At 39.6% G+C, this 72,089-nt stretch overlaps 1 protein-coding gene across 1 annotated transcript; it reads left to right on the plus strand.

Annotated features, from left to right (window-relative positions):
• The first annotated feature begins 23,111 nt into the window (after positions 1-23,111).
• RPF2 (ribosome production factor 2 homolog) lies at positions 23,112-40,375 on the plus strand. The gene is made up of 10 exons (XM_075202926.1): positions 23,112-23,256; positions 23,442-23,574; positions 25,326-25,363; positions 27,002-27,041; positions 29,214-29,295; positions 30,635-30,711; positions 37,504-37,603; positions 38,278-38,380; positions 39,059-39,203; positions 39,645-40,375. The coding sequence occupies exons 1-10, from the start codon at positions 23,234-23,236 to the stop codon at positions 39,825-39,827; spliced, it is 924 nt and encodes a 307-aa protein (XP_075059027.1). The 5' UTR covers positions 23,112-23,233; the 3' UTR covers positions 39,828-40,375.
• Positions 40,376-72,089: the final 31,714 nt, after the last annotated feature.

Here is a 72,089-nt window from a genome sequence, read left to right on the forward strand (position 1 = left end):
TCTATGGTCTCGTTCAAACCTTCAGGCGCAAGAGTTTGCAATTTGAACATCCATGAGACTTCACTCTTACATAATTTTTGATAACGATCTCCACCTCTTGGCATTGGATCAAATTTTTCAATGCCAATTACTTTTAAACCTTTGGGATTGCTATCATGTTTTTCAACAAAATGTCTGGAAACACTATGTTTCATATTACCTTTCACAATATTAAGTCTGTGTTCCCTAAAACGGCATTTCAATGAACGGGTAGTTCTACCCACGTACTGGAGACCACAAGGGCACTCCAGCACGTAAATTACGAATGTAGATTCACAATTAATATATTGGGAGATAACATAATCTGTATTACTAACCCTAGATTTAATATTGGTCACCGTATGTCCAATAAAATCACATGTAAGACAAATGTTCTTATTACATTTATAGCACCCCGGTTTTTTAACTGGTAACCAAGATTGAGATACAGTTTGAGTATTTCGAATATCTGATTTAGGTACACTAGGAGCTAATATATTTTTTAGATTGTTATTTCTCTTATAGACTACTTTCGGAACCTCATCTAAAACATCACCAAGAATGGCGTCCTGAAGTAAAATTTTATAATTATTGTTAATAATACGTTTAATTAAATGAGACTTATGGTTGTATTTAGAAATATAAATAAGAGAATTCCCTATACCACTTTCTCTACAATTATCCTGAAGAGGAATCCTGGTCTTAATTTTTGGTAACAACAAATCACTACGTTTTTTATTTGTAGCAAAGATTATGGCTTCATCTATTAGAGGGGATGGATAACCTCTTTTAGAGAAATTTGAAGACATTATTTTTGCCTCTGAGGCAAAATCTTCATCATTAGTACAATTGCGTCTGATTCTACAAAGCTGTCCCTTAGGAATATTATGGATCCACGGTTTATGATGACCACTGTTAAAATGTAAATATGTACTCGAATCAACAGACTTATTAAAATTGGTAGATATAATTTTATTGTTAATTTTGTCTATTGTTAGGGTAACATCTAAGAAGTTCATCATGGACGTATTAAAGTGATGAGTGAAAAATAAATTAAAAGTGTTGTTATTGAGAAAAGTGACAAATTGAGAGGCCAATTCAGGACCTCCATCCCAAATAATAAGAAGATCATCTATATAACGGCCATAAAACACCAGGTTCGCCCCAAAAGGACCACCCCAAATGAGGTCGTCCTCCAACGCCCCCATGTAAATGTTGGCGAAGCTTGGGGCGAACCTGGTGCCCATGGCCGTCCCCAGAACCTGTAAATAATACACTGATTCAAATAAAAAATAATTATGAGTTAATATAAACATAATAGCATCTGTTATAAACTTACGGTGACTCTGAGATCTCACCTCTTTTAAGCAGGGCTTCTCCAACTGCTTGAGGGCCTTTAGAGTGGGGGATATGAGTATATAAGGCCTGGACATCCAAGTTTAGAAAACCCAAACCAGGACGCCAGGTAATACTTTCAATCATATTTAAAACATGCATAGTGTCCCTCAGGTATGATCTCTGAGAGACAACACAAGCTTGAAGAAAGTGATCAACATAATAACTTAAATTAGCAGTCAAAGAACCAATACCAGAAATAATAGGACGCCCAGGTGGTGTGGTTAGGGATTTGTGAAGTTTGGGTAAATAATAAAAAAAAAAAAAAAAATTGGTGTGATAGGATGTCGGGTAAAAAGAAAATTGTGAACTTCCTTAGTAATTGTTCCCTCCAACAAACCCTGATTAAGTAAAACATGAAGTTCTTTTAAATAAACCGTGGTAGGATCTTTATCTAGAATCATATAAAATTGGGGATCTTTAAGTTGCCTAAGGGCTTCAATAAGGTAGTTCTTTTTGTCTAGAACGACAACTCCTCCCCCCTTATCAGTCGGCTTTATGACGAGTGAAAAATCATTTTGTAGAGAAAAAAGTGCTTTTCTTTCTTGTGAGGAAAGATTATTTTTACCTAAATCTTTTCTCAGAGATTTGCTACAGAGGACCCTGAATTCTTCTAGAGTATTCTTAAAAAAAAGCTGTATCGCTGGACTTTTATGATTAACAGGATAAAATTCCGATTTTTTCTTAAACTTATTAGAGTTGCTCTTAGTATTAATATCAAAGACAGTGATAGGATTCTGAGTGTCTACTTCTAAGACATTATTGTCATTCCATTAATCTTCTAAAGTGTATTATTTACAGGTTCTGGGGACGGCCATGGGCGCCAGGTTCGCCCCAAGCTTCGCCAACATTTACATGGGGGCGTTGGAGGACGACCTCATTTGGGGTGGTCCTTTTGGGGCGAACCTGGTGTTTTATGGCTGTTATATAGATGATCTTCTTATTATTTGGGATGGAGGTCCTGAATTGGCCTCTCAATTTGTCACTTTTCTCAATAACAACACTTTTAATTTATTTTTCACTCATCACTTTAATACGTCCATGATGAACTTCCTAGATGTTACCCTAACAATAGACAAAATTAACAATAAAATTATATCTACCAATTTTAATAAGTCTGTTGATTCGAGTACATATTTACATTTTAACAGTGGTCATCATAAATCGTGGATCCATAATATTCCTAAGGGACAGCTTTGTAGAATCAGACGCAATTGTACTAATGATGAAGATTTTGCCTCACAGGCAAAAATAATGTCTTCAAATTTCTCTAAAAGAGGTTATCCATCCCCTCTAATAGATGAAGCCATAATCTTTGCTACAAATAAAAAACGTAGTGATTTGTTGTTACCAAAAATTAAGACCAGGATTCCTCTTCAGGATAATTGTAGAGAAAGTGGTATAGGGAATTCTCTTATTTATATTTCTAAATACAACAATAAGTCTCATTTAATTAAACATATTATTAACAATAATTGTAAAATTTTACTTCAGGACGCCATTCTTGGTGATGTTTTAGATGAGGTTCCGAAAGTAGTCTATAAGAGAAATAACAATCTAAAAAATATATTAGCTCCTAGTGTACCTAAATCAGATATTCGAAATACTCAAACTGTATCTCAATCTTGGTTACCAGTTAAAAAACCAGGGTGCTATAAATGTAATAAGAACATTTGTCTTACATGTGATTTTATTGGACATACGGTGACCAATATTAAATCTAGGGTTAGTAATACAGATTATGTTATCTCCCAATATATTAATTGTGAATCTACATTCGTAATTTACGTGCTGGAGTGCCCTTGTGGTCTCCAGTACGTGGGTAGAACTACCCATTCATTGAAATGCCGTTTTAGGGAACACAGACTTAATATTGTGAAAGGTTATATGAAACATAGTGTTTCCAGACATTTTGTTGAAAAACATGATAGCAATCCCAAAGGTTTAAAAGTAATTGGCATTGAAAAATTTGATCCAACGCCAAGAGGTGGAGATCGTTATCAAAAATTATGTAAGAGTGAAGTCTCATGGATGTTCAAATTGCAAACTCTTGCGCCTGAAGGTTTGAACGAGACCATAGATTTCAATGATTGGCAATCATGATTTAATATGGAGTTAATATCAATTATAAAGTTGACGTCATTTCCATTGAATTTTATATCTGATTTTGTTGAAAGTAAGTTTTGATAAAAAATATATAAATAGAAACAGAATTAAAAAATAGCTATGTTTTTTATTTAGATTATTTATATATTTTGACATTCCGTATATATTTTTTGAGTATTTATATAATCATGCATATATACAAATTTATTATATTATTTTATTATATTTTTTTCATACTTATCATTGTATGTTTATTTACTTGAATTTTATAGTATAATTTTATATATGTATATTTGGATTTTTGCCTATTTTATAATATGTTATAGGAGTATAATTTGATCAATTTATAGATGTTTATTTGCCCACTTCTATATAAAGGATCATATCAAGTTTATTGCTGAAACAGTTCTACTTGTATTTGCTTGTTGTCCATATACATGTTTCCAATCAAGGTTAACGAGACATTTCCTCTTTAAAAGGCAGCTCCCTAGTTAGAGATTTACTGCTTGAGAAAGTCTGTTTTACAGACGAAACGCGTCGCTTTGTCTGCTGCCTATCATTTAGATCAAATTGTTATAAGGTATCACCTTACTACTCAAATGGAACTTTCATTTAGGATTACTGCTTTCCATCCGGACGTCTGAATTGGTGCGCACCGAAGACTTGATGTAACACGCTTTCATTAACCGTTCTTACGGTAAGAAGGTATACCTTTCTATTTCTTTTCCGGATAAGAGACTATCTTCACCAACTTTGAAGGCAGAACGATCAGAGATACGTGCTTCAATTACTATATAGCCGCTTAGACGGTAAGAAGTTGTCTATTACGTGCCGAATCCGATATTAGCCTCAAACATTGGACTGAATTTAAATATGATTATTTCTGGAAGCAAACCCATTGGAGGTATTTGATTCAACCATTTATTAGCCGTTCAGGCGGTAAGAAGTTGTTTTATATGTGTCCAGTCCGTGATTAGCCTCAGGCATTTGATTCATTACGGAAGCTACAAATATACTTGTGATATACAAATTAAGATATTTGATACATAACCCTGAAGGATTTGGTTTCGAAGAAATCTAATTTTACTCTGGACTGCAAATATATATTTATATATGATCCTCCATTACTGGACCACTGTCTATATTTCTTGTGGATTTTATATTTAAAAAACGCATGCATGACCGTTTAAATATTCAGGAGGGATATCCCTGTTATATATGTCAATTTATTTTGATATTATAACATTAGTACATCAGCTGGATAATATTATATATCAATTACCATCTCAGGCTCAAGGGATATTTATGAGTATAAAATTATATTACATTATCTGTATCAACACCTGTGGTTTAACTGTGGCTTGAACATCTATTCAATTGATCTTTTTTATTGCATTATATATTGTGCACTTATTTTATATGTTTTATCTATCCTCATTGATCCATCGAGTAAATAGTAGGAGATTCTGCGCAACTTTTTGTTCTTTATCTGTTTCACTGAATGCCATCATGCCCGACGACATATTCATTGAGGACTCACTGAGGAACAGTGCGATAGAGAAGAAAGAAGAGAGAAAGACCAGAAGACTAGAAAAGAAGAAAACAGAAGAGAAAAAGGCAATAGAAAGATAAGTAAAATAACGGAGGCACAATGGCACATAAGTGAGGGAAATAAACAAGAGAAGGGGAACAAAACTTTGAAAGGCACAGAGTGAGGGAAATAAACAAGAGAAGGGGAAACAAAATTATGCATTCATAGAGTGAATGAAATAAGAGAAAAGCAACAAAATCTTGGAGGGCACAGAGTGATGGAAACAAACAAGAGAAGGTGGAACAAAATTAAGGAGGGCACAGTGTGAGGAGAAGGACAGTAATAAGTGGCAGCAGTGATGTAGGAGAAGCAGCGTGATGTACATGTTATTTGAAACATATGGTATGTGTAGGAACTTCTTTAGGGGGAAGTTGAGCTCTCCTTAAAATAATCTATGCAGAGTCCAAGACAATAATATTATAAATTCACTTGGAAATATGATTTACTTACAAATACATACAATAGTAATAAAACAGCAGAATCTTCTACAAGATTCAGTTACAACACAAAACAAATATTTGCAAAATTAAAAACTAACTGAAATGACATATATTCCACTAAAAATGCTGCTTTTAGGTCACTGTCTTGCTGTCCTGAAAGTTAGGACTGCTGGGACATAAGTCACTCTCCGGTGGGCAGGCGCTGCACAATTCTGCCCATGGTGTACACAGCAATGCAGGTTTTTTCTGTAGGAGGGTGGCCTAGCTTTTTTCACTTGCAAGTCATGGCCCCAACTATGCAAGCCACGTCCCAATAATATGGCCATGCCCCCTTTAACATCACACCCACACTACTAAGCGGCACATAGCTTACTCCACTACTCAACTATAGGGGTATATGCTATGCTAAATAAATATAATAAATAAATATAATAAAGCGCTATGGATTGTGTCAGGGAGGGGGGCCCCAAACTACTCTCTTGCCTAGGGCCCCATGAGGTCTAAATCTGGCTCTGAGCTGCTATGCTGATTTCATTATTTAATTATTTTTAAAAGGTTGACAGTTACATCCATCTCATTGATAACTAAAATTAACTTGAAGATTTAAACCAAGGCAATGCAGGGTACTTCAGCTATAATATATATACACTATATGGACAAAATTTTTAGAACGGTTGACCATTACACCAACAGGGACTGTAATGACGTTGTATTCAAATACATATACTTTAATATGGAGTTGGTCCCCCTTTTGCATCGATAACAGCTTCCACTCTTCTTGGAAGGCTTTCCACAAAATGTTAGAGTATTTCTGTGGGCATTTGTGCCCATTCATTCCGTAGAGCATTTATGAGGTTAGGCACTGATGTTGGATGAGAAGGAATGTCTCGCAATCTCTATTCCATCTCATCCCAATGGTTTTCGATGGGGTTGAGGTCAGGGCTCTGTGCAGGCCAGCCAAGTTCTTCCACACCAAACTCATCAAACCATACGTTTGTAGTCCTTGCTTTGTGCACTGTGGCACAGTCATGTTGGAATAGAAAAGTGCCTTCTCCAAACTGTTTCCACAAAGTTGGAAGCACAGCATTGTCCAAAATGACTTGGTATACTGAAGTATTATGTTTGCCCTTCACTTGAGAAAAGAGCCCTAGCCCAAACGCTGAAAACAGCCCCATACCATTATCCCTCCTCCACTAAACTTCACAGTTGGCATAATGTAGTCAGGCAGTTAACGTTTTACAGGCATCCGCCAAACCCAGACTTGCCCATCTGACTGCCAAACAGAGAAGCATAATTCGTCACTCCACAGAACATGTTTCCACTGCTTCAAAGTCCGGTGTGCTTTACACCACTTCATTAGACTTTGTCTTGGTGATGTGAGGCTTGCATGCAGCTGCTCAGCCATAGAAAACCATTCCACTAAGCTCCCGCGGCACACTTTTTACATTAATGCCAGTGGAAGTTTGGAACACCTCAGCTATGGAATCAGCAGAGCATTGGTGACTTTTACACACCATGCGCCTTAGCAGTAACTGATCCTGCCTAACAACTAGACAACGGGACACTTTTTCCCTCACTTTATAGGCGGTCAAGTGCATCTGACCACCGAAATCCACTGCCACCAATCAGGGGCCACCATCAGGTATTTCTGGCACCTCCCTCCATGAATCTGGTGCCAGGGTATTGATTTCACCAGCTCCAACGTTCTGTTCCCTGCCTCCTCCTGTATATAGTTCTTCGGTTCCTCTCTCCTTGGCTTCATTCCTGACTATTCTCTGCCCTGTGATTTGGCTTTGTTGTTACCTGGAATTTGACCCCTTGCTAGACTCTGACATGTCCTTTGGATCACCCTTTTGTACTGCGCCAACGTTTGGATTTTTGACCCGGATCGCACGACAGTTCCTGTTTCTCCCGCCAGCCTGATTACTAACTGGGAGAACCGCAACCTGTGCACCACACGCAGCCAAGCCCATACCTCCTTGTGCAGGTCCCTGGTGAATACCGTGGGTGCATTAGACTCCGCACCTCCCAGATTAGTTGCATCAATATCAGGCAGTGACATCCTCTAAAGGTCATTATCGTGACACTTATAACCATAAGGGCTTATTGCCCTACTATAAACTGTAACGGCCTACTGCCCTAACCAACCTAGGGAACCTAATGTCCCTCTAACCACAAGGGCCTAGGCCTAACTGAATCAGGGCCTTGTGCACACTTGTGCCATGGGCCTAGTGCCCAAATTGTGCCCACAGGCTTTGTGCCCGACCTAATTATAATATTTTATACTCACCTGCTCCGCGGAGGACACTCTGCTTGCCCCTGCGTCTTGGGGTCTTCCAGACTCTCCAGCTGGCAGCATCGCATCTCCTCTTCGGCACTGGGGTCCCCACTGTCTTCTTGGTGGGGGCACACTCAGCCCTTACAAGAGCTTCCCACGGTGATTTCTTCCTTTACTTGATCCCGGCGTCTTCTGCCTTCTTCCTGGCGAGCGCTTCTTCCAGCGTCTTTCTTTCTTGATACGCCATCCTCTTCTCATGGCAGGTTAGCTCCTAGCCCTTACAAGGTCTCCCTGCCACTTCCGCCGGCGTCTCATACTTCTTCGCTGCTGGACGTGCCACAATGTCCTCTTCTGACTGCTTCACCGAAGCAGCCCGGCGGCTTATATAGCTGCCGTCACGCCGCCACCAGGCGTCGCCGTGAGCCCTGATTGGCTCACCGTGGTGCCAACAATTCAAACGACCTGAGGTGAGCCAGCATTGGCCAACAGGGGAGAGTGAGCTCTGATTGGTTCACTTGCCCTCTGCTGCCGGGACCTGACAGAAAGGACAGAAACTTACCGCTGCTGGACCCCAGGCTGGGTAAGCCTGGGGTCTATCTTCTCTTCTGTCTTCACCCTCTTCCAGGGCATTGCAGCGGGCACACCTCCACACTGGGTTTCAGGAACATAAGATGCTGAGATAGCAGGTGTGTCCTTATATTTTTTGATGCAGAGTCATTAGTTGAAGATAAGGTCACCTACAGATCTTTCTGGAAGCAATCATTAAGCGACCACCACAACACATTCAAGTCCTTGGCTGTTTTAAATTTATATAAAAAACACAGATGGGTATAGGCCCACTGGATAAAAGGAGTTTTATTTTATTATTTACATACATTTACATGCTTTGAACTGACATTACAAATGATAATAAACTGTATAGTTTTAAAACCAGTATGTCATGCAAAGTGCAAAGATGGGAACTTGGTCCTAAGACAACATTCAAATAACTTAGTGTCATTATACAGTATATCTATATAGTAAATTCCTAACAAAAAAGTAAAGTTAAACTGAGGTCCTTAGAAACTTGATTTATCATGATCTTTTCACAACCTGTTACATGAATCATACACAGAACTTGGGAATGGCATTACATGATCATTACAGATCATGTGTCGCTTCTAAGAAGTCACAAATAATTTAACTAGGCTAAATTTAAACATGGGATAGCAAACCTTCTAGTAAAAGCTATGCAAGTTTAATTTGTCGATTCAGCTATCGGTATATAAAAAATAAAGAATCCTTAATATCTAAGTTGTTTAAATGTCTAGAGAAGCTGAATGAGGATTAATGATGAATTAAATATTGCAGTCATAATATACACACCACGGTGGTTTGTTTTTGAAACTTAAAATGTTCTACATATTTTTAACATTGTTGTAGCCAAAAATTTTAAGTCATCAAACTGGGTTGATTCAAACAAGTTTCAAAAGTTCAAGCATCTCTAATAGGATGACTAGTGGCAGCTTATTTGTCTGTGACAAAAAGGACATTTAGAGCCTAACACATTTTCTTGGGAAGAGGTGGGAAGTAAATGTGTAAAATATAACTCATAATAGAATTGTTAGTTATATGCATTCTCTAGCAGAGTGCATATAGCCTGTACATTTTATTGTACATTGTCAATCTGCAGGAGTTGGAAATTTGCAGGTTTGTGTCTATGTTTAACTCCCACCATTGCAATATGTACCTAATGCTATCAGGTTAAACTAAGTAGCGAAAATAACTTTTTGGCTAGACAGTAAAAACCGCCAATGACGAGTATGGGACATGGCAGTGGGGTTCAGGCACAGATAGAATCAGTATATTTAAAAATGAATGGAAATAGAGAAGAGGCACATGACTGGTATGAGGCAAATGGAAGAACAAAGCAAATAATGACTATGGGGAAGACAACAAAGACTCAGAGAGGCATAAAAGAGAGAAGGGTCAAAGTAGAGGGCAGACCCATGTGACACAAGAAAAGGTATGCAGTATGTGGGGAAAATCATCATTATTTATTCATAAAGCGCCAACATATTCCGTAGCGCTTTACAATTGGGGACAAACATAATAAACTAATAAACAAACTGGGTAAAACAGACAAAGAGATGAGAAGGCCCTGCTCACAAGCTTACAATCTATGGAAAATGCTGCTTTTTGCCTATATTCAGGGTGTTATTAAGTGTGGTTTTTTATGGGTAAAAGGAAATAGTCAGATTTTGCTAGGCTACTTGAAGCAAGCATTATTTATCAACCATTGACCCATGAATTAATAATCCCCAGGGGCGGGCTGGACCGGGGGGGCAGCGGGCACCCGGGCCGCTCAGTCTAGCGACTGTTCGGGCCGGCCGCCTCCCCCGTCCCCCGCCGTGGATGCAATAATTTTTTTTTAGATTACCGGCAGCCGCATCCGTTGCGGCCGCGTCAGCGCACAGGCGGCCGCATCACGTGACACACGATGCGGCCGCGCCATTATGATGCGCCCGCATCGCGTGTCATGTGATGCGGCCGCCTGTGCGCCCCCCGGGCTGATACCTCCCAGCCCGCGCCTGATAATCCCTACATAAACACCCACATTCACAACTCCTTACTCACAAAATATAAATCTTACTTACCAGTCTTATTAAATACAGATGACTTATGATGGTTAAATAATGTGGAACGCATGATAAGACTGTCCCAAATATTGTGGTTTTATATTGCCACCTAGTGTACACTACATACTTTGTATACTTTTGACATTTTTCAAAATTACTATAAGTGATAATAGTGGCTTATATATTACTAAAATATATGATTTTTTATGAATGATATGTAATGTAGATATTATATTACCATCATAATAATCAAGAAATAATTACATTTACAATTCACTGTATTATGGATTGCAAGTGAAATAGGTATAGTTCTGGCTCAGCGGTACTCTACAAAAGTTATGCTTCCAGAATTAAATGCTCCATATTTGTGAAACTATATATTTTGTAAAGTATCAGATCCCAAGGTTCATTTACTGGCAAGCAGATTGACAAGAGGTGAACACTTGCTTCTAAATATACAAAGTATGCACACAAAAATAGTAAAAGTGCTAAGTGAACCTAGAGACCGCTAAGGAAATTTGAATAAAAAATATTTCCAAAATATTAGTTGTATACATATAACAAACTTTTTTTTAATAAAAATAAATGGTAATGTTAAAAATAAATATAAAACATTAACATTAACCCCTAATAACCAATTACAGTGATTTAAGCAGGCACACCAGCTAAAATCAAGGTGCTGTACATTACCAAGGATTTTGTGCTGCACCTTAGGCCAGAGCCGTAACTTAAAAATCTAGCGCCTGGGTCGAGAGTCAAATGCCACCCCCCTAGCCCTCAATTTTAACCAAATGAACCTAAAATATTCCTAAACTGCGCCCCCTTCAGCGTTGCACCCTGGGCGGTCGCCCCTGTCGCACAGCCCTAGTTACGGCTCTGACTTAGGCATTTTGCAGATCGCAAATGACCTCTAGTGACGATGGGAGACGTGATGGTGGAGAAGCTGGTCTTGTTTTCAGCAATCCCTCTACATTTCTAATGGTTAACCCTAGTAAAAAAAATAGCATTAAAAGAGGTGTGCTATGAAGCCAGAGCCACACAGTATCTCCTCTCAGGACAGGAGCTACAACTTAACTTTTATTAATTCATTATAAGTGTTTTAAAAGATAGCAGATAACTCAGCTTCACTAGACTCTTATCAAATTTACATTTGCGTGCACTGCTACACATAATTCAGTGTAATAGGTATTTTTTGTTATTGTAGCTACCTGGATGCTCTTATTCCAAAACACTCTCCATTGAGACTATTGTCACATATTATTACCCAATTACTAGTGTAATTTTACATAATTTTAGAGGGAGTTATAAAAACCATAACACTCAGTAAACTCCTACAATAATAGTCTATCTACCTGTGAATTGCAAACTAACATATAGTGGTAGATTTACTAAACTGCAGGTTTGAAAAAGTGGAGATGATGCCTAAAGCAACCAATCAGATTCTAGCTGTCATTTATTAAGTGCATTCTACAAAATGATAGCTAAAATCCGATTGGTTGCTATAGGCAACATCCGCACTATTTCAAACTCCCAGTTTAGTAAATATACTCTAGACACAAGCTACGACTACAGAGTAATAAAGATTGTCTATTTACACAGATTTGAAGGACTTCCCGAATTGATGTCTCTGCTTGTCTACCTTCTACATGCAAAGACAGACTAATGCTAGTGTGGGCTGAACGTTAATGACTAACAGTTAAAAATTAGATTCTAATTCCCCCCAACACGCTTAACCAATGATTAAAACTTCACTTCAGTGTTTGCATTTTGCAGTTGTAACTGTTGACGAACATTGTTACGCCTTATAAATGTCATGGCAATTAAACAATACTAGGTGAGCAGCTATTGTTTCCATTAGTTTTATATATTGTTATAAGTTCAGGCTAGGGTACAGTCTCCTGTGGTTAGACAGCTGCTCTTCACACACTTCAGCCAGATAAATCACACCAGTCCAGTGGCTTAACTAGCCTCAGTTAGATTTATTTTCAAGCTATAAAAATAAAGTCTGGCTTCTAACTAAACACACAGCAACACCCTCTCTTCTGTGAAAACCAGCAGAGTGAACTACAACATAGTAACTTGGAAGACCCAAAATAGGCCTTATGAATGGGCCCACCCTTTTCTCTCCATTCATACCACAGGGACCCTTACCAGCTTTTCCTACAGCTGAAGACACTCTTTGGGAAGCATTTCCCAAATATAAGCAATCTCCCTGGGGTTTAAAAGCATATCAGACAGACAGATTGGGACATAGATACCTGCTATTGCCAATTTCCCAGTTCTTCCGTCAAATATCTCTATTTCTTCCCCTTAAAAAATTAGCCTCATGTTTTGGCTACTGTTACATTTGAAACCAAGAAAATAGTGGTTACTGGAGGGACCGGGGTAGCTGACAGAGCTAATGTATCTTTCCACGGCTTTATAAGCCTTTCTGGGTAACTTTGATCCAGCTTTCTTTTCCCTCGCGAGTATACCTTAACAAAGGGTAGTTGCACAAGCGGACTTTTATAGTGAGGCCTGGGAATATGGTACTGACACTCAGGACACAGAAGTCAGATACATCTTTACGAACCCATGCCACAAAAACAGCTGCAAAATGAATTCTGAGGTTTCATATACCCCTAGATGCGCTGCAGTTATGAAACTATTAAATTAATTTCATCACTTACCAATAAACATTGTTCGCTGCAATTTGTGTGGTTCCAACGGAAAAAGTAGCAGGATACAACGAATAACAATTCACTAAAATAAGTACAGCCAATTACATACGCAGGCGCCCAGGATCCAGCATACAGTCATTCAATCCTGAAGTCTGTAGTCAAAAAGAATGTCTGTTGGTCCCAGAGCTCCTGCCTATATACAGTTGGTGTTGCATTGAAAACAATAGAGATGATTTGGCGTGTTTCCACTGGTCCAGGCTTCAGGACAGTCCAGTGAAATGCAGGTCATTGGTCAGTTCAAACGATGCCCTCCAAGGGTGGGGGTCAGCTCTCCAACAGATGCATACTAATCTTCCCGCCGAAACGCTGGTTCAAACTGGTCTATTTGCATTACAGACATAATACCATTCTGATCATTTATTCCCTATAATCCATAACTCGCATACGCAAGGTGCGATCTCTTAGCTGATAGAAACAGACGTCTGAAGATAAAATAGGGGATTAGAATGATACCAAAGATGATATGTTTCCTGTATCATGAACCTTAGATCTCAATAAAGTGCTTTTAACATTATTATATTTAAATATAAATCCTACTAAATCTGACTATAAACGACTGTAAGTTGGACCTATTTTAATGTGAACTATTTGCAAGAGATAGTGTAAGTGTATGTGTGTGTTATTTATCCGTGCGATTGCATCATAACACAGTGTACTAATCGCAATCGCACGGTAAAATTACATTAATCAATTTGATTCAATTCATCCAATTATTTGACTTCGACAGCTCCACCCTTTGATAGTGGACACAACTATCACCTTAAAGATTTTATTGCAGGATCTCAGTATTACGTTTCATTGTTGTGTAATGTATGTCCCCCTTTACGTATGACCACGCTGTCTGTGGATATCAGTCAAATTACCATAAAAGACAGTTCCAATCCTAGAAACAATTTTCTTTTCCTATGGAACATATACCTTTGGAGCTCAGAGTTCAACACTTTTGTATGCCCTTCACCCACATATGTAATACATTAGCTGGAAGGATACAAGGTACGATAGAATATGTATCAACAATATAGAATAGTCAACTAAAGTTCTTCATGCCTAGCATGGTCATATGTCCGAAGCATGTCTTTTAGCTCAGATGACATTTAAATAATACATTTTCACTAATAACATCATCCTATGTCTGTCAACAATGTCATGTATGATGTCCTTCAACCTGTGTTAGTAAATACACCCTAATAATATCAGCGGGTTTTTCTTCAACACTTATGGGCGGGCTATTGTCTGTTCGTTCTTCCCAGTCTCCCAATATTCAAGTTTCTTTGTATGTGAAACTGTGATCAGCCTGCCAAATACTGGGAGACTTCAAAGGGTCCTAGTTGTATTATCTTTCCCCTACTGGCCTCCCACCCCATAATTCGGGTACCTCAGAAATATTTAGTGGAAAGAGAACTAGTCCTACTTGATATTGTCTCTGAGACACACGAGAACACACCCAGCAATCAGTTTGGTCTAAAACTTTACCCACCCAAGAATGATAATCATTCTCATGGATGCCTGCTCGAGTCCGAATTATTACTGGACTGGCATCACTGGATGCACCTCTCTTCAACTATGGGGCCAAAGTACTTGCGGACACAATACGCCTTAGACGATAGCCCTCACACTGTCTCCGAGCTCCAAGGTTAACAAATTTTTCCTTTACCCCTGAATTGAATAAAGTAATTAGCTGGACCGATTGTGCTAACAACTTCTCCTTCATCCCCAACTCCTCAATACCACTACCTGAACCAGCCTCCGTCACCTGTTCACAATTGAAAGAATTGACTGTCCTGAAAAGAGAATGAGATGAGAGAAACACACGACAGGGAAAAACAGGAAAAACTGCTGATCCATGCTGGATAACAGTTTTTGCAAAGTCATTGGCTCAGGTGTTGTTCACTCCGATCTTGGGTCTCCCGGAACAGATTCACAAGTGCAATTGGAACCTTCTCCGGGTGTTGACTCCTCTGCAGTGGATGGAATGGGTAAAAGTGTCTCTCTGCTACTCCTAGGGATGTGATGCTGGTCATCAACACTTGGTACCTATCTGTGAAACAACTTGAGCGTAGGAAATTACAGTCCACAACATTCTCTCCCAGTCCAACATCATAACAGTTAGTGTAACGTATCAGGAGACAGTGCTTTGAACGTCCTTAGTTGCTGTCTCACTATTTGTTTTTCTTTACAAGATCTTGAACAGTCTCTCCATTATAAACTCATCTCAGGGAAATTCAAAAGTATTTTCAAAAGGTAACAGATTTAAGAGGTGGCCCAGGAGTGATTCTGATAGTGGGGAGGACTAATGACCAAAGCTACTGGCCACTCAAATCTAGTTTCAACTATCATTCTATTCACTTTGTTCTAGCTAGTACCATTTACTCTATTTTCCCACTGGTTTGTGGCTGATCAAAAGTATGTAACTTACTATCACTGCTCATACATTATACCCATTATCTAAAAGCTATTACCAGTAAGAATGAATACCCTTATCACTTTCTATATAACTCTAGGGATACCATATCTACTAACAAAAAAATCTTGAATATGACACAGCAATATTAGAAATATTTGAATAAACCTTTACCAGATATATTTAATCAATACACCAGTACATACTTGAGAATCCTGCAAGGTGGCAATTGGATGAAGTTGATTTATTTTACCTGGAGAAAGTCCATCTGTCCATCTGGCTCTATTGGTATTGTCTTCCTGACATTTTCTCTCAATCAAGTAAGACAGGACGCAGCTTTCCTACTAGCATGAGAAGAAACGTCTGATGCACACCAGTATGCTCTTACCAGCTTGCACATACCCTCTTTACCCAGCTGAGTCAGATCATGTGCTGCTTCAGCTAGGCCTGGATGATACACAGGCCTACCTTGTCCATCTCTCCAGGGTCCAGAGGACTCCTGACCACATCCCTTCACCTTCCAGACCGCTATTTCTTCAGGTAACACAAATCTCATATATTAATTGATTCATGTGTGTTTACAATTTAAAAACAAAACAATAAAATAAAAACATTGATTCGTCAGTTGTCATGTTTAAACCTGCTGCCCACTTCACAGCTATGTCAACCCTGTTAATAAAGTCATGTACAGTCATGTGTGTAAGCTTTACCTTAAATGTCACAAGTCCTTCATGTAATGTGTGTGTTCTACTCATTCCTGCCACTGTCATAAAAGTTCCTCAGTCGCCTCAACGTCGCCCCCTATCCTAGGAAAATACTGAAAACCAATGTATATCAATTGATTTACCCTCTGTCAACTCACAAACCATTCTCAATCCCACAAGTTCAGTTACTTGGCTAAGTGAGGAGGGCAAAGGGGTCAATTATTTATAGCACCTTCGTCGATTATAACAATATCCAGTACACGTCTGTCTGACTATGAAAAATATAAAACATGAAAATGTAACATTTTCTAAAGGTTTTCACTTATGTTAGGTCTTGTGGCAAAAATTTTAATCAAATGTTCCACACAATCATGCATATATGTATATCTGCATAATTCACCTTCAACTAGTTTCCTGTCTCCTTCCTTCCACCCTTTGTGCATCTAGAGGCACACTTTGCACACTTTGTTCAGGAGACATATGTAGTTTAGGCAGAATTTAGGAGGGCAGATACCACATGCAATCTATAAAACGAATCAAATTTTGACACCAAAACTCCTGCTGAAAAACAGCAGCTTCTATAAACATAAAAACAAAACTTTTAGCTACCTTCATGACTATGTCAGTGTAATGTGTGTACCCCTAATTCTGTCCATTGTCAAAAACGTCTTAGTCCCGTGGGTGATAAAATAACTCAAGTATTGGACCTTCGGGACAGTGTCTATATATTTTGTATCTCTTTATAAGAAAAGAATGAGATACTGACAGTTAGAAATGTAAAGAACGGGAAATAAGACAGCAAAGAAGAAGAAGAAGAATAATACTGAAGTGACTTGCAGAATAACAGAAAAGCAGAGAAGGAGATTTTACAGCAAAATAGCAGCTGGATTGGGTACTATGGAGAAATGGCTCTACAATTTCACTAATCCCCTTAGTTATTAACTAATCTATGACCCCCTCCCCAATTCTTATTAAGTTTAATAGGGAGTTACATCACCCATCCAATCCAGTGTTGTCCACCGTTAGCTCGTAAGAAGCCTGGTATCTTCTGATCACAATAACTATATACCTTGTGATAGACTCTTGACTATAATGGAGAAGTGCAAAAATAGCCCTTTGTGACGCACACTCTGTATCTGCCATGTGTGTTCCTGGAATACATAAAACAACATTAGAAGCAGAGTATATACATACTTCATTTTAAATAATTATTCTCAGCCAAATAAGTTATCATGAGCCACTGCAATTAGGAAAGTGTTACAATGACCCACTGTTAACTTGTCTTTCAATAAAAACGTTGTACTTTTCCTGCAATCCCCATAATTACTAAATATATATATTTCGCTGTCTGTCCTTGTCTACAAAAGAGGCACATGAAACAAAGTTAGTATCAGAAACAGACAAAACATTCATGTTACTTATTTTTAAACCTGAACAGTTACACTTAACACAGAATCACTTAACATACCTGGTTGTAGACTTACAGGTATGACCTGACCCCTAGTGTTGGCTATTGTTCTCCTGCAAAGCATTTGCTGCTATGATGTGTGTGGGCAACTGTTGAAAAATCTCTGAGGTTGGCATATGCCTTCTTTGTGAGTATGTGATTTCCTCCTCGGTGGCCAAAATCTTCTATTGTCCCTCTGCTCCCCTCTTCTTTTACTACAGTTCCTTGATAAATATGCTGTCTTAGTGCATCTAAAACACATTATTGGCTCTTGTTTTCTTCGCTCCTCACAATGAGTGTTCTTATACTGTGGTTGTGTGTGTAGTCCATCTAGTGCTTGGATACTTACCATCATTAACCTATCACTTTGTGCCTCCTTCTTTCTATTTATATTTTTATCATGTTCAATAGCTGACTCCCTGAGAGCATCTACTGTGATCCCTCTCCAGTTGGTAATGAGGTTTGCACCCTGATTTTCAAACTTTCTTTGAGGCCATCCATTAAAACTGAAACAGCTACTTTCATGTAGTGCACATCATCCTGTATTTCTGATAACTCTGTGTATTTGGCCATTGCTGTCAGAGCTCTAGCAAAATAATTTGCTGCAGTCTCACTATCTTTTTGTTTAATAGTAATTATTTTTCTCCAGTCCACTACTACTGGAATATATATACCCAATTGCAGAGTTATACGTTTAATATTTTCTTGATTATCATCATCTGTTAAGGACTTATGTTCCTCCAACATTAAATCCTTAATAAACTTTTGTATGTCAGTATTCGGAGGAAGACAGGTCCTCAACACCACTCGCCAATCTTTATTTGTTGGCTCATGTGCATTACCTAAGTCTTAAATTTCTGAGATTTGGCCAAATCTTTCCTTGGGTCTGGGAAATCAGACATAATTGAATGCAGCTCATATCTAATCCATGGGCAATGCATTGCTACATGTTTTACAGGAACTATAACATCTTTGTCTGCTTTCCCATTGGGAATTGCTATTGTGCGGACGGGGTGTAATCCTACCAAATCGCTACATTCTGGATTAATTGCTGGGATTACTGTTTCAATACAATGAATGTTCCCTCCCTTATTGACCTCTACACTACTCTCACTAATTTAAGCCGCTGCCCCTGCTGGTGGGACCTCTCCCTTTCCTTGCCTGCGTGGTACCTCTTGCATGTTAATAGCATGGGCAATGGCTGAAATAACAGTGGGTTCATCATCTTCTTCAGAAACATTATCTTTAAAATTGCTTAACATTGGATATAAATGGCTTGTTTTATTGTTAGCATTTTTGGAATCGGCTGTACTTTTGCCCCTGCCCACACATGGCAGCGGGGGCGCGCTTGCACTCCCTTTTCCTTGCTTCGTAATGCTTCCTTCCGGTACGCAAGCGTTACCCTGCCACGTGTTCCCTTCCTGTTGCCACAGTTTTAAACAGTCATTGTATTTAATTCTCAGTATTTAGACTTTATTAAACAGTATTTAGTACCTCTTAATTGAAAGTACCAAGCTTGGGAAACGGTTTCACACACTCATTGGTCATCTTGACCCACTTATCACAGTACGCTGTTGCATACTCACCATATTTTTTAAACATTATATATACCTAGCAGACCCTATCGGTCCTGCTTTGACCTGTATGTCGGTCACATCAGCCATCCCGCACGTTTGCTTAGCACCCATGTGGAAACAGAATTTTCCAATGCTTCGCAATGCAAAACCTCCGGTGTGAGATTTGTGGTGGCCGTGCACGAATTACCAGGTCTCCATCAACCACTTTTACATTTTCTCTAGCCTTTCCCAGAGTAGGATCTTTTAGCTGTTTGGAGGCAAAAATATATTTTCTTACTTCAAGATCGGTCACACAGTAAACATTTCCTATTTCAGTAGGATGTACACTATGCTGCGCTCTACTGCTGCCCTTGTCATTTTCTGACGCTCCAATCACGCTTTAAAACAAGGATCCTTCAGACTCGGGGAACATTCCCACTGCCACTGTATCAGTAATAGTATCAAGCGGGACTAGGTTATTTACTTTTGCAATCCACTGGGTCTCACATAGCTACCAGAACTGGGAAATATCTTTCCCCAATATAACATCAAACCCCAAGCAAAGAACTAATCTAACAGCGACTACCACATGACCACACTGTGTTTCTATTTACCCTTCAGCAGTAACATAATGTCAAGTATCCCCATGTACCGTATACAAGTTACCCCAACAGTTTTCCCATGAAGCTTAAATGGGCTCACCATCTCGGCTCTTACAAGAATAACCATACTACCAGAATCTAGCAGAGCTTTTAACTGTTTGTCAATTACAGTAATTTTACATATTTATTTGTATGGCTCAGCCTACTAGTCTGCAGTGCAACAAGTATGGCTTTCATGGAAGGATTGGCATGAAAACCCAACATTGCAATACAGTCTAGCAAATTAATAATTTCATCATAGATTTCATATACGAAATGTATACCTATAAAATAATTAACAAAAAGTCCCACGAAATCAAAGGATCAGTCAATATATAGACCCTAAAAGAACATATGACAAGTGTAAAATGACAGACCTTCTCTAATGATTTACTGATCCTCCCACCAACCCAGGAACAAGTTGACATAAGTAGGGGTACAAGGTTATACATATATCTATTGGAACTTAACAAGATGGCTTTAAGGGGCATAGGTGCTGAAAGTATTGTGATGGCACTTCTCAGTTTGTGAAGGTTGTCCTAATTCTTATAATGCCAAATTGTTTTATTGCTGCCAGAGTTTCACAGTAAGGTAGATTTACGAGGGTAAATTACAAACTACAAACACACCAATACAAAAGGGTTAAAAGAGCCTTGCTAATTAAAGCTTACCAAGTAACTTATTAAATCTAGAAATGGAACAAGCGAATTACAAGGTGTGGGCATGCAGGTGAATTAAAATGTGTGAAGAGGATGATGAACTAAGAGGAGTCAGGTTAAGATTCTATGTAAGGATGAGTTTTCTTTTTTTTAAACAAATTTTTTTATTGTTTATTTGGTCAAGTTTACAAGTATGAAAAATCAGCGAGGAAATGTATACATAAAGTAGTATATAAATATATGAGGATATAATGTTAACAACATTTATAAAAGCATGTTAAATATAATGAAGTTATATCCAATTGTTGTATTAGCGTATACAATTTAAAGAGAAAAAACGTGGAGATTAGGGGAGACATACAGGGGTTGAGGGGGAAGAGAAGGGAGGTATCTGAGGGGGATATAGTGGTAAATTAATTTGTCTATGGTCACTGGAACAAGAGGCTGCTATATTTAGTCAGTCAGTCATCTCTGATCAAAAGAAAGTATGAAGATAATAAATTACTATAAGAGAATGTCAAATGGTAGATAGGGGCGGTTCTGCTTCGTAAAAGGATGTCCAAGGGCTCCACACAGCATGGAATTGAATTGTAGTATCGTTGATGGTGGCGGTTATACTTTCCAAGCGGTATGTTGACCAGATAGAATTTATGGTCGCAGTAAGTGAGGGTGGGATCAAGCTCTTCCAGTGCGAAGCAACCAGGCAGTTAGCTGCATTTTAAAAATGCCTAATTAGTTTTTGGGTTGGACGGGGTATATTAGGGAGAGGTCTAGGGAGTAATGAAAAGAGAGGTGTATCAGGAATTTGAATATGTGTAATGGAGGATATCAACTTATGGACCTGTTGCCAGTATGAAATTATCTTGGGACAGGACCACCAAACGTGCAGCAGGGAGCTCCTACAACCAGACTTGCTCCAACATCTGTCCGAGGAGGCTGGGAATATAGTATGAAGACGCAATGGAACCAAGTACCATCTACTATATATTTTGAATGAATTTTCTATGAATCAAACAGAAATAGAGGTTTTAGCCAGATTGGTTCTAATCTTGGTCCATTCTTTAGGATCTATAATTTCTCCTGTGTCTTTCTCCCATGCGAGTTCATGTGATTCTTTTGATGGAAGGCCAAAGTTATTTATTAATTGGTTTAATGTGGATATGAGGCCTCTCGTTGAGATTGGGTGTTTGCAGAGTGATTCTAGGGGAGAACATTGATCTGTGATGGCTGGATAAGGATGAGTTTTCAGTGACCGCTTAAAGGTTTTTGCCCCCGCAATAGATAAGTGGTGGGGCTTAATGACGCAAATATCTCGTAATTTTAGCCCCAAAATGATGCAATTCATCAAGCCCCCGCACGCCCACCTCCCCTGGGATCTCCCTGGAGCCAACGAGGAAAAGTTGGCGAGCATGTTGTTGACTAATTAGGTGCACCGATATTTCTGTGGGTCTTATCCAGGTGTTAAGTGATTTATGCATATGCTGTACATATTTGTGGATTAACAGCAGTTCTGAGGTCTTGTATTTCTATTTTCAGTACATTGTATATTATGGAATAAATAAATTATATTTTTGCACATATCCACAGTGCACATTTGATTGATTTTGTGGCGTAGGTGACCATTGCAATACATATATATTTTACATATATATTTTCCCAATGGCATTTAACCCTCGCAAGACTACAGCTACTTATTCAAAATGATGTAAATGCTTTCTGTGCCCACTTTGCCACCTGATTTCATGCCCTAAACCAGTAGATCCCAAACTTTCTCAGTTCGAGGCACCATTAGGGTCTCTATAATTTTTTCAAGGCACCCCTAAGCAGGGGCGGATCTAGACATTTGTCCTACCCAGGGCGATTTTAGGGGGGGGGGGGGGGGGGGGATTTAGGCCCCACCCCCTTTCTTATGTCTATGGCTGCACAGGATGTGCAGGTCCGTTCAGCAGTGGCAGTGTGTTGTCCCGCTGCTCTGATTGTGTTTAAAACACAATCAGAGCAGCCGGGCAGCACACTGTCACTACCGAACGGACCTGCACAGTGTGTAGCTGTCGGCAGCCATAGACATCAGAGAGGGGGTGGGACCTAAATCGCCCCCCCCCCCCTGGATCCGCCACTGCCCCTAAGTCAAAATAATTACCAAGTAGTCCCCCACCTTGCTTACCAAAGGCCCTAGCTGCGGCACCCCAGGGAGCCACGGCGCACAGTTTGGGAACCACTGCCCTAAACAATGTTGGGCCAGGGTAAACGCTATTGCAAGTTGTGTAAGTGACCCCCTTTTGTGTTAATCTAATCTGAAATCTTGATGTTACCCTTTAAAAATAAAGTTTTCTGAATACGAGTCTGGGACACGATTAGGAAACTAACTTCAGCCTCGTAGTCACATTCAACGTGTAAGCATACAGAGTGCGCACTTCATAATTTACATATAATGTATTCAGCGTTCATTTAAAACAAAGGAAAAAAACAGTTCCACCACTAGGAGACAGTCGTCCTCTCGCTGCCAGTAATGCAGTACGTAGTAGTCACGCTGCCAGTAATGCAGTACGTAGTAGTCACGCTGTGCTGATGACGCGGAGGAATGCGCCGAGATGGCGTGACGTTATTGTCTTGGACAGGAAAGACTGTGTAAACACGTGTGTGCACGGGATTCTGTACGATGGCTGAATTAGACCGAGTAGTGTGAGTATTGGGCACCTGGGAGCGCAGCCCCGGCTGCCTCTATACTGACATGAATGTTCCTGTTCGACCTGCCATGCTTTTGTTGCTTAATGTTCTGTTCCCGTACCATGTACATGTTTGATAAACAGTCTTTGATACGAATAATATGATACAATGTATTAATGCACCGATTTATTCTTCTGTAGAAAACCAAAAACAAGGAGAGCAAAGAGATTTCTGGAGACAAGGGAGCCCAAACTTAATGAAAATGACAAAAATGCTATGCTCATTAAAGGGGGAAATGCTAACAACGTTGTGACCCAGGCTCTGAAAGATCTGGTATGTGTGGCTTTGACAAAGTGCTGCAAGTATTCTGTTTTTCTCTCATGAATGTAACTTGATTTCACTTCTATGATGTTTTTTAGCTGTCCAATACTAATAGAAATATATAAAACTATATTATGCCACTCTAAAAGTGATTAGGGTAGAATAAATATTGCAACAACACTGATCTTTCATAACTGAGTTTTCCACAGCTTTCTCTGCGTATTTTTTCAGAACTGTTTTGCACACCACCAATCTAGGCAATGCAGCCAACAGAAACTCCCTCAATTCAAGTAGAGGTGTCAGAAACTCTAACACTGGAGTATCAATGATAGACTCCCCATACCACACCCCCCGTACTTGCTACCCGTACTTGCCAATACCATATGGTACATCTGAGGTTAAGTTTACAAAATACAGCACTACTTGGCATAATACGGTTTTCTTTTGTCTAACAGACACCTCTGTATAACCCGGCGGTTCCCAAAGTGTGCGCAGCGGCTCCCAGGGGTGCCGCGGCGCTGTCACTGGGGTGCCGCGGGCCAGCCCTAGAAAAAAGAAAGCAAACAGAAACTTACCAATCCGCGCGGCGCCGGGACCCTGCAGCCTCCTCTCTCCTGCAGCTGTCACTGAATATCGACGTCAGTGACAGCTGCGCGAGAGAGGAGGCTGCAGGGTCCTAGCGCCGCGCGGATTGGTAAGTTTCTGTTTGCTTTCTTTTTTCTATAGCTGGCGCGCGGCAGAGGAGGAGGGGGGAGAGAGAGCAGAGGAGGGGGACAGATGGCAGAGGAGGATGGCAAAGGAGGGGGACAGAGAGAAGAGGAGGGGGACAGATGGCAGAGGAGGGTGACGGCGTGAGAGAGGGTAGAGGAGGGGGCAATGTGAGAGAGGGCAGTGTGCCTGGATGCAGAGGGGGCAGTGTGCCTGGATGCAGAGGGGGCATTTTTGCATACAACTAAATAAGTATATCTGTCGTGACCTAAACACTTATTATTATTATTACAGGACTGCTCAGTAATTATTTTGGAGGGGTGCCTTGAAAAAATTTGGAGACTCTTAAGGGTGCCGTGAACTGTAAAAGTTTGGGAACCACTGGTATAACCTAAGGATTGTCTGGCTTAGTTGCTTCCACTTTAGACTCCCTTCTGTTTCCTTCTCTTTAACTGGTAACTGTGTGTTGCTGGGATTTAAACATTAGCTTGTCCAACCAGGCCACTAGTAATTTGGTGATATCAGTCATGGGGGAGCAAAGTACTGTTCTTGCAATGTATGATGTAGTTTTCAGCCACAGTTATGGAAAATAGAGTTGTGATGTCATCATCACCATTTATTTATATAGCGCCATTAATTCCGCAGCGCTGTACAGAGAACTCACTCCACTATAGATGACATTGCTCTAACCAGCACTGCATTTTGAAAATATACAAAGCCAGAAAATTCTTGCTGGGATTTACGGAAGTGCCTATAAAATGTATATCTGTGGTTACAATAATAACAACAGTTTAAATAAAACTTAGATATATTTCTGAAGCTGGAAATGCAGTTGTATAATTAAGCAGTTTAAAGTTCTGTCACATAGACAGCGTGACCCATGTTTGTACAGACAGATGCTTTGGCTATACAGGCATTTTGCGAATGCAACACAATTCAAATGGAGGACAATCTTGTATACAGTTTTCTTCAGTTTGGCTTCTATGGGTACAATAGTTTAGCCTTGGATCTTTAAAATTTGAACTGTTCCTTCTGTTTTTTTTTCTTTTTTGTAGTATGCTTTGAAAAAGCCGTTCAGTGTGCTGTATAAAAAGTGAGTAACATTTTGGATAATTGACATATTTCTTTTTAACATCAAGAATTCCTCTTTATTTTTAAAAAATATTTAAGACATAGGGTTGAGATTACTGTGCATAGCTTTGTTTCATAAAGATATATACCACTGCCTAACTCACATCATACATGATTTTTATCACTGCAAAATGTAAAAAAAAAAAGTAAGAATGAATATAATACCATACCCTTCATGACAGCACAGTGTTTTTGTTTGAAACATTTTTTATGCAGTTGTGGCCAATTTTTCAGAATAATATATACATATTCTACTCTTGTTTTGTTCCTTTTTGATGTAACTAATCTGTGCTTTATCTTTTCCTACTTCCATCATATACTTCTATGCTGCTAATTAAGGAGGGGCATCCCGCTAATCCTGATTTCTATAGTATATTCATTGAGACTGACTTTATTCTTTGTTGTTTTTCTCATGGAAAGGGTTAATGGTTTCTGTGTTAGACTAAGTGATGGGGTCTTTTTTTTATTAAACTGTCAATGAGGTATTGAGTGCAGCTGAGGAATCTTTAGGCAAACGTGAAATTTTGTCTTCCACAACTTATTTTGTTTTCATATACTCTTGTATATAAAGTACTGTAACGTAGACCCTGACATCAGTCATTGGTAAAATATTTGTAGGCATTTTCAAATGCTGTTCCAAATAGGCTGGTGTCACACCTGCATTTTGGAGGCATTGTTTTGTGTCCGTAAAAAGCAACAGATATCTGCTATCTAAAATATATGGTACTCCTATTTTCTGGCACAAAAGATGATTCCGAAACTTCTAGTGCTTATGAAGACCGTTTTCCCCTAGTAGATTAAAAAAGAAAAATAGCTTCTGAAATTGAGCACCATTAAAATAAATATGAAACGCACGACTTGTAAATAAGCCATTGAAGTATCAAAGTAGCATTTTCTCTAGCAGAGAAAAAACTGCTCATGAAAATAATTCTAAATGTTTGAGTGTTTGAAAGCAATAGAAATAAACTACTACTAACATGCAGTTGTGACACCAGCCATATAGAAAATCAACTAATCACACATCATTAACATGGGTTCAGAAACAACAGTCATTAATTAATCTTGATTCGTTTTTATGTGGAGGTAAGTTAAACTGGATCTGCGGAGTGCCGTGGATGTAATGTATTTGACCGTTTCATATTGTAGATCATTATGTAAGATGAGTATATTAGGACTATGGCAAAAAATAAATGGGTGGGTAGCTAAAGGATAAAAACAGAGGGTTGTTTTAAGTGAGACCTATTCAGACTGGGTTAATGTTATTAGTGGGGTACACCACGGATCAGTATGTGTTACGTTACACTACTTTTGTAAGCTTACTGCTTGACATTTTTCAAACAGGATGTGCTGGTCTGGATGTACCTTCCATATCATCTTCCCATTTTTGTGAAAATCAGCAAATATTGCTTTACTGAAAGTGTTAAGTGCATGAAATCAACTATAGCTGGGCAAACAGCCGTAAAGGCATTTAAGCATTTTGTTGTATACTGATAAGCAGACAAGAACGAACACTTATTTATCTGCTATTGATTCTGTTTCTATGTACAATTTCAAGTTTATATTTGTGTGTGATCTGATATTTTGCTATATATTTATTCAGGAAGAATATGACCCGGCCTTTTGAAGATCAGACTTCACTGGTAAGCTTAAATATTGTATTGTTACATTTCTGTTTTCAGGTGTTCGCATTGTGCAAATCTACTGTGCTATCTTTAGAAGAGACTGAGACTATGAAACATTATACTTTTTGTGTGCATTTGTGCGCATATTAAAGGTTTTTGAACAGGTAAGGAAAGAGTGACGTGCAAGCAATAAGTTGATGAGAGACATGGAGTGCTATGCCCCATACGCCTTCAGATAATTTGCAGCACCTCAGGGTTAGTTGATAGCAGAAAATCTGTACAATTAAATTTCTTGGAGGTTGAGATGGGATACAGAAACAATGAAAAGCAATATAGTGGGGTCATTATGGATAATGTTCAGGTTGTCATTCAGAAAGAGCAATACGCGGGTTTGTTGTGTGTGTGTTTTGGGGGAGGGTAAAAGGCAATGAAGGCCTGTAATGATCCAATTTGACTTTTGAGAGACTTGTTAAAAAACTGTGGTGCAATTACATCTGGACAGAGCTACTTACATGATGAAATAGGAGTTCTGGAAAAGACAGATTCAGACTCCTGCCCAGGGGGAAAGTTAATGTTTTGAGGGAGTGAGAAGTGTCAAGGAACATGGAATAAGGCCATTGATGCCAATCTACATTTTATGCTTTTGATGGTGAAACAAGTAAATGCTTTAATAAAGAGTACTTGTAACTTACATGCAACTGTTCATGAAACATATATCTAAACAGACAGGCTGCAACTAAACATTTCTTCCATTTACTGTATTGGAGCTGTATAGGTTTTTTTTTTCTATATTCACCTTTTCACATGCTATCCCCTGGGTGGCTATAAATATTTCCAAGTATTAAGGAGTGTGACCGTCCCATCTAGTTAGTAGTTGCTCGGTGTGCCTCTGAGAAACATTCACTCTTTCAGTATACAACCATTTTAGTACACTGGCCCTGTCTGGTTACGTCAGAATGTCTTGAACCTGTACATCGCGATTAGGCTTATACCCAGGATTAATTTTACATTTTTGTATGCACAGTAAAGCTATAATATAAAACAGAAGACTGTAATTTTTTCTGCATATCTCATTCTCCGCTGCAAGTGTCCAAAGTTATATGGCCCTTCATGCCATCAAAGTTGAACAGAATGGTCTTCGATGATCACTTGTCCAAATAAAGTCTTTTTACATAAGAAATAAAGTATGTTAATAGTATGGGAATTCAAGTAGCTCAACAGATATAGAAGAGCTATGAGTAAATTCATCTTGAGTACAGTTGTCCTGTCTGTCTACATGAATTTGGAGAAGTTGCTGACTGCTAAATAACCAGTTGCTTGTGATATAAGGAACTTCATAAGTTTTATATGATAAGATTGCAACCCCTTGGTATTTGATGGCATGATAATGGGAAACGTGATGTGAGCAAGATTGGAGACATTTTAAATAATTTAATTTCTGTGTATCCAGAAGGACAGGTAGAGGAGGAGAGGTGTAAAAGTATATCCTTCATAAAAACACCCAGCTTGTGTTCACTGCCCCACACAACATCACCTTAATTGAGTTATTACATTGTATAGTATTCCCATTATAGGGAAATAAAGCGGCCCAGTCGTTAAGGGCCCATAGTAAGAAGCTTACCAGAACAGGACTCCACGGCAGTTGTAGCCTTGTATTTGTTACCCATTAGATGTGAAAGAAAATACAATTTTCTGCCATTATAATTTAATGTAGTTGGGCCTTCATTTTCTATGGGAAATCTCAAAAGCATGTCCAAAATGTTCTGCATCATTTAGAAACAAAATCTTGCTGATGGTCGCCACTGTACAGTACTACCACATAAACATCTTGAATGTTATTTGAACTTTTTACTTGAGAAAGGCATCAGAGATATTCTTTTCATTTCTTTATTAATATGAGAATATTCATGTGTGGATCTGCAAACACCTCTTATAGATCTAACTTTAAAAATAATTCATAACTTAATGAATCTTACATAGCAACATGACCTTTTATAGCAAAAAAAAAACCAAACACACACTTTATGGCTCTGTTTGTCCACCACAGTACGTATGGCTACTTGTTTATTGTTCAGACCTGTATCATCATTTACAAATCAACCTACGTCATATCATAAGTTAATGTGCTCTTGGATGGTGTCAATTATAGTTGATATGTCTGTTTTCCTCCTGCTTTTTATGTACTTAAAGGAATTTTTCGCAAAGAAATCGGACTGCTCCTTGTTTGTGTTTGGTTCCCATAATAAGAAACGTCCAAATAACCTGATATTTGGTAAGTTTGGTGGACTATACACATTTTTTTCTTAATGATATTTAATGATTTGTTTACAGAACCTTTTGTAGGAGAAACAATTGTTAACTTCACAGGTAACATTTGCATTGTTAAGGGAAAATTGACATCATCACTCCCCACTGCCATACACAATCAAGGGTCCATGCTAGTATCATGGGACATTCAACACTAAGCCAAAAAAAATAATCTCCTCCAATAGCAGCTTGTGTTTTTCCTTTCGGAAATCCAACCAGATGATATGCTTTATGGAGGAGAGAGCTTTTAATGCAATAAACTTACATGACAGACTACAACCGCAATTCGAGATAAATATTTAAGTGGTAGAAGGATGTGGCAAAAAAAAGTCATAACCGTGTTAATAAAATCTTGAAGTAATGCAGATCTGCCACAATTGTCAGGCCAGGATATGGAGATATAAGTATATAGATTTATTACTTTAGATAAAATAAATATACATTTCTTGACTTATTTATTTGAGACTACATTGAGACAAATGACTATACCTTTAGAAGATGAAGGATTGTTTGTTTACTGCACTCTTCTGACTTTTCTGTATATCATTCTATCATTTTTCAGTTGCAGTCTGACTTAATGTTATGAAAGAAAGGTCATTACGTTTTAATAGATAATTGTATCAATAAGTGCATCGTATAGACGTAGCTCTTTTTGTCATGTATGTATTGAACTTCAGGTTGCTGTGAGAGCACACCTGATCTTGGACACTGATACTTATAGAAAATATATGAATGTAAGAGGAACGAATTGATACATCTGTCTAATAATTTAAAGTTCAGTATTACTCTCTTTCCGGTGTAATTTATCATATGACATAATGCCCTGATTTATAGAATCTTTATCCAGTAGTGAACAGGCTTACAGTAGTTTCATAATGTATGAAGGAAGTCACCTTACTTTGCAGATTAGTTCTATGCTGTAAGTGCTAACAAAATGAACTGGAGAATTATTATTTTTTTTTATTATTATTATTTTTTTTTCTTTGTTACACTTAGCCCGCAATTTCATTATTTGTCCTCAAGATTACTGTTGTGTTCAAGAAAAACAGGATGCACAATGGTAATTGCTATTAAGAAACCGTGTCCATGTACTGTTATGAACAGTTTCCAGGCAGCTGGCGGCACTGTCATTTGTAACCATAAAGCGGATGTTTTATCAACAGGATAAGGCTGTTAAATGTCAGTTTGTAGTTAAACACTGAGCAGTTATGCAACACTTGCTGAACGTTTATGGGAAAAACTGCACAACTGGAGAAAACCATGTTACCATTTTCTCACCACAGCTAATTCTGTTTGCTTACTAGGTCGGATGTTTGATTTTCATGTACTGGATATGATTGAGCTAGGTGTGGAAAAGTATATTTCTTTAAAGGAGATCAAGGTACTGTACAGCCTTTTGTTCTTGTTTGTTCGTGTTTGTTTTGGTTGGGCACCATTCTATTGCTATAATGCATTTTTTTTTTCCATAACGTTTTTCATTTTCTAAAAAGGAAAATAAGTTATTTATAAGAGCAAAAACAAAACTATTGTTGAAGACCTTGTTTTATGATACGTTGCTGTTGAAATACACTTTGCATTGCTTGATAGTCATGACAAAATAAAAACAAATTGACATGATGTTTCTAACTCTGAGACACTGCAAGTAAGCAATGAGAAGGCCATATTAATGCAGCTACAAAAGGAATTCTGTGTGTTTGTATATGTATATATGTATGCGTGTGTGTGTGTGTGTGTGTGTGTGTATATATATATATATATATATATATGTATGTATATATATATATATATATGTGTGTGTGTGTGTATATGTATATGTATATATATATATATATATATATATATATATATATATATATATATGTGTGTATGTGTATATGTATATGTGTATATATATATATATACACACACAAGTTAACCCGTGCATGATACTCATGCATTCTAGTCAAATCAAGCTACTTAAGGTGTTAAAAAGGTTCTTGTCATGCATTTGGGCCATAGCCCAGGCCTCAACCACCAACCACTCCCCACTGTCACCCCCGGCAACCACCAACCACTCCCAACTGTCACTTCTCCTTCAAGAAATATATTTTTTTTAAAAAAATCTTTATAAACACTTAACAATTAACAAATTAAATTAACAAATTAAAAACATCTTAGTATACCAAATTTCAGCCCTTTCTGAATTTTTTTTCCCACACACAATAAGAATTTAGTAGGTCAGTGTATAACTCTGCCCAGCAGGTGGCGCTGCAGCTCGGTTTTATTTTTTCCACAGACACAGACTAACACACGCCACTAGACATTTATATATTAGATATATATATATATATATATATATATATATATATATATTTATATATATATTTATATATATATTTATATATATATTTATATATATATTTATATATATATTTATATATATATTTATATATATATATATATATTTATATATATATATATATATATATATATATTTATATATATATTTATATATATATATATATTTATATATATATTTATATATATATTTATATATATATATATTTATATATATATATATATATTAATTAGAGAGATGAATGAGAGAGATGTATAGACGTTTCACTCAACATTGAGTCTGGTTACACACGGTGCTCACGATCCCAGTCAGACTTGAGCTGCGTTTAGCCATGTGGGCAATGTAGGGATTATTTATTCCTTTAAAGAAGTACACATGTTGTTCATGGTGAACCTAGACCTCCATCTTGATCCATCCAAGATTCCCTGAACCTAGACTACTTCTCCAGGTCGATAAATGGTTAAATCCGTATTCCAATTCATGTTCAAGCTGCAGTTACCAATTTGCTGAATTCTCAGGATAAAAAGTCAGACTAGATTGTCAGTGCAAGCAAGAAGGCACCTGGCTATAGCCTAACAAGACAATACATCAATTAATGCATTTCATGCTATAGTCATTTTCTTATTTAAAGCATGACTATAATTGAAAGTAAACTGTTCTACAAACATGTAAAATGTATATAAAAATAATAGAAATACAAATAGTATTTAAAAAAAGGGGGGACAACATTAACCTTGGGAATGGAAGAAGAATGTGAGTGAGACAGTAGTTATACTAATGTGACTTGCCCTTATTTTACGATATGTGGAATAAATTAAACAGTGAACAGACATGCAAGAGACCTGCATTCATTTATGCATTTGCATCGGGGTGTGAGGAGGCTAGATGCCTTGTATAGTAATCGTGCAATGGCCGCCATTCGGTTAAGGGGGAGCAAACAGGTGTGGAGTATTTGAATCATTCCATCTCATGGCTTCTCTGAATATTGGAGCTAATTATGGGAATAGGTGGGGAGAGAGGGTTTTTCCAAAATCGGGCTACTGCCAATCTGGTTGCAATTAAAATGTGGTTGGAGTGGTGTAAGAGGGACAATACTGATAGAAATGGGAGTCTTCTGTTAGTGATATGAAAAATTAGTTCATAAAGTTATTCACAGGTTTTGGACCAGAGGGCAAATAAAAAAAAAAAATGTGTAATAAGCTCCCAACCTCACCACAGCTCTTCCAACAAAACTTTGTTATACATGGCCAGATTTTATGAGGCTTTTCTGGAATATGTTATATTCTATGAACAGCTTTTCAAGCTTCTCAAAATGTTTTCTAAAGTTGGACTTCAATATATTCAGTAAAATTGTCATAATATTCATTTGTGAAGGATACCTGTAATTCTGCGTTTCCCCTCTTTCGATGGTGGCCATGAGTGTTTTATACTACAAAGCTATTTCTTTGTGGTTAAGTGAGGAGAATTTTAAGTATTTGTAAGGGTGCTTGGAAGTGTGTGTGTGGGGGGGGAGTTCAAGATTTTAGAGAGGGAGCAGTGTGTTTTTGAAGCCAGTGATGGACTTGTAAGATTTATAAAAGTCGCTAAGTGAGATGGAGTATTTTTTCCCTGTAAGCCAGCGAAAGACATAAAGGAGTTCTCGTACAGATCTTGTAGTTTAGTAACCCCAAGGTGTGCCAAATAATTAGAAAAAAGTTTGGGATAAGGTTTGCAAGGGCCTTAAGAATTTTGGAGGAGCTCCCGATCCGTAGCTAAAGCTTCTATTTTAGTTATGCTCCGTTTCTAATATGAGGCTTCTGAATATGCTTGGAGAACTGTGAGGGTGTGAGTTAGTGGACCTATTTTTTTCTGCCACCTGCTCCATAGCTAGTTCTAATATTTGTGGGGATGGGGCACCCCTGCATGGTTCCATTTGATAGCAAAATTTGAGGCGAGGAACCCATTGCTAAAAATGCAGGCTAAGGCGTTTTCATATAGGGTGAGGTTTGCGTGGAGGAAGAAGCCTTTAAAACCAAACCTGGCAATGGTTCGGATCTGCTGATGTGGTTAGCTACTATATTGAGCACCCTTCTTGTGTTATCCGGGGCCTGTCTGCCAAGTATGAAGCCCACCTATTCTCGGTTAATTGGCCTTGGGAGGTTTGGATTAAACCTATTGGCTATTATTCTGGCGAAAAATTTTAACATCTGAGTTCAGCAAGGCTATTGGTCTGTAATTCTCACAGTCCATATGGTCCTTACCAGGTTTATGGATTGTTACTATTTGTGCTTCTAACATTTATTTATATTCGTCCATAAACTGAGAATTATGCATGAGAGAGGTTAAGGGCAATGCTGCGATTATGTTTAAAAATGGACGAGGATCTATTACAATTATATCAGGTGCAATGTTGAAGTTGTCCATTATAAACATGGTTCCCATGTTAATCCTTTGTAGTTTCTGGAAAGCTTTCTTAAAGAAGTGCACTTGTCTTGAGTTGGGTGTGTACAGGGAGACAAAGGTGGTGTAACTGGTTCCAATTTTCCATACTAGGTTTTGATAATGCCACTATTATTAGAGATCACTAGAGATTTCTCAGTTGAGGAACTTGTGGATGGTGAATTAGTGTGTTGGGGGGGCGGCTGAGTCGCAAAATGGGTTTCCTGGATGTCTACTATATCGGCATTCTGTGAGACAAAGGATTTAAGTGCTTGTCTGTGCTTTGTTCAGGGTATTGAGGCTTTTGGTGTTTTTATATTGAGAAAGTGTACCATGGTAGGGGTATATGGGAAAGCATGTATATCGTTCTAAGATTAATCTGGGGGTTTAAGAGGAGTCTCCAAAGAAGAAGGGTATGTGTAAAGAAGAAATGTATTAGGTGGTGGATCGGAAGCATAACTAGGAAATTAACAGAAAAAGCGAGCTAGTATTTTTGCCGCTTGGCTAGCGTGACAGATTGAACTCTTCAAAATTGTGTATAGTTAAGCTACCACCAACATGGAAATAATAGGTGAAACAGTCATACATATAATGATAACCGTGTCCTATAACATAACCTGCAAATTAAAAGCAATACTTAAGGAAAATAGATCTGAAGATAACATAACTAGTTGCTGGTGTAAATTTGAACTAGGGAAAGCATTGTCTCGTTAGCTAGAGAAACAGTGATTCCCTTCAAGATTTTCTCTGCAACAATATGAACAGATAAATGTAGGTACGAAGTACTAAACTGAATTATCTTTGTAACGAGAAAGGAAATTAGTTCTAAGCAGTATAGCTTACATGGTACTTATTTGCCAGGAAATACCAAGTGTTCGGTATCTTAAGAGCAAGTGAACCTTACACATAGACTTTGAACATTAGGGAGATGGTGGCGGAAAAGTGGCCAGATGTTTAAACCTGAGTCAGATAGTTATCGCAGACTAATCTGGATCCAGTAGAAGACCATTCCTTGCGCATCTGTTGGCTCGACTTCAGAGTGGTCAGGCCCATTTCTGGAGAAAGGCCATTTCTTAGGATGAGGAACCTCGTTCGAAGCCCCACTTATACTGGGTATTTGCTGTGGTCAAAGCGGTGGTAATGGCGCGGAAGAATCACCACTTCACTAGAGTTAAAGGTGGAATGTCTGGCAATATCTGGAGATCTCGAAGAGCTTCTGATGAAGCTAGCGGTGACGCTGTGAGGGTGCTGTTGCTTAATAGGGAAAAAAATTAGCTCTAAATAGGTTATCTTTGGGAGAGGAGTCCTGAGCTTGCTTGGACTTTGGCAGTTGGGGAATCCTGTGTCAATAAGGAGATCAGCAGTTGAAAATGGTCTGTATGTGTCCTTAACTCTGCAAATTCTAATTTTATTTCCTTGACTGTCGCATAGGATTCAGACAACATGTCTGCCTTTAGTGAGAATAAGAGCATTTGAATGATACGTTGGGTAACTGAGCCATCCATTTCTATGACAGATATATCACCGGTGAAGCAACTCACGGAGACCGTGAGGATTGTGTTGGTTTAGAGTGCCTGCGTTCAAGCTTCACTTGCAGAGGATGAGGGTGCCAAAGAAGTGTACTGGTGGAGTGGATTTAGTTGGGTTAAGTTTCTTTGGCCCCAGTGCAGGATGGGTTATTCTTATATATGCCAAGATACAAGCGGGTTAATTATGCGATGTGAGACTATTGTATTGATTTTAGCTTAGATATAGTAGAGTAGAGGCTATGGCATGTAAATCAAGTGGTGAGCGAGGGTTAGATGTTACTTGAAGGCCTCTGAACAGAAATTACATGCAGATTTGTTACTTGAGGATGCCACTAGGTGACAGTGTAAACTTGGATATTTGGTCATAGTTGAAAGATATCCGTAATACAAACAGTCTTGTTGTTTAACATACAAACTACAATATGTATAGTAGGTATTTTCCAGTTAAATTCACAGTACCAGCATACGTTCAGCACATCAGATGCAGGAGCCAGCAGAGTGCTGTCCGTAAGGAGATGTAGACGTTTAATGTAGCTTTTTTTCAGATTGTAGCACCTGCTTTGGGGATTGGAAAGGGTTGCCCCAAGGACCAAATGTTCCATTGCATGGGAGGTGCATTCACTGCTTGTAATCTGAAGCAGGGTGCTGCTATGGTGGTGGTGCAGGGCTGCCTGAACTCCAGTTCGGGGATCTGCAGCTGAAAGTAGGTCCCTTTATCGTGGGTGTTTTCGCTTGAATTTTCCCAATTAAAGTCCACTACTCAAGGAATTGGGTCAAAATAACGGGAACCAGGTAGATCTACAGATGTGACATGTCTTTTTCAGGTGCGAACACTGTCAGGCAGCTGTATGAAATGTGAGAGCGAGCGTGTCATATCCCTGGTCCTCCGCTGGTGGAATTGGATGATTCTAGTTTTGGGTTCTGTTCCCAAAGAAAAACCCCTAGGTCGTCAGGGGGCTATGTGCGACTGTTCCACCGGGAGGAAGGTTCTAAGCCCACGGATGCTTCATAAAATCTGCAGAGTTTGCTACTCAGTGCTGTGTTCAGAGGAGGCCCCAAGGTGTAGGTGGATTAGGGTGCTCTGATAAATTTATAGTTATGGAGAGCGGCACCCTGATTAGAATGATCTGTGGCTGTGTCTGTGTCTGTAGAGTGATATAACCACGTCTGCTCAGTTTGGCATCCAAGCCACGCAGTCCTGATTCATTATTTTGTGTATGTGATGTGTATATTATACTATAGTGTCTTATATCATGGCTTGCAGAGAGATGATTTCTAAGAGCATGAACAAAATCTATGGGGAGAGGGAATTTGTTTTTAATAGGTTATACACAAGGAAACACATTAGAGATTAAAATGAATAATTGCAATTAAACAAAAATGTAGCAGAGGTATTTAAAAAAAAAAAAAAAAAAAAAAAATCTGTGACCAGTGAGTCTATTACCCCACTAGTGCTTCATCTAATATTCACATACATGTTTTGCACATAATCATAACTTTTGTTTCTTTCTCTTGCGCATATATATATATATATATATATATATATATATATATATATATATATATATATATATATATATATATATATATATATATCCCTAAATCTGAGGGAGCAGGACAAGTTAGGTCTTATAAGGGTAGAAAAACTTAATAGAGCATACAAAAAATATTATGTTTGTGAAGATTGAAGTTGTTGTTTTTTGTGTTTGAAATATATATTTAAAAAAAAAGAAAATCTTATTTGAAAACTACCTTTTTGTATGGCTACTCTTGCTGAGTTAAAGCAGGAGTCTGAGAGTTGCTTTGCAAGGATTGTTACACACCTACCATATCTTATATAGCTTATTTTTCCTGATGTCCTCTACATTTGCCCTGTCTTGTATTACAGAACTGCAAGTGTCCGGAAGGAACCAAGCCTCTACTGATATTTGCCGGTGACGCCTTTGAAATAAGTGAGGATTACAGACGTTTAAAAAGTCTGCTGATAGGTAATGAACTTGGGTTAATCAGCATAGTAAAAGGGACCTTATAATTTTTATTGTACATTTATTTTTCTTCCTGTGGGCAATTCCATACTGAGTGTCCCTTCCTACTACTATCTGCACAGTAGTAGCTTTTGCTATGCAGCATTCCTTTACTATGCAGAAGTTCGAGCCAGCACCCAACTCCATCTCATGAATAGGGAAGGCTGGTGCAGTGACCTCATGATGTCACAACCTGCTTCCATTTTCCTGCTGAGTGCCATTTTCATATACCAGCAGAGAGATGCTATCATATTTTTCAGAACTCTGCTTAACATTGTGTTGCCCCAGCCAAAAACCGCACTCTGATGCTGTTATCAGTTCAGCCTTCTATAAATTGGAATCACGCTATTGGTATATCAGCAGGCTTCTGCTGATAGCGTTATACGTATGCGCGGGTGGTTATTGTAGAGCAGGAGGCAACGGCTTGTGTGTTTGGCTTGCAACGTGCATTGAACTGAATATGCCCTTGAGGGTTAGATGATTGGTAATTATGTCCTGATGGTTAATAACACAGATTTGAAAGACTGTGTACTTTTTCTCATGACTGTATTTCTCATCTGGTATTTTTGTTTTCAAAACCTTTATAATATCCAAATGTAAAATATGCTCAATGTGCACGTTTCACAATTCTTTGCTAGATTTCTTTAGAGGGCCAACTGTATCTGCTATACGACTGGCAGGACTAGAACACGTCCTGCATTTCACAGCAGTGGATGGAAAGATTTTCATGCGCAGTTACAAGTAAGCATTTCATTTTGCATTTTTAAAATACTTTTGTGTTTATTCATTGCATGGTAACCTATTAGACGACTTTTGCTATATTATTTGAGGTGACATTAAAGGCAATATTTCCAGCTTGGCACATGACATTACTATCTTTTGATTAATTTCTCATTCACGTCCTTAGAACTTTTTTTTGCGCCAGTTTTAAAAACTTTATTAGGTTTCTAGCACTTTGCTTTAACATTTTAGAATATTCAATTATATGAATTGGACAGTAATGGTCGATGTGTGGGTGTATACAATGGTATGCCATACTGCCACTTCTCCCACTGCCTTCATTGTAAATTACAATTACTTACATTCCAATTACATTCTCCATACTGCAACTTCTAAATTTCCACTTCGACCACTGTTGGACAGAATTCTTAATTTGTCTGTACAGCACGGTTACATTTGATTAATCTTTCAGTTTTATTCCAGCACCCATTGGCAAATGTAACCTTTGTTCAAAAGTGCTGTTTTAGTCGGTCAGTTTTCAATCTTCACAACATGTTTCAGACATGTAACACACAGGACACTGTTCACAAGGGTCTGTTCTGTGTAACCACCTAGTTTTGCAGATGGAGCTCTGTCTGTAAACTAGACAAGTGATTTAAAGCTAATAGTTCCAATTTTTTTGTTTCCTTTTTTTATTAGAGTGCTAATGAAAAAATCTGGGTGCAGGACCCCAAGAATAGAACTGGAAGAGATGGGGCCTTCATTTGATTTTGTGATGAGACGAACTCACCTGGCTTCTGATGACCTCTTCAAACTGTCTCTGAAACGTCCTAAAGCCCTTCAGGTACTTGATGCTGATGCAGGCTCTGTAATAAAATGTCAATATACAGGTTCACAAAATGGCCAAAAGCAAATGGGACATTCACCCTATGCACTTCTGTAATCTGAAGCTAAGACTAGAGTCTGAGATCTCCGAGCATGGCTGAAAAGTTGAATGTGGTATTTCTACAATCCTGTTTACTGACTTCTGCAGGAAACCAAATTGTCAAATTGTGGCTGACAGAATACACTCCTCACTGTGCTAACATTACTGAGGCTAGTGCTCACATTATATATATATATATATATATATATATATATATATATATATATATATATATATATATATATATATTATATTCGATCGCTTATGGGTCCTTTGGTGGCTGTAACTGTGAACTAGTGAGTCTAGGTTGCTGTATTTCTCCAGTCGATGCATGTTAATCATTTGCATTCTATTAAATAGGCAAAGAAGAAGAAGAACATCTCCCACAATACTTTTGGTACCAAATATGGCCGGATCCATATGCAGAAACAAGATCTGGACAAACTACAGACTCGTAAAGTCAAGGCGCTGAAAAAGAGGCCTGAGAAGAAGATAACAGCAGCCAGTGAAGAGAGGGCCCCAAAGAGAAGGAAGAAGGAGTGACTTGATCAAGAAGGATTGTTAGCATTTGATGACTGTATATCCCACAATGGCTAAAGTTCCAAGACTTGCTATTCACCTTAACAAACCACATTTGGTTTAAGTTGTATACTGCATTGTCATACTCTGGCTTCATTATGGTATTATGACACAGGTCTTAAGTTAGGTTATATGTGGTTGAAAAATTGACAATATTAAATACAAAATATAATTTTGGGATGTGTAACCTATTCCAGACTCTTCACAAAATACCATAATGAAACCAGCGAAAAAGTACTTGATGCCTTCTTCCGTTCAAAACAGTTGCTAACCATATGTATGGGAAACCACCAAATATTTGCAGATCTTTTCATCTTCTGCTCCAAACTGAATTGTGTGCGCTCCTATTGTGCAGTCTTCATACAGACCAACTTGGTCCACGTTTCTATGTTTGCAAAATGGAATTACCATACTATGTGTTTTGTATATCTATTTAAATGGAGTGTGCTGGCTCCAGTTCTGTAAGAGTTTGTAAAGGTTCTCAAATAAAATTATATTAGTAGTTTCTTTAATTATTTTCTTGTATGAAATTGCATAAACCAAAGCATACACTAGAGGTCAATGTTCCATAAGAAGTGTAGTTCTAGGGTTAGTGACGGAGTTATTTAGCACAATGAATTCTGTTGATATGATTTGTAGGCATTAGGTTATGTACCTTTTTATTATGCGCTTAATGTCCTAAAACTGTTAATACTGTTCAGTGCCAGCGCCATAGAGCCTCTAGTGGACACTATCGCTCTCGGGAGGCCATTACCATGGATTCTGATTAACGATTTTAAAATTGTGATACAAAAGCAGTGACATGCTGTAACAAATAGCAACCATTGATATTTACATTGAGCAATATAGTTTAGACAGACTAATAAAAACAAATCCCTTTGAGTCTGTTCATTTTGCTATTTTATCAAAAAGCTTTTAATGCACATATACTATTATCCTTGTGTTTCTGTGGCAGCTAATATGCCTAACCTTTTTTTTTACATATAAAGTTATCAGTGATTAACATAAAGCATTATTCGATAATTGATTAGTAATGACCTAAGTTTGAAAATTATTATTATTGTTTATTTGTAAGGCACCACATGGATTCCGCAGTGCCGTACACAGTACAAACATTAGACCATACAGGGTAAAACAGTACAGAACATTAAACATAAAATACCAATACTTCAGAAACTCCGGGCAGGCAAATACAGTAGAGACGGAGCGGAAGAACAGGTATGGAGACAGGAGGAAAGAGGACCCTGCTTACATCCTAAGGGAAAATGTCTATCTTTAGCAAAAGCTGTTCTTTCTCTGATTCATGTATTATATTTTACAATATGCCCAATCTATTTTAAAAAAAATGTCCACTAGATTTATCTTCAAACAGGTTTTGTTAAGCAAGATCTAATAAGGAGAAGTAAAGATTATGTCTGGTTAAAACAAAAAAAAATCATTATAATGTATGTACTGTCACTTCACCATTGTATATCCCTTGATTTACACTTCACTGTGTTTTTCACTTTTCCTTTTTCACATCTCCTTACTCCAGAACACCTGATTGTGTCCCTGATATTATACTGTCTTTGATACTTTAAACCAGTTTGGTTAAATGCAAATTGTCTTTTGTCCCCACACCCCCCGCTTATGTTGATGTTTAGGATGTTACCGACTGCTCATTTTACACTTTCCTGGATGTTAAATGTAACAATTTTGTTTGGTTCTTTGAAAAACATGAAATAGGAGTTTGTTTATATAAAATGCTTGTTTCTTATGTCTATTCATTAATTATATTTACACACCCAAAGGGCACTGACTGGCATTTTTAGCAGCTATAAACATGCTGTACTTTCTGGAAATACAGCATGAGGAGAGATGCATTTTACTTTGTGGAATAATTCACACATTTCCAGCCCAAAGGAATCCTAAATCTAGTAATGTAAACTACTTATCGGCCAAGTTTATCCACATTTTACTAACATCAAATGTTACTCCTTTATCAGAATGAGTTGGTTTTCTATTGCACACTTACCATCCCTTTGAAATACATCTACATCTGGTCCTGAATAAAATGAATAGTGTATTATAATATTTGTCACCTTTTATATACATTTTTATCAAAGGGATTTAATGAACTGCAAAATGTGGTTGATTCATACTTTCATTTGCACAATTATGTGCCTAATGAGTGTGTCCTTATTCCAGTTTTTATAACCACCCCAATAATTCAAACTTCAAGGGTTTTCCTTCTAAAATGTTGCTGATATAAGCTCATTCATGTCTGAAATTAATCATGAGATTGTGGGGACATCAGGACTTTTCCATGTTTTCCGTTTGTGTTAACATTTTTACCATGTTGTGATGCACTCAAAATTTATAAAATGTGATAAGTATGGATGATGCCCCATTGAAACTTTATTTGATCAGCTTGTTTAAATAAGGGCAGCATTTAAATAGAATACATGATACAGTGAAAAATGTTTAAAACATAGAATTTGATAGTTTTATAATGAAGGCAGTAGTAGAAGTGGCGTTATGGCATACCATCGTATATACCCCCACTTCCATCACTGCTTATTAAAATCTTTCCAGGTCCCTTTAAAGCTACGTCCAAGGGCACTTATAGATAGATTTGTATCTCTACACAACTAAATCTATGTGGACACCCCTTAGACGTAGGTGTATCAGATATGGCAAAGCAATCTCCATTAACAGGAGAATGGGTGGTACTGAAGAGCTCATTGATTAATGTCATATGATTCCACCTTTCCAAGAAGTCAGTTTACATCAAATTTCTGCCCTGCTAGAGCTGACCCAGACAATGGTATTATGGTGTGTAATGATCGTCTATCCTCAATTGCAACACTCATGGCCCAGCAGCCGTAAGAAATCCTCCGATCACCATGTGCCATGCCATACTTTGTGTCTATGTGCTATGATATTGGCAATTTAACCAGTAAAGCAGTGAAGCCGCAATAGATTTGGCTGTATGGGTGGAGTGGCAGCATGAGGCCTGTATTTCCTCCCTGGGCCCAGGATGGGTTTATACAAAGCAATGCAGAAGCCAGAAATCTCATTCTGGATATGGATAATGTGATTAATCATGAAACAAGTTGCATTGTATGACAAATTGGATTAGGAGTCTCTACAGTATAATTATCATTTCCTTAATTACAAAATAATCTCTGGCTAAATTACTGTATCCATCCTTTATTTACCTCTGAAAAATCTATGCAGCATACTGACATACATTTACAATGGTAGGATAACATTTCACAGTAATGCTTTCATCTTCAAAGAGAGCTTCATAAAAGGCAAACAGATATTTAACATAGCATAGCTTTCACTGCAGGAGGTAGAGATCTGCATATAACTCAACCCAATGAAAGGGTTGTTACCAATTTCTAGCATATTGCCACATGGCTCATAAAAATAATTAAAATGGCATGATGTATGAGGAACTCTCCGTAACATGCTTTAGAAATAAGATTGTGTGACTAAGCATTTTATATATAAAGACATATCTGAATTGCGTTAGGTGCAGAGATCCCAAACATTTATATGTATATATAGATTTTGTAATTAGGTTGTTTGTCACCTGACTGTAGCCTTTGCTGCTAGTAGTTCAAGTGAGCACTCATCATTTCTCTAAGTCAGATGTTACATGCTTTAATTATTTTAGGTATCCATGTTAGCCCAGTTCTGAATTAAGAACCATTATAATTGTTATTTCATGCTAATTAGTCACTGTTGCCTACGCATCTTCAGGATTCAACATATTCAATGTTTGTATTCAAGGATCCACCTTCCTAATCAACAAGCCACCTCTGATCCATAAACAATTCCCTAGTTAGTGCCAGGGAAATGCTTATGGGAGCCATATAGTCTACGTAGGTGAGAATGCTGCAGCAAATAAATGTGACATTTAGTGTATCCTCATATCCTAACCAGTCTTGGGTTTAAAATAACTACTTTTTTTTTTAAACATTTTATGTAGCAATTGTGAATTACAAACATGAGTGAAATACAAATGGAATAATACAAGTTGTAATAACACTGAAAACTAGATTAAATGTAACAATTCTACAGATAAACATACTGCAGTATGTAATGATACTAGTTTTATATGTTAAAAGAATAGGGGGAGGGAGGGGCCGTGGTCACACATAAGAATTATCGATTATTAAGGATTTCGGGAGGTAGTTGAAGGAAGTGGGGTATAACTATATGGTTGGATGGTGAGAATAATGGGGATATTGCTCAAGGATTAGTCTGGAGGATGAAGGGTAGTAAGCTACATATATAAACGTGGATACAAAAGTGGATGCTGCTCAAATCAATTTATAGGCCATAACAGGTGCTGAAAGGGTGGGGTTATCCTGCAAGGAACATACACACAACATTTTTTCCCCCAGCACACTGCTATAGCCAGCAACAGATCTGCCATTTCTACTGTAGATAAAAATGCAAAAGTCTTTGTTGCACACATTTGCAAATGTATGTTTAAGCCATCCTGCCACGCCAAGGCGCTTTTGCATATAAGATGGTCCTACTCTAAACAATGAGAGTCCCTATATTTGGGCCATACATATGTGTTTTTAAATTGAGAGCTAACTTACCAAAGAGGTACCCCAGAAGCCTCCAAATAGCAATCCAATGTCAGCACTCCCCCTCAGCTACTGACACCAACAGGCATGTTGGTGTCAGTAGCTGAGGGGGAGTGCTGACATTGGATTGCTATTTGGAGGCTTCTGGGGTACCTCTTTGGTAAGTTAGCTCTCAATTTAAAAACACATATGTATGGCCCAAATATAGGGACTCTCATTGTTTAGAGTAGGACCATCCTATATGCAAAAGCGCCTTGGCGTGGCAGGATGGCTTAAACATACATTTGCAAATGTGTGCAACAAAGACTTTTGCATTTTTATCTACAGTAGAAATGGCAGATCTGTTGCTGGCTATAGCAGTGTGCTGGGGGAAAAAATGTTGTGTGTATGTACCTTGCAGGATAACCCCACCCTTTCAGCACCTGTTATGGCCTATAAATTGATTTGAGCAGCTTCCACTTTTGTATTTGTCTGAGAGGCATGTTGGTGTCAGTAGCTGAGGGGGAGTGCTGACATTGGATTGCTATTTGGAGGCTTCTGGGGTACCTCTTTGGTAAGTTAGCTCTCAATTTAAAAACACATATGTATGGCCCAAATATAGGGACTCTCATTGTTTAGAGTAGGACCATCCTATATGCAAAAGCGCCTTGGCGTGGCAGGATGGCTTAAACATACATTTGCAAATGTGTGCAACAAAGACTTTTGCATTTTTATCTACAGTAGAAATGGCAGATCTGTTGCTGGCTATAGCAGTGTGCTGGGGGAAAAAATGTTGTATATATAAACGTGGCCAAGATCTGGTGAAATTTATTTACTATATCATGCAAGAGATGGCAAGTAATCTTATCCATATGGTCAATAAACCAAATGTACGATTTTAGTGGAGACAGAAGGCTTATCCCATTTCTATGATTTGACAATTAGACACTGGCAAGGAAGTAAGAAGCCAGCTTTGCTGAATGGTTGTCTGTATCTTGATGAGGGTAGCAGATGAGAAACGTCCATGGGTGAGGACTACCAGCTATGTATAAACATTACTGTTTGACCACAGCCGCGCCAGCAGGCAGAGGAGGAGGCAGGATATACTTCAGAAAGTTTGTCAAGAGTGTGATACCGTCTATAATAGACTTTATAAGCATTTTCCTTAGTCATAGTAGAGTCCACCTTTGCCCTGATAGTTTCCCATTAACCCTCCTCCAAAGGCGGCTCTAAGTTCCACTCCATTTCATGCCTGTTCCTAAGAACCAGCAGGCTGTCAAGGAGAATATTGTAGAGTAAAGAAATCATGTCTCTTTGTAGAGGTGAAGAGAAACATATTTTCTCAAATGTTTCAAATGTTGGGTGTGTGGGTTTTCCAGACAATTGAGTTTATAAAGTGCCTGAGTTTCAAATTTTCCAAAAATGTATTGAGATCAGAATGTTTGAGCAAAGAACTTCATAGGAGAGGAGAGTCACTCGATCCAGGAGATCACTGGTGAATCAACCTCCCAAGTTTATCCACGCCCATGTAAAGGAGCTAGATAGGCCCGGAAATAAGTCTTATAGTTCCATAGATGTATAATAATAATAATAATAGACAGGGGAGAGGGAGATATTAATAGATGTTGTTTGCAAGTTTCCCATGTCTTAGCTGAAAAGGTCAGGTTTTTGGTATACAGGAGAGTGTAGGCAGTTTAAGTTAGTTGGGCTCTATACCAGCCCACGAGAGAGAGGCCAGAAGGTGAAAGAGGCCACAATTTGACAAAGGTGGACAGCGCAATATTAGGATTTTAGGTCAGGAAATCCTCTATACCACCCCACCCAAATCGTGTTTTTTTTAGAAGCGCCAACTTAACTCTGGGGGACTTGCTGTTTCAAATTTATTTTGCTAAATATTTTTGAATAGCTGAAAGATCACAAAGCGATACCCTAATGGGGAGGGTTTGAAAGAGATAGAGCAGCTTGTGGAGGACATTCATTTTCACTGCAATTATCCTGCCAAGCCACAAGATGTTGTACTGACGTGTTAATCTAGAACTACATCCATGATTACATAACATTTCAATTTATATAAAGATGTTTTCATATTTTGTGTATTGGCTCTCATATTAAATACCTGTTCTTTTTGTTTGCACTATCTGATATTTTAATTAATGCTGTAACCTACCCATTACATGTTACTAACCTCTAACCTTCCATACTAGTTGTTCACATGGGGAAAGTGAGCAGGAGGACCAATAAGAAGTTTCAATACCTTGATTGCAGCTTTCGATGTAGAACCTCAGTGTTCATGTGTGTAGAAGGAAGATGGTGGCCAGAAACAGATGGTGGCAGGGAGAAGACAACCCAGCAGTGCCGTGTAGAGGATCCAGAGAAGAGCGCCAGACACCTAGAGCTGCCTGGATAAGTCCAGCACATGACAACAGATAAGTACTTTGCGAAGAAGGGGTAAGTGGGGGAAAGTGGTTGGAGACAACTGTTCAGGAAGAAGGGGATGGAGAGAAAAGAGGGCGAGAGAAAGGTGGTTGGAGAGAATGAGGGGAAAAAGTCTAAAGAACAGAGGTGGGGGAAGAGGCTTGAGACAACAGAGCAAAAGGGGTCTGGGGAGAATGGAGGGAAAGGGATGGAGAGAAAGGGGTAAGGGGACTAGAGAGAATGAAGGGGAAAGGGGGTGGAGAGAATGGGGAAGAGAGGGGGCTGGAGAGAACAGTGTGGGAGGGGAAGGAGGCTGAAGAGAACTGTATGAGGGGAAAGGGAGCTGGATAGAACAGTGAGATGGGGGGGCTGCTAGAGAGAACAAGGAGGGGGTGATACTGGGGGTTGGACAGCAGGGGGGATTTTCTTTGTGGTACAAAAATATGTGGTACATAAATGCTATAAAACATAAATAATTAAATATAGTATACAAAATCAATCAGTATTCAAGTATAATTTATTAGCAATTATAGTCTCAGTTAAATGTGGGGGAAATTCGTAGGCTATTAATTTAATTTCGGGGCTGGTGGAGATAATAGGCATTTTCATTAAATGGGAATGCTATTAATTTAATGTCAGGGTGGGGTTGGGGATCTATATAATAAATGGGAATACTATTTAATGTTCAGGCTGGTTGGGTGGATAGAGGCTTATTTATTAAACATAACCACTATTAATTTAATGTCAGGATGGTTATGGGAAAGGAGGCCTAATTATTAAACAAGGGTGCTATTAATTTAATGTTGGGCTGCATGGGGTGAAATAGGCATATTTATTAAATGTGAATTCTATTAATTAATTTCTGGGACTGACTGAGTGAAACGATTCCTGTTTATTAATCAAAAAAGGCTACTAATTTAATGTCAGGGTGGTTAGGGGGAGGAAGGCTTAGATTGTTCATTCACTGCTCAGCCGTCCAGGAAGTCAATAATAACTATTTATTTGCCAAGTAGGACACCAACATTCCAGGATTCAGCCAAGCAGCAAGTGAGCTGTAGACACCAGCAGCAGCACCAAGTAGTCAAACTACAAGAACAGGAGACAACAGTACAGGGTTGGAGAAAGGGCTTGACCTTACAGAGGGCTAGTCACGCCCTCATCGTAGGTTAAGCTAAATTGTGTATAAGGTCCTTGCTCCACAAATCTGGAAATCATAGAACTCGGGTTACTGACTTTTCCAAGGCTTGACCCAGAAGCTCAACACATGTGCAGCTTTCTTGTAGGAAAATAGCATCAATATTGTCTGTACACCTCCTGAGTAAGTTGTACTAGTAAAACATTTAATGTGCTTGTTGTTTTATTAATTGCTTATATATTCTTTATATTTTATTATAGGTCACCTGATTTAAACCCAATTAAATTAGTCTATGGGTCTGCGCATTAATTAAAAAAAAAAACATATTGAGAAGGTAGCAAATCCTAAAAACAAAGAAGAGCTACTGGCAGCAACTAAAATATTTTGTTAAAATCATCTAACTAAAAAATCTTTAATAAATCTACTGACTTAAATGTAATACACTTTAGTTCTGTTAGCCAGCTCACTGCAGTGGGGGGAAGTGGATGGCAGTTTGGGATGAATGCACTTTAGATCAGCTGTATGCCCTAGACCTCCACATAATCATTGTATCACAAATATAGTACAGTTACAAATTTGTGAACTCAGCAGTAAATTTTAAGGTGTTACAAATGAATACACAAAGAAAAGGGTTGTTCTGAAGATCAGGCTGCAGCCTAGGGGGCAGGATCCTGGGGTCACACTGACGCTGGAATTTCCTATTATTTTTTTCTTCCCTGTTGCTTTTTTTTTTTTTTTTCTGATGTTGGCAGTAGACTCATGACAATCATCCTTACATGACACTTTTGAATAATAAGGTAACAAGACAATAACAAATCACTAAATCAGCTAAATTTGTATAAAACAAGGAAAATAGGTTAGAGATGATAACGCTGTGTTGGTCCAATCGCTATCCAGAAACAGTGATTGCTCCAGGGCGTATAACAAAAATCAGTACTGCCTGTACTGTGAGAAGCCCCTCTTTAAAATTGATTGCCTGCCACAATGAGCATGTTCACCGCAATGAGGCTGAAGCAGCCTGGGCCCTGAAATTCCCCAAGCACTCAAAAGAAAGTAGCATGTAAATTGCACATCTTCGCAATAGGGGCAACTTTGCACGCAACACTGAGGCAATGAGGGCAGGCCATGGCGTTCTGGTCCCATGCAAACTTCCAGACAAAGAGATGGATGCCGAAGGCTTCATGTACTGTGTAGCCTGCCAGGGCTTGTTTGCAAGGAAATACCTGTGGTGACACATGAAGAGATGTAAGCTAAACCGAAGGGGCAACAAGCTCACACCTGGCAAGAATAGAGTCCACTCACTGTGCACCTTTGCTCAGCCTGTTCCACTTGACATCAGTGTTGGCCTTCGGAAGCTCTTGAGTGACATGACCAGGATGAAGTCTTACTCGCAGTCAAAAATGACTGATGCATCATGCAGATGGGGCAGCATCTCTTCAACTTTGTCGGATCAGATGTTGGTAGGCATGAGAACATCCATCAGAAGCTTAGAGAAATGGGCAGGCTACTGCTACAGGTCAGAAGAGCTACCCCTTTGGAGAGGATGGAAGACTTTACCACCCCATTGAACTTTCTGCATGTAGTAGATGCTGTGAAGCTGGTAGCTGGCTATGACGAGGAGACATATATTTAAGACGCCCTCGCTGGCACTCAAGGTCGGGCATGGCCTGCAAAAGATAGTGAGCATTGTGGAGTGCCGAGCCATGATGGAGGGCTGCACTGCTGTGGTTGAAAACACACAAAATTTCAGGAAGATATATGAGAGAGATGGAATGAGTTGATCTCATCAGCTGCCTTGAAAACTCTTAAGTAGTCCAAGTTCAACATGCCTCAGCTCTTACCTTTCACACGGAAGATGTGAAAAAGATGCACTTGTACCTCGATGAGAAGCAGCAAGCCTACCAAAGTGGTCTATCCACCGAGCCAATGGTTAACCACTGGGCACCACTTGCAAAAGTCACCCTGGTACAGGTGATCTTGTTCAATCGAAGAAGGGAAGGGAAAGTTTCAAAAATGTTTCTGACTACTTTTTCCTCAAGAGATACTTCGGATCTCCACGAAGATGTGTCCCTAGTGCTTTCCGAGGTTGAGAGGAAGCTCTGCTGGCACTTCACTCACATTAAAATCCGAGGAAAACGAGGGAGAAAATTCCCCATCCTGCTTACACCAGTCATGCAAGCTGCAATAGAACTTCTCGCAGAAAAGCGTGACAAATGTGGAATGGATGGCCAAAATGTCTACATGTTTGCCAGACCATCTGCCTTGCCAAACATCAGAGGCTTCAATTGCATATGACTGTTTGCCCGAGAGTGTGGGGCCAAGCATCCCCACACACTGTCTTCCACGAAGCTTTGAAAGCATGTTGCCACTCTCTCGAAAGTCCTCAACCTAAACGACACAGAACTGGATCAGTTGGCAGACTTCCTTGGGCACAACATCAGGGTGCACCAGTAATTTTACCGCCTCCCAGAAGGTACCCTACAGCTCGCCAAGATCAGCAAACTGTTAATGGCTCTCGAGAGTGGCAGACTGGCCGAAATCAAAGGCAAGAATTTCAATGAGATACACATGAATCCGGACGGTAAGGGGAAAATCTGGTTACTGATGTATGCTTTTGACTTTTACCTTGGTCATTTACATATCTGTTTTTTTTTCAGAGCCGGTCCAGCTACAAAGCGACATGTCAGATGATGAGCAATCCCCCGTGACAGGGGGACAAGTGGCCAAGCGTTTGGTCAAAACTTCCACGTCAGAAGAGAGGCGGTGTATGGACCTGGCAACATGGGACTAGTGCCCAGCCATGGCTTCCACAGGTTGGTGTAGCACACAGTTTTGTAGGCAGAACTGTGCCTTCTCTGTATTTTGCAGTGCCATAATGGACTACTCTACTTCCTTTCAGGTTGCAAAGAAGTGCGGAGAAAATCCTGGCACAGCGAAGAGGTCCAGGCTGTGGAGAAACACCTGATGAGGTTTATACAGACATGCTGGGTGCCCGGAAAGCAAGACTGTGTTGCGTGCCTCATGGCTGAGCCATCCATACTGAACTGATCGGAACTGGTCAGGGATGAAATTCTACATAAAGAACCGCATAACAGCTTTAAAGAGGGATCAAACTTGTTGAAATGATGCACAGTGGTTGAACAGGGCTGTAGCCTACATGGCTAGGTGTCGGTGTAAGCGGGCATGCGGATGTCCTCAGACGGCCAGGATACACAAAAATTTCCCTACCATTGCTATTATTTATTCATTTATGTATGCAGGAATGTGGATGTCCTCAGACAGTCAAAATACACAACACTTTCCCCATCTTGCAGTTTGTGTCAGTACTTTATGCAAAGGCGAAGTGTAAATCTCATGTGGTAACTCTGGTAACAAACCGCTCCTACACATACCCCTATGATTGTTCTGTCGACACGGCATTAGAAAAGGGGAGTCCCCAGGGGAGGGCTGGCAGACTTTAGCCCGGTGGGCAAGACACAGCACTGGCCCATAAGTAGCGGCCCATCCTTAAAGGGTGGTTTTCGGTACAATATATATTTATCTATATAAAAAGAGGCTATTTTAGTGTTGCTTAAAACACATATAAAATTTTATGCCCAGGCCCAGAGCTGGATTAAGGCTCTGGGGGTCCTGGGCACTTTAGACAGGGTAACCCCCTATGATGAGGCAAGGTTATCATTTTAGACAAATACACAGGCAATATGGTGTGCACTACTGTTAGGTGCACACAGTTCTGCCTTCACAAGCAGTACACGGTTGTCAGGTGCCATCTCCGTGCTCCACAGGCGCCGCAGACGGACACCTTCTCTCCGCAATCCTCATCCTGTTGCCTAGCAGCAGATCTCTATATCTACTCACCTGTCTGCAGCCAGCATGTCTTAACCGCCTAAATCTCCCTAACCCTATCAGGAGGCACCTTAGAGTACTTAAAGCAGCCTCTGACACATGTCTAATGCCAGAGTATTGGTTCTAACCAGCTCCAGCATTTATTTTATATTCCTGTTCCTGACCTCCTGTGTATTTGACTCCTTGGCTTGTTTGACCTCTCTTCCGGATATCCCTTGTACTTCGCTGCCCGCACTGGTATTGACCTTTGGACCGTTCCTGACTACTCTTGCCTACTCTCCGTGGTACCTCGCTTCCTTGGTTTCGACTTGGCCTGTCTGACTACCCTCTAATCGCTGCACTGGTGACTTCATGGGAGAACCGCGACCTGCACATTGGATGCAGCAAAGCCCAAACCTCCTTGCGGGGGTCCCTGGTGAACACCGGTGGTGTGTTAGACTCCGCGCCTCTCAGGTTAGTAGCGCTAATACCAGTCAGTGATATTCCTTGTGTAAAAGTGTGACAACGGTGAAGCGGGACATACCTCTGAACTATCCTAAGCGCAACAGTCATCCAAATTCGGTATTGTCCCACCAGATTCAGGACAGTTGGCAGACTGTCCTGCTCTCTCCTGCCTGTTCTTGTCATTTTCACCACTTGTGGCTGCTGGGTACTTTAGATCATTTTCTGGTTGTTTGGATCCTGGAATATTGGAGGCACTATTTGGAAAAAAAATGGGTACATAAAATTTAGAAAACGGCAACCAGTCCTAGTGTTAAATCAATAGCACCCACATTTTATAATTAGGCCTCCCTCCAGCCACAACATTAAAATAATAATATTCAGATTTGCTAAATAGATCTTTCCCTCCAACTAACCCTGACATTAGATAGCAAACACATTTAATATATAAACCTATTTCCCTCTCTCCAAACAGCCCTAGCAATAATTTAAATAGCATTTACATTTAACAAATATTACCATTTCCCACAACAATCACAGGCATTAAAAAATACATAATAAATATACCTAATTTTCCTCAAACAGCCTACAATCAATAAATAGCTCCCAAAGCACCCCAGCATTAAATTAAAGGTCTAATTACCCCATTATAAAATCAAAGGCTCCACTATTAAATTAAATTGCCCCACCATCACCACAAATAATATAGCACCCAATAATTAGCCCACACCTGCACGCCACAATTAAATGAATAGCCTGCCTCCCACATTATATTAAGACTCCCCCCTCCCTCCCACACTACATTCTTTTACTGCCCCCCCCACAGACACTACAATTATTTACTGCCCCCCCATCCACACTACAATCATTTACTGCCCCCCACACACACACTACAATCATTTACTGCCCCCCCCCCCCCACACACACACTACATTCATTTACTGTCCCCAACACACATACACACACTGCATTCATTTACTGGCCCCCACACACACATACACTGCATTCATTTACTGGCCCCCACACACACTGCATTCATTTACTGGCCCCCACACATACATACACTGCATTCATTTACTGGCCCACACACACACACACACACACAATGCATTCATTTACTGGCCCCCTCACTGACACACACTGCATTAATTTACTGGCCCCCACACACACTGCATTCATTTACTGGCCCCCACACACACTGCATTCATTTATTGGCCCCCTCACTGACACACACTGCATTAATTTACTGCCCCCCCACACACACTACATTCATTTACTGCCCCCCCCCCCCCCCCCCACACACACTGCATTCATTTACTGGCCCCCACACTCACTACATTCATTTACTGGCCCCCACACACACATACACTGCATTCATTTACTGGCCCCCACACACACTGCATTCATTTACTGGCCCCCTCACTCACACACATTATATTGGCCCCTTACACACACACAATATATATTGGCCCCTCACTCAAACACAATATATTGGCCCCTCGCACACACACAATATACTGGCCCCATACTCATATATATACAATATTCTGACACACACAATCACATATAATATCCTGCCACACACACAATCACATACAATATGCTGCCACACACACAATCACATACAATATGCTGACACACACAACCACCACCCACGCACTTACCTTGTTCTATCTGCGCCACGCGCTCTGCAGTCTTCTTCTGACATAGGACAGCACCTATCACGTGGTGCGCATCCCATATGACAGCAAACGGCCAAACCATTAGTGGGAGGGAGGGTGCTCTGTCGTCGGATCTGCGGGCCAACGAGAAGGTGGCTGGTCCCGGAGGAGGGGCCAGCCACCAAGTAAGTGAAATTAGCCATCAGGCCAGCCCAAAATAGTTGTTTTTGGTCCAGCCCTGGAATGTACATTTGCCCCCCTGCCTCCTGGCCAAGCCCGCCCCTGGGAGTCCCTATACGCCATGTTCCAGACATGGGTCCTCACGATGCAATAAAAACAAGTATGTGTGTGTGTATGTTAGGGAATTTAGTAAGTTCTCTGTCTAGAGCTGCAGAATTAGTGGCGCTAAATAAATAGCTGCTGATGATGAATAAATTGATTGAAAAAGGAAAACTTCACATTGGAATGCTACAAAAATTAATGGCAGCAGCAAAGGTAATGACAAACAAAATTAGAAAAGATGCATGAAACCCCCACAGTTCAGATGAATTATCAACAAACCTATTTAAAACACATTGAACACTCATACAGAGGAATGCATGGATCACCAACAACTAGAGGAGCAATGTTAGGAAAAGGAAGAGCCCAGATATCAGTTAGCAGAACATCTGCAAAGTGTAAATTATCCAATGAGTTAAGTGTTCCTGTTGGCTATACTCCAATTTTGACAACTTTTACAGGATTGTTAAAAGTCTTGTTGTTAAACTTCAACAAGCAACACATGGTTACTTTGTGGAAATTCTAATCACTTTGTATGCTAGCTGGTACACAACATCAGCTCCAGCCTACTTAACAAGGACATTGTAGCATCTAGTAATGTTGTTACAGAAAACACCATAAATGTCTTAAGGGTTTTTTTGTTTCTGCTTTTTTTAAATGTTATTTTTTATCAAGGTCAGACAATCATAGACCAGGTATAGTATAAACAAACGAAGTAGGCAGGTGAAAACCTATAAATACAGTATGATCAACAAGACAATCACAGAAATTTCATAAAACATTTCAATGTTTAATTCAAGAATTAAATTATGGATTGTCAAATGGGTGTTCCAAAATTTCTGAAAGCTTAATAAACACAATTCAAAAGCAGACAGCCAGAGAAAATGAACAAGGCCTCTCCAATGCAGATAGTCCTGAAAATGGATTTCTGGCTTGGGAAACAATAATTTAAAGGGTAGAAAGCTTCAACATACCTTTAGCTGGCCTAAACATAACTCTGCTTTCAGCTGGAGTAAGTAAGACAACGTTTGTATCACTTTGTATCACTTTATATTTCATGTTTTGTTTTCATTTTTGAAACTATTTTGTAAGGATACATGTAGTAAGTAGATTCAGTGCAGAAAATTATTTTTTGAAAAAAGACATGTATGTTACAATTATATAAACGGTTCTGAACAAACAGTAACATAATATAAACACAATTTTGGGGGCGAGTGGTGAAAGGAAGGTATGGGAGGAAAAATAAGGAGAGGGGGAACAAGTTTCATAATGTTATGTCCAAAATTTTTTCTTCTTCCCCATCTTTTTCCCTTCATACTTTTGTTATCCTCTACTCAGTGATGGATTAGGATGACCTAGGGTATGTGCTGTATGTATTGTGCTTTTTGTTAACTGTACCGTGCTGTCTCACCCTGTATCGTGTTTCTGTATGTCCCTGTACGGCGCTACGGATACCTAGTGGCGCCTTATAAATAAAAATTAATAATAATAATAATAATAATAATATGTATCCTATGGGCCCCCACCCAACACGCGAGTCTCGACTATATGTCAGATATTAACTGTACGGCATGCCACACACTGAGATGCATAGCATGCTGTGTAATGTATGTTTCCTATGAAGTTGAGAGATTGTGGCACAGAGCTCCAATATCTGGACTGTCCAGCTAGAATCAGACTGCTCTTTCCTACTAGTTATTGCTGCTTTGACTACCTGCTGCAGCAGGTTTCTTTGCTTTTTTACTGCTTGACTGAATCCTGCACGGTAATGGCAGGCCCAGCTCTACCCCTGATCCGGACTACAGGACGCGATGTGTGGAAACGGAAGTTCACAGAAGGGAACTGATATGTGATCAGTTCACCTCTGACTATTGACGGATAAGCAACAGATAATGGGAATGGAGGGTGGAAATAAATATAATTTGTAGGACATTAATGTTAAATGGGTAGTCATGATGATTGGGAGCTAATTATGAGGGTGAGGGGTTAATGATCTTAATGGGGAACTTTTGATGATGCTGATGGAGTTAATGATGGCATTAATGAATATAAATGGGATTAATACATAATGTTGGGGTTGATTATGAGGATGAGGGATTTAATGATTATAAAGGGGTTAATGGTGTTGAAGTGGTTGTTATGATGAGGCTAAAATATTTAATGATTATAAGAATGGGTTAATTATGAAGGGGATGTTAATGATTATAAGGGGATTCACTTGTAATAATGGAGGTTAATTAATGAAGGGGAGGTTGATGTTGATGAAGAGGTTATAATGATGGTGATGAGACATTTTAGAATATTGAGGAGGATGCGGTGATTTATTGATGAAAGGGTTCAGGATTATTATGAGCAAGTTAGTTATGATGAGGGCGTATTTATGAGGATTTGGGTGTTAGCTATGATGGACCGCTGCTGTGTGCTTGCCCCCCAGGTTGAAGATCTGCTTAGGGTGCCTAGAATACATGCACTGGCCCTGCGTAAAGGTATAGGTGTTATTTCTATTTGACTAAGATTCATAGCTGTGTCCAGGAGTTCATTTTATTATTAAGGGCAACTTGAAAGAAATTGAAATCAAAATAGGAATGCAGAAAATATGAGGTTCTTGCCTCATTATAATCCATAAATCCAAGTGATCCCAGTTCACTTTTCATATGTTAATAATCTTTGGTATGAACCAGAATTCTCACTTTCCTTTCCTAGTCCCAGTATTCAGGCATGATCACAGTCAAGGGAGCTCTCGATCACACCATTTGTCTAAAAAATATGTGTTTCATCTAGAGATGTACACATACGCTCATGTTTTGGTTTTTCACTTTGGTTCTAAAATCATCTTCATATTTTGGTTTTGGACAGAAGTCCTCATGTGTTTTGGTTTTGGATGTGGATTTAATTAAAAATTGAGAAAAACGGATACAATTATTTGATTTTGAGTTGTTTTTGTTCCTACATTAGTTTTTATAGCATTAATTTACAGTCACTTGCAGTCTAATTTCTAATTATTTCTTCACAACTGTCAACATATTCACCAATTTTGGCCAAAGGCTGCAGCGTGCTGGCTGGCTAAAATTAGTGACAGAGCAGCGGCACAAATACATATCAGAATAATAAAATATACAATCCCTATGAAACATAGTGGCACAGCAGTTTAATAAAGTAAATGACATCTTTAAAAGATAGAGCACTGGCTGATAGGATAGTAATTTTAGAAACGATAATATCCCAGGGTAGGCCCACTCCACAACTGAAATGGTTTGAGAAAATCACTGAAGCATATAAAGTTCAGAATTCCATCTCCTTACTACCTCTTGCATCAGTTGGTGGCATGGTAGGTCATTTTTTTTAAGCTGCTCCAATAATCTAAATGCGCGCTGAATGCCGAGAAATTTTACAGGCCAAGGACCTCTCATTTTTTAAGACATTCTGAACAACTAAGTTTTGTGTACAAAGCATATTGCAATCCCTATGAAATATAGTGCCAGAGCACTGGCTGATAGGGTGGTCCTTTTAGAAATGAAAATAGCCAAAGGTGTGCCTGATACACAAGTGAAATCGTAGGAGAAAGACCACAGACACAATATTTTCAATGTTAGACAGCATGCATCGTGACGCTAAGAGAGGCAGTAATCAGAGGTCATTAGACAGACAGTGGCATCAGTAGACATTTAGAGAAGTAAATGAACAAGGTGGGCAGCACCTAGAAGAAAAATGGAGGGAGAAAGATGATGGACACAATATTTTTAAAGTTAGACAGCATGCATCATGGAAAGTTAAGAGACAGTAAACAGAGTTCCTGAGACAGACAGCAGCGTCAGTAGACATTTAGACAAGTAGATAGACAAAGGTGGGCTGCACCCAGAAGAAAAATGGTGGGAGAAAGACCATGGACACAATATTTTTATTATTAGACAGCATGCATCATGGAAAGTAAAGAGGCAATAATCAGAGCTCATTAGACGTACAACAGTTGGATCAGTAGACATTTCATACAAGATAATAGACCAATTTCATAATGTAAAATAGTACAAGATATAATATACCCTTAGGCCCTCCCACCCGGGTGTGATACATACAGTATGTTCGACGGATACATGATTGAAATTTCTATGGTGGACACCCTATTATAGACAGGATTGGAAAGTTAACAATAATGACATTGACAGTATTATTATGTCAACATTTGAAATGTAGACAGTATTATTAGGTAGAGAATTCAAGTGTAGACAGTATTTTTAAGTCAACAATAATATCCATTAAGCCTGACACTATCCCTAACCCTAACACTAACCATATAATACTGTCTACATTTCAGTTGTCAACCTAATAATACTGTCGACCATGTGAAGTGTCGACCTAGTAATACTGTCGACTCCTGAATTGTCAACCTAATTTTGTGAACTTTCTGAATGTCGGCCAAATGAATGTCTAGCTTTCGAATGCACATCATTTGTTCGAATTTCAAAAGGTTTGAGTAACCTGCATAAAACAGAAAGGATTCTCCTGTGTGCTGGAGTAAGGTAACATATCCCCCCTCTCCCTCATGGCTTGATATGTAAGTCTTGATGACTTGTTGCTGTTTCTCTAATCTTTGAAGCATATAAAGTGTGGAATTCCAACTTGTTACTACTTCTTGCTTCAGTTCATTGACTCTGTCATTCCGACTCTGTCAATGAACATCCAGTTTGTTGGCAGTTTAGTAGTAAATATGGCCCTGATACTGCCCCTCACACAACTGCATTCATATTCAAGAAGTATTCAGGGGTATTGCTCACAGTCAAACAACACCCTCTTTTTTTGTCCACTGTATAATTCAGATCTCACTGATACTGACCCTTGCACTATTGCCCTTCGATCGAAACACTTTTAAAAGAAAAAGGAAATATTTTATGTCCACTCCTAATTAGTTTACTAATATATTGCACCCAATTTATTGACACACTATTCCAGCAGACTGATCTGCAAATAACTTAAGAATTGTGCAGTAAAATCATAATTATTTCAATATAAATTGCCTCTTTCACCCTGTCCAAACCTCTACAAGTGACTTTCTGAGCACAGAATTTCACATAGAATTCCTTTGTCTCTCCTGCTACCTGTCATTTTGTTCACTACCTGTAATATTTGTGGTTCACTACCTGTAATATTTGTGGTTCACTACAAGACTAATCCTGCATCTAAAGAGAAAGGAAAAATTAAGTCATTGGTGATTTCAATCTTCTCTGCAGTCAGTAGCAGGCTAACCCCATATTACACTGCCTTGGGCAGGCCACCTGCGTTATTTTTGTCTTCATATACTGAGGGCCCGTTGCCTACATGGCCGCACAGTTCTTGGCCCCCTCCAAGTGGACGGCCATTCCAACAATCAGAAATTGACATTTAACATCTGATCGTTTTTCATCTTCTTATAGTATTACTGTAAGAGGATGTGGCTGACCAGAACTGAGGAGTTTATTGTATGCAAGCCTCAGTGCACTTGCGTAATGTACGTAATCACTGCCATCCTAATAGTTTTTAGATGCAATTTTGGGTTGGCCAATGTAAAAAGGTACTGTGTTGTAATAGCTATTTTTAATGCATATTGTGTTGTTATATCTTGATTCAATGTTAGCATGAAATAAGGAATTGTCCCTAACTATTGCTTTTAACTATTAAGTATGTAATAACTCTTTATTAAAAACTTTCATGTGTCTTAAACATGAGATGTATTTCTTCTCTAAACTCCAGGGTAGATATAAGATGCACACTCTCACCAGCTAATTGACCCAGTCCATAGTGCTGGCCAAACCTCCACCCAAGCTTTGTGCCATTTTCAACGGCATATTTGAATTTATGGTATAGGTGGAGATTGGTTTTAGGTCTATATAAAGAACACATGTTGCTGTGCACTCTCTAGCTCTCCTTGATAGTATTGACACAGTGTTACGGCTACAGTTGGACTGGTCGCAGGCCGAAAAAGGTTTGATCATTAGTGGATTGTGAAGTATTCACAGATCCACCAGAAACTGGAAGACATTGAGCTTAGTCTGTGTGTAGAAGAAGGATAAGCATAGTTCAGAGCCAGGATTGCAAGTTGCAGTGACTTGGGAAGGACGCTGGTGTGATATTAGAGTGTTTGTATTTACAGTGTGGTGAACCCTCTGGTATTGTTACATTTTTGCGATTTTGCTGTTTTTATATACAATAAAAAGGTGCATCTTTCACACGCTATTTGCTTAGATGACATATTTAGCCCACGCCGAGGTACCATGAAGACTAGGGGAGACTTATAGGATTGAACTAAAGCAGTTTCCATGTATGTAAATGTGTATATTGTGAATTACCGTCTTCTGGGGTCAGAGGCGGATCTAGAAAGATTTTCTACCCCGGGCGATTTAGGGGGGGTGATTTAGGCCACGCCCCCTTTCTGACTTTTAAGGCTGCCGGCGGCTGCACAGTATGTGCAGGTCCGCTCGGCAGTAACAATGGACTGCCTGGCTGCTCAAAATCAGAGCAGCCGGACATCACATTGTCACTGCCGAACAGACCTGCACATAGTGTGCAGCCGCCGGCAGCAAGCCCCTGCTAGGGGGGGGGGGCGATTGCCACTGTCTGGGGTAGACGGCTGCACTTCAAACAGACAAGCCAAGAATATCACACCAGTCAATTGTTTTGGTTTGACTAGCCACAGCTAGTTTTATTTTTCCGTCATAAAAATAAATAAATAAATAGAAACAAAATCCTTGCCATACAGGAATACCCTTTCTCGTTTGAGGGACCTTGTGTCCCATACATACATACATACATACAAAATAAAAGACTTACTGGTCACTGTTTGCAGTGTCTCTCAAGAGGCATCCAACCTTCTCCCCAGACTGCGAGAGACAGAAGAAACTGCCTAGCAGATTTTTGTCAGCACCTTGCAGGTGCAACTCCTGATTAGTCTGCTCTAAGACTGGGAGATCTGAAGGCCTGGACTAAGCCTTATGTATGGAGCCCACCCTTTCTCACTCCATACATAACCCCAGGGATGCTTACCAGCTTTCCTTGAAGCTGAATACACTCTTTAAGAAGCTCCTTCCCATACAGGACAATCTCCCAGGCTTTTAGAGCCCACAAGACAGGAAGCCTGGGACATATACATCTGCTTTTCACCCCTTGTCCAGTGCTCCTGTCACAATATATATATATATTAGTATATCATTATAGTATAATATATGTATGTCATTATAGAGACACATGGAGGAAGGGAAGATGGATGGAACAGTGACATGACTGGAGCTAGGAGTAAGTATGTGGTAAGGATTCAAGATATATGGAATGGAGACGTTGAAGATGGTGAACAGGAATTGATTGGATTGCTAGGGAGGGTTGAAAATGAGAGGAATATGGTGGGTTTATCAGTGCTTTTTAGATTGTCTATTTTATAAAATGGTTTTATCTAACGGCTTCTCTGTTTATCTATCCATATGTCTATCTATCTATCTATCTATCTATCTATCTATCTGTGCCTCACCTTTATAAATACAAACGAAACATGCAAACAAATTTTGTAAAATATTTGCAAATGCCTCCTCTGTGTAATTGAATATTCCTGTTGACTAGATTTTCCTAATTTCTTGGGCTTATTTGTTTGGTTTATTTAGATTTTTTGGGGGGCAGTTACCATTTATAACGACCTTTGCTATTCCAAATTGACCTGATTTTCTATCCATTAATTTTATTTGCACTTAGTGTTAAATTAATTTAAATACACTAATTAAGTTATGCAACAAAGTGTAACTGCAACGCCACCTAAAAGGCAAATGTCTGCTGTGGGAGTAATTGCACAGCAAGAAACAGCAAAAAGATGAAGGGTAGAGTGGGATAAAGCCTGACGACAAAATATGACTGAAGACCAAAGAGAACACAAACGTGATCATCATCGCCGTGCAAATATGATTCCTCAGGAAATTGTCCCTACAGAGAAACAATTGAAGAGCGAACAGGACAGAGGTAGTATCACGTCAATGCCTACAGAGTCAGCGAACAAGATGCCATGCCATTCTTGATGTTGGTAACTTTGATGAAGCCATTCTTAATGCTCATAACTGTGTTCCCATGAACAGTATTTGTGAATTTTGCCACGCTAAGCATTTGTTGGCGCAGTTTTCTGTATATCCTCTACAGATGCAATAACTACCATCAATTGAAAAGCCAATGTTAGAGTATCAAATGTCCAGAGATAAGAGACCACACACAGTGTCTGGTGTCCAAACTGTACTAACTTTACTAATTGAAATAGCTCATACTTTATAGACATTAATCACGTCACAATAATCACGTCAATGGAAAATAATTGTAATATTCTGGAAAGTTCTTATTAAAAAAAACAGGTATAAAATAAGGTAGTGGTCAAGCTTAATGCTAAATGTCATCAAGTTCCTTATTGCTTATACAATCAGGGGTCCTTGAGGCTAGCATAACTTCTTGATTCTGCAAAGTTTCATATTAACAGGCGCTCAGGTAATTTCCTTTGTGGTTAGCTTTTTGATTCCAGACAAACATTAACACAAAATATCTGATTTAAGGAGATACAACATCTTAATAGGCTTGAAAAAGATACAACATATACAAGCATGCAAAACACTATTTCTGAATATAGCTTAAGGCCCTAAGTAATAGGATAACCTTAGCAACATTGTTTCTTACTTCATTTGACCCTAGACCCCACACATTTTGCACTTGAGTGATTGAAAAACTATTCAATCAATGCTGCTACAAGTGGTAAAGTCAAATTGGGTGCAATGTGGTCTGCCCCTGTTATTGAGCACTTAATGAAAGGACAACATGAACATTCAAAAAACACTCTTACTCCTTTCCGTCATTTTGACGGGGTTTTAACTAGTATGAGTAATAAATGTTGTGGCCAATTTGCATCCATGTTTCTCAGTTATGCCAGCTTTTTTTTACTGTTACAGGTGTGAAAGAATAACGGAATCAATCCTGCACAGACATGTCAAAATAAGTATTTTTGTTATTTTATTCCAGTTTGCATATCACATAAGTACTTTTTGGTGTTTAACAAACTCAATAAAAAAGGAAAGGGAGATGCTCTGAGAGCTATAGAAAAAAGGAATTAAAAAGTTGGGTTGGACCCTTAGCCTTTGGTCCCCTTTTCCTCACTGGTCGTCACCTACCATTTTACCCTAGCTACTTTCTTGTCTTTTTTCGAACAATAACGTACCTATGACTCTTAATCTATTTCCCATAACGTTAAGGGCCTCAACTCTCCCCAGAAACGAGCTAAGCTTTATTGCTCTCTTAAAGGACATTTGATATTCCTTCAAGAAACACATTTTGTGAATCATATCCATCTGGAGCTCCGTTCTAAAAAATTTCCCCTGACATATCATGCATGTGATCTCACGCAAAAAAACGAGGTTTTGCAATCTTGTTTGCACGCCATCTAATTTTTGATCTTCACGACTGTCATAGGGATAAGGAGGGTAGATTTCTGATTCTTGAAGGCTCCTTAAATAATCTTCTTTGTACTCTAGTAAACCTCTATGCTCCCAACACTGGTCAGCATAGGTTCTTCAAAAAGTTGGGTTCGTTGCTGGGCCGTGATCGCCAGGGTGAGCTTATTGTTGCAGGTGATTTCAATGCTGTTTTAGCCCCGACTAAAGATCGGTCCTCAGACTCCTCTTCCCCTCCCCTGAGGAGAGATGCCCACAATACTGGAGCTCTACAGGGTTTCCTGAGGCTTCATAATTTATATGATTCATGGAGAGTATTAGACCTGATGGCCAGGGACTACACCTTTTTCTCCTCTCCCCATAACACTTACTCCAGGATCGATATGATCCTGCTCAGCCATGACCTTATGCTTAGACTTAGCTCTTCCCAAATTTTTCCTATTACCTGGTCGGACCATGCCCCTGTTTCGGCGGTACTTACCTCTCTTGCCCAATGTCCCCCTGGGGCAACCTGGAGACTTAACAAGTCGCTTCTGCAGGACAAAGAGACTATTACTCACCTTAACTCACTTCTCTCAGAGTATTTTGTGAGGAATAATACCCCTGATATTTCCCCTATGACTCTTTGGGATGCTCATAAGGCTGCTATACGGGGTCATCTTATTGCTCTGGCTTCTCGGACTAAGGTGATCCATCTGGGTAAAACTATTCAGCTGTCATTGAGAGCCTTAGAGCAACGTCACAAATCGAACCCTGACCCGTTGGTTCTCCAGGAAATTGCCTCTGTTAGGGGGGAACTAAACCTTTTGTTATTCCACCAGGTTGCTAATAAGCTGAAGTGGCTCAGTCAGCACTTCTATGAAAAGGGTGACAAAGCCGATAGACTATAGCAGCCCGGAATCTCCTGGCTATCAGAGACTCTGACGGAGTTCTACATTATGATCCTCAGCGAATAAGGGTGGCCTTTCAATTCTACTACACTAAGCTTTATAACCTGCCTCGGCCTTCTGACCCTTAGCTTTTCCAACAGAACTCACAGTTGATTGATTCTTTTCTCTCTTCTGCTAAACTCCCGAAACTCTCTCCACAAACCAATGCTCTCTTAGGAGCCGAGATCACTAAGGACGAGGTTGAGCAGATGGTAAAGTCTCAGAAATCTGGTAAGGCTCCGGGGCCAGAAGGCTTCACTGCTGCCTATTATAAAAGGTTTGCTGGGCTCTTGGTCCCCTGTTTGCATACCCTCTTCAACTCAATCCTAGCTGAGGCCTCTTGGTCTAGGGATTCTTTGGAAGCTCGGATCTCTGTTATTTATAAAGAGGGTAAGGATGTTTATGACTGTGCTAGTTATCACCCTATTTCCCTGCTTAATACAGATGTTAAATTGTACGCTAAAATTCTGGCTAACAGATTAAATTTGGTCCTTCCCTCCCTTGTGCAGAACGACCAGGTTGGTTTTGTCCCAGGCCGTCCAGGCCAGGGATAACACCAGGAGAACCATTGACTTGATTCATATCATTAGTACCAGAAGGGCTCCGGCTATCATTCTCTCTCTTGATGCCGAAAAGGCTTTTGTCAGAATCTCCTGGAACTTTATGTCTGGAGCCTTGCCGGCGTTTGGAATCTCAGGTAGCCTCCTTACTGGGATTCAGTCCTTGTATTCTATACCCTCTGTGAGAGTTGTGATCAATGGTTCTCCATCTGACCTTATTAATATCTCCAACGGTACTCGCCAAGGCTGTCCCCTTTCCCCTCTCATTTTTGCCCTCGTTATAGAGCCCCTTGCTGCCTCGATTTGAGCTTGCCCTGATATTCGAGGTGTGCAGACAAGGGGATCTGGAGAATAAGCTCTCTCTCTTCGCGGACAATGTTCTTTTGACCCTGCAGCAGCTGGAGAAGTCACTCCCTGCTCTCTTTAACATATTACACCAGTACGGGCACCTCTCTGGTTATAAGATTAATATTGCCAAATCAGAAGCCCTTCTGCTTAATATCTCTAACCAGGAGGGTTTGGTACTCACCGCTTTAATTTTTGATGGGAAAAAAAGAAAATAAGATATTTAGGTATTTTTATTACCAACTCCTATGACTCCCTGTACCAAGAGAACTATCCAGGCCTTTTTGCTAAAATCAAGGCAGAACTTTTCTCCTGGCGCTCATTGATTATCTCGTGGCTGGGCAGAATCATTTCTGTTAAGATGAGCCTTCTTCCTAAGCTTCTTTATTATTTTCAGACCCTCCCTGTTAGAATCCCCCTCTCGGAACTCTCTTCTATTCAAAAGTGTCTTTCTAGATTTATATGGAATGGCCGGTCTCCAGGGGTCAAGCTGGCCCTCCTAAAGAGACCTACCAGATGTGGTGGTAGGGGCTTCCCGGATTTGAAGATTTATTATTGGGCAGCCCACTTGAGTAAGATTGTAGCCACCTTTGCCCCCCCAGCGACACTGTCATGGGTTGATATTGAATCCGCCTATCTTAAATTTCCGATTCTTTCTTGTGTATGGGGTCTCTCAAAACAAACTAGATCGCCCCTTGTCTGTCAATGCCCCACCCTGTTATTCTCAGCTGCGATCTGGGAGGCTTGCCGTCCCCATCTCAATATCCCAATCTCTTCCCCTCCTGTTCTGCCTCTTTGGGGTAATATTGCCTTCCCTCCCGGGCTCTCCCCAGCTTTCCATAGACCCTGGGCCAGCGCGGGTATTCGGTTTGTTGGAGATCTAGTATACCAAGGTACCTTTATCTCTTGGGATGACCTGCGTTCTAAGTATCCAAACTTCCATCCTAAATTTTAAGAGTATTTTCAGTTACTTCACTTGGTGGGCTCTCTCCTCGGGGGAGATTCTTCCCCCACTCTTGTTTTCCCCATTTGAAACCCTATGTCTTTCTTTGCCTTTGCATAGAGGCACGATTTCCTATCTCTACACCTTAATTCTCGATGTACTTTTACCTCCCGGCGGTAGGCATGAGAGGGAGTGGGAGAGGGATCTGGGGCCCCCCCGGAGGAGGATTATTGGGAGATCATAAGGGATTCAGGTCGCCACCAGCTCTATTTCCACCTTGGTCAAGGAGAACGCATATAAAATACTCTACCGGTGGTACTACACCCACAACAAAATTACTAAACTGTTTCCCTCTAGTTCTCCACTATGTTGGCGGGGTTATGGCCAGATGGGATCTTTTTTATATATTTTGTGGACCTGTCCTAAAATATCCTTCTTTTGGGACCGTGTTAGGACCCTCCTTTCCTCTCTCCTCCCGTGTCCCGTTCGGAAAGACCCATGGTCATTTCTTCTTTGCTATCCTTTGATTGATAATGATAGGCAGTCCTCGAAATTAGCTTCCCATATCCTTGCTGCAGCACGATGTCTAGTAGCTAAATCATGGAAGCAACCTGAACCCCCTACTATGGCAGGATTACGCTCCAACATTTGGTTTATGGCCCAGATGGAACAGATTACATATCAGTTACATGACAAAGATGATAGCTCCTTCCTGCTAAGTGAACCTTCTGGGGTCCTTGATGGGGCACGATTCATAGGTGACTTGATGTTGGACGTTGTTCCTTCTCCCTGAGTCTTTGGGTAGTCTTTTCCTCTGTAATTTAATTTTGCCGACCAGTGATCCCGCCCCCCGCTCTTTCTCCAACTCATATTCTTAGAAAATGTATCCTGAGCAATTGGCACAACCAATGTTTGATTACTTGTTTGTACTGTGACAATATGTTGTTATTCTTTGGCAATGTACTAATTGCTGATTCTTGTTTGTTTGTTAATGCTATTTTCCAAAATAAATAGTTAAAAAAAAAAAAGTTAGGTTGGCTGGAAAGAATCCTTAAAAAATGAATCAGTCTTTTACAGATTTATTTAAAACGTTCTAAATAAATGATAACTAGAATCTTATTGGTTGCTATAAGCAACATCTCCACTTTTTCAAACCCGCAGCTTGCTAAATTTACCTCCTGGAGTGTTTAAAAGATCTTTGGGCAGCCAAAACCTATTCAGTATGCCTTTTTTCACTATTAAAACATCCACTTTTTCAAACCCGCAGCTTGATAAATTTACCCCCAGAAGTGTTACATGAAAAGGAAGCAGATGCAGAAGCCAATGTCAGTGATAGGGAAGAGTTCTCCGAAAGGTTCTCTCAGCTGAGCCTTCAACTACAGTTTCACAGTTCTTCCAAAGAATAAGCTAGTGGTCTTTGTAATCTTGAGTGCATCACAGTAGAAGAGTCTTCACTTGGATTTAGTAGTAAAATCTACTGAACTGCTATTCATGCTGTCTTCCTTATGCTCTATTGCAGAAAAATTAGCATTTATTGAACAGCACCTATGTACAAATGTCAGACTTTGCCATCAAGTTGTAAATAAACATGAATAATCAACAAATCACTGTGATGCTGTTACTGCATACTTCATTATAAAGAAGTATAACACCCATCTCCCTAGTACTCAAAAAGGAGGGAGTGAAATGTGTTCTCTCTCTTTCTCTCTCTCACTCCCCCCCCCCCCCCAGGGGTTGAGTGAGAAAGCTCCTTGTCCGACCACACTAACCCTCTGAATAGTAATGAACCGCACCCTGTGGTTACAAATAATCAGTTGGGTGTTTATTTTGGGGAACATAAATGGGTAAGGCAGATTTAAATATGGATAGATTCTGGTTGGGATAAGTGGAACAACGAGTAAGATAATAATCAATAGCAACAGTACAGTGAATAGTAATAATGAACAAACAAGATGACCGCCACACAATCATTCACTGGTGCCCAAACTCTCCCACAATGCACTTACACAGTACGAAACATTTAAATCAACACTGATTTAACACAGTAATCACAGTCCTGGCAATATTAAATAGTTTGTGAGATTAATTAGTTAACATTGGTGCACTTGTAGAAAGATTGGTAACTTGAAATGTCTCTATATCTCAGACATGTAACACAGTCTCTGATATATGAACAGATGTATGTAAGGAGGTCTAATTTGTGGAATTAGAGGAATAGAGTTATTTTCTTAATGCAGCAATAATGGTGTCACAGTGTTTGGCATGTTATTATTTATCTCTCTTCCTCTGGATGGAGATGAAGGTCTCAGCCACTGTTGGGTCATGGATTACCTGCAAGCCTGATCTTACTAGCTGTCCCTCTCTGCTAACACACAATTCGCTAATAGTGGGAATCTCCCTCTCCACACATAGGCTTACTTTCCCTGAGGCTGCTCTACATGACTTTTCTATGCAAATATACACCCAGAATCTCTTTTGATAGTTCTGATGTCTCTCTCAATGTTTACACACTCTGTCTTTCCCACAGACCCTCCTATCTGACCTCTATCCTTCCCCTGCTGCCGTCACACACTCCTCAGGCTCTTAGCACCTCTTCCTTTCACCTTTCTCCTTCCTTCCTGTCTCTTCTCCAAGCTCTGATTCACTGGCAGGGCTGACCTCTGATTCACCATGTGTTTCCATAGCAACATGAGTTCCTGGCTGTTCAGCGTAAGACAGCATGGTTACACTCTCTCACTGGTGCACTAGAACAGGACAATAGCAACTCAAAGCAGCATAAAAAGCAAGGGTGAGTTAATAAGCCCAGAACCAACAACACTCACACAAGGACTGTACACATTGCAGTATGCCAAGGATATACTAAATGAGGGTGGATTACTCTTAGTACCTCAGCACTTTTACCTAGGGACTCATAGGGAAGTATCATGGGTGGTCTAATGTCCCTTCTGGGATTGATGCATGCGTCAGGATCCCCCTCTTCTCCCCTTGGTGATTCCAACTGGACCCTCTCTGGCATGCCCTCAGCGTCTACACTCCCTGGTTCTTCTACGGGCTGAAACTCCTGCACCACAGCTTCAGGAATGAATTATTCGTATTGAACTGCTGGATCTTTCCTCCTGGTGCCTCTAGGAGCTCTCCAACGAAACTGTCTTTACTCCTCCAGGGGATGAACCACCACATCAAATCCCCACTCTTCATCAGAGAATGATGATCCCAGACTTCTCAATGGCCTCTCTTACTGTGCTTTCAGGTGTTGACCTTGCATTTCCACTGTCCCTCCATGTTCTTCTACTTCTCTTAGACTCTGGAGTCTGGAACCGAATCTCTTGGCCTAGGGGCAATAAATGCTGCTGATGATAGGTTTTTATTGGCCCGGATGCCACTTTTGGTCTCATTTGATAAGAAGGAATTTCATCCAACATCTTCACTACCACATGGAGGTCATTTCTCGATCTGTTCGCCAGTTTATGCTTCCTGGGAATACCTAAGTGGTGGATGAGCACTCTGTCACCTGGCTGGAGTATTTGCACCCTCAGTCACCAGGCATAATGTTCCTCTCCCCAACATTTTTTTCTTTTTTTTTAAAATAAATATTGTATTGATTTTTACAAGTCAACATATATAATACCTTCCAAACAATACATGTTATTAATAGAAGGAATTGACAATAAGAGAGAGAATAAACATTGAAGAAGGCTCAGATGTTTTGGTAAGCAGGTAGGCATTTATGACAACAGGGAAATGTACTTTAAGAGGAAACAAACAGGGGTTGAAGAGGGAAGGGACAGATTGAGGGGGAGATGTGGGAGGTTTATCTTATTTGTGCTGTTAAAGTAGCATTGAAGTAGAAATACAGGGATATTCAGGAGTGCAGTCCAAGGTCTCATCAATCCTCGGCACTGAATACTGGTCATGGACTATTCTCTTATTCAATGCCTAGTAGTCCACACATATGTGAAAGTCCCTGCTCTTCTTCTGAGCCACCACTATTGGAGAAGCATAAAGGCTTTCTGATGTCTCTTCATTCCAGTTGATCCGATGCTCCACTCCGCGGGCTAGGCCTAGGTCACAATCCCCTAGGGAGAAAGCTGGGGCTCTCTTCATCATCTCTCTGATCACATGTTCCTTGTCTGTCGAGGATGCATCACTTCTCTCGAAACAGGACTCGAAAGTTTCGGGCCTCAGTCCTTCTCTCACCTTCTCCACTTTATGATAGGCAGCCAAACACACTGGATGGATGGTGAGACTCTATGGGTAGTTTTCTCTCCCTGCTTCACAGCACCACTGAGCTAGATGCCTGAAGATGTTTGCATTCCTGCTTACGATGATCGGCACCTCTCTGGCATCTCCTTCAACTTCAAGGGCACACCAAAGCCATCACCTGCTGATGATGGTCAACTCCTGCAACTTCCTGAGGAAACTTCAAAGTCACCATGATCTACCCTAGGAAAGGATAACTCTGCTGGCTCAGACCCCAGATGATATATCGAGTCAAATGCTTCAATGGCACTTTTGATAGGTATTGCCTATACCACCCCTCAAAAATTATGGACACCTAATTTGAGCATTGATAGCGTTATAGACACTGTCACATTTTTAGCAGGCCCCATCAGTCCTTCTGGTGCAGTGTTCCACCCACCATTTTAGCTTGATAATTTCTTATAGGGCCAGCAGGGGTATTTGCTGGTCCTCCCCTCCTACTTCCCCACAGTTTGCTGTCTGGGTTGGCGGAGTGGAGGATCATCTTCAGTTCCACTAATTTGCACACAGTCAGGCAATGTGGCCCACTTCTCCACAAACGTAACAAACTTTCTGAGGGCTCCTTCCTCGACTTTTCCTGTTTTTCTGGTATCTTGAAGGACTCAATCTGCTGTTAGATTCTTGGGAATCACCAAAGGTATTTTTGGCTTGTGCAACCAAAAGTTTGGCGATTTGTTGCCACTGTAGTTTCAGCATCTGTAGTATTTCATTCTTGGTGCATTCTGTCTCAGTCTGTGTGGCTATGGTCACTACCCTTTTCACATACTTCTCTCTAGTGGCCACTATAATTTCTTCTCTCCAGATGTCTTTCACCAACTCTTGAGAGAGGAGGGATTTTTTCAGCATCAGTGTATCTGTAATTCTGAGCCATGGGTTCTTGAGTAGCAGCCCCTCAAAGCATTTGCTGCAGTCTGCTAAGGTTCACGTCCTCTCCAGCCATCCCTCCTTTTTCCCCAATTTTGTGGATCAACTTATCTTAGTGAAATACATACATAGACAGTTTCTCCCCCGACTTCTGATAGGTGCGCTTCACCTAATGCTTCAGCTCATCAGCATCTTCAGGTGTTCCATACGCATGGAGGTCATGCCTTCTCAATGCCTGTATGAGATCTGTTGCAGGCCCATGCTGGATCTCAGCTATTCTAGTTTCACACACTCCGGATAACTCCACTCTCCCATGTATTGGGATTGTACATGTAAGCACTCTCTATGTTTTAAATGAATTAAATGATACATATTTTACAAATATTGTTTTTATTTTACTTGTGCACATGAACAATGAGCGTGATCGAGAAGAAACATCAGACAGGAGATTGTGGATTGCGGGATCACCAGGTTGAGCATAGCACATGAGGCAGCACTGAGTGCAATCAACATAATGACTATATAAGACATAAGCTCAATCAAAAC

The sequence above is a fragment of the Mixophyes fleayi genome, chromosome 3, assembly GCF_038048845.1.
Source record: "Mixophyes fleayi isolate aMixFle1 chromosome 3, aMixFle1.hap1, whole genome shotgun sequence".
Lineage (NCBI taxonomy): Eukaryota > Metazoa > Chordata > Amphibia > Anura > Limnodynastidae > Mixophyes > Mixophyes fleayi.

Excerpts from the sequence above, each read along its gene's own strand:
- RPF2 (XM_075202926.1), top strand. The coding sequence starts at position 23,234 with ATGGCTGAATTAGACCGAGTAGT. Across the intron at positions 25,364-27,001 it reads TTCAGTGTGCTGTATAAAAA|GAAGAATATGACCCGGCCTT; the intron begins GTGAGTAACATT and ends ATATTTATTCAG. Across the intron at positions 27,042-29,213 it reads TTGAAGATCAGACTTCACTG|GAATTTTTCGCAAAGAAATC; the intron begins GTAAGCTTAAAT and ends ATGTACTTAAAG.